Below are 72,089 nucleotides of genomic sequence, written 5' to 3'. Positions count from 1 at the left end.
TTACTTATAAGATTACATATATAAGAAATTATGAACATCATAAAGCACCCAAAGTCATTTATGTAACAAATAATAGTTGAACATATCATGATTGTCAATAAAAGTTTTGAAAGGTCAAGCTAGGATTACCAAGATCTCAGCCATGGCAAGCCAAAATTATTCAATTAAGGGCACATATTGTGTAAAACAAATTGATTGAGAAGACTTCGAATAACCGTAAACATTAGAAAGAAAAAGGAGATCTGTTCTGGTTAGCTATGCATAATTGATGGACTTTACAAGTTCAACATATCAATACACTAAAATGCACGCAAACATGAAAACACTAATATTTTGAAATGTACATATAGTTGTAGCAGTAGAGCAGAAACTAAATCATTACGCAAATGTCCAAATTCACATTTGCAGCACAATTAGTTGAAACTTGATACCTTTAGATGCAAAAATAACTGCAACCAACTTCCCATTTCCATTTCAACTTGTACAAATAGAAAATACTAGCATACACAAGCATCAAGTAAAAATCTTCCTAATTCATTATAATCTGTGTCGCATGATTCATCTTAAAAGATTGATACCAAAATAAGCATTTAGAGGCCAGATCCCAACGATTTTGTACAGTGATCCATATGTTCCCTTCAAGTGTAGATTCCTCTAAAAACACATCATTGGATTTTCTGTTGCGAATGCACCTCTACACCAGCAAGCTGAAGACAAATGTGGGTGTGACGATAGAAGAGTGGAAAATAATATCACAAGGCGTTTTCAAATATTAGACGGTATGAGTGATCCTTCGAGTATCATAATCAAATGAAGGCAAGAAATTTCTGAGACAATTCTCCTACTAAGGCTACTCTTCTAAAGTTGTAGGCATTCATTGGTTCATACAACAATGCCAATCTCTATCAGTTACTTTTAATTAAATAATATTGAATGCACAAACATCCACACATGCATGCACAAACACATTGAGTGACTCATACATTATAAATGTGCAGAAAATGTGAGATATGGTCTAAAGTTACCACCACATGTTATCCAATGAATGATTTCAACACCCACGTACACTTTACAAGTTTCAAAATATATATGTGAAATCATAACAATAAAAGAGTAATACAGAGAATGCTGTCGTTGTGATTGCATTAGTGAAAACTTGACTATGGAAATAAAAGAGCAATACAGAGTTGAATAAATAATATGAGATGAGATAGTATATCCAACGTAGATACAATGTGGGAATGCAAAACCAATTCCAAGATCAATACTAAATGCATAAAAGACAAAGAACAAAGTCTCTAGTTAAAGGTTAAATCTAGCAAAGAGAAAATATAAAAGAAGGTGCAAATTCAAGATTCTAAATGCATGTAACAGAGGAGAGAATATCCAGGCCTGCTAGTACTGAAACTAGATCTGGCTCCTGAGGACGTTTGGGGGAACCATGACACAGGCTCCATATCAGATTCATCATTCCTGTGAGGGACAAATGCACTGGCAGATGATATCCTCAGTGGAGTGGCCAGCGCTGAGAGGTCCTGGCCGTATGATCCTGGGGGGAGCACAAGACTAAGGGGTCCCATCTCTAGTAGCATCCAAGCCCATGAAGAAGAAACTCCTGACAGAAACCTGGCTGCTCAAGTGGCCCTGATGGTTGGAGAGTTGGAGCATGGGGAGGGGCATACGAATCTTATCCTTATGTGCTTCAGTCAGCCTTTTTGTCCGAGGCAATTTTGTGGCTAACAGCTTTATTGTCACCTTCTGCAGTACTCACTTTACCTTTAGTTCTACTCTTCTTGCAAACCCACATCCCAGGAACCAGCGTAAGTGGAGGGTCTGTGCCCCTGTGGTTTGATGGCCCCAACAGTCTCTTGAGATCCTGCTGCATATGAATGGCGAGTGCTATAGCATGGTCAAGAACAATTGAACCATTTGGTGGACACTGCAACAGACTATGTAGAGCTTCATGATACGTCTGCATAGCCATTGATGGTCTAGCCACCTGACGATCACGACAAACCATACCAGCCTTAATAACATGTTTACAAAGATTTCCCGACATAGACCACGAGCAATCACAAATAGCAAACTCTGTACCGGGATTCCAGACAGTATGTGTCCGTGAACGATCACTTTGGCTAACCACCTTAGCAAACTGAAGATCTTTGTCATTCAAAATAACATCACTGTCAGCAATGTATAGTGCCCTATGCCATGAATTGGAAGCAAGTTCTCCATCTCTCATATATCCACATAAGTCATTTTCCTCTGAGAAGTGGTCAAACCAATAATACGAATGCACCTCAGTAGTCAGTTTGTGCACCAACCAATCAATCCGTTGATATGCACCTGTGTCTGCTTCATTAAACATCTTAGACTTCAAATTGGAATGGAATGCTTCAATGGCTGCACATGTTTCCTGACTTGCTAGTGGAAGAGTCCTCATTGCAGTGACCCACATCTCTACAAAGTTCAAACACAGAAAAGCACATTAGCTTTAGTTGGAAAATGAGATTGCCTTAATATACGTCAAACCCTGAAAATAAGGTTCCGTACCTATTTTTGGCATCCACTGTGCTTTAAGGTACTCCAAGAAGGCACTATGGTCTATAAAATCTTCCATAAAATCCTCCATAGCATCCAAAACATTTGACCCACTCCATGTACTGTACATAATGTGCCCAAGGCGCTTCAACATCTCCCGCTGCATCTCAGAGTTGGTGCATTTCTTTATGATATTCCTATGCCATGCACGCCGAAGATGCCAGAGGCATAACAGAGTCGAACACTGAAACACATCCCTGAACAGAAAGTTATGATCTCAAAAGGATTATTTCAATTGATTATTAATAATGGATACACTCAAATCATAAACAAAAGACGCACACCTAATTTTAGCAGTTTCTGTCAATGCATCATCAACAATAAAGCCATTCAACCTCCACAAGGAATCCTTCGCACAAACTCTATCATGAAGTGTTCTCATCCACTTGTGAACATCATGACTTGAAAAACTTGCAGAAATAATCCATGCTATGGGAATTGCAATTTGGTTTGAATCAAAGACAAGAAGAGTATAAACAGGATACTGCATAGGAAACAAACAAGGTAATACTTTCCATGGGTCTTTCACATGCCTCCTAAGTTATTAAAAAGAAATCAGAAGAAAAAAAATAAACGAGGCATATACAAACCTTAAATTTTTTAACCCCAAAACTTGAATCCACCGCTAATAGATTATTATTTCCAAAACGAATCATTTGCTGTAGTTGCCACTCTGTTTGAATTCCCAAAATGAAATCATCAGTATCAGATGAGCCCTGGTAATAGAATACCTTGCTTCGATGATTTTCAACCCATATTTTAACACTCACTGCATCATCCGAGTCCAGTTCATATGTCGACCGTCTAATATCCCTCTCTAATTTCCGTACATAATTGTGAGAGAGGAGATCATCACGATTACTAGGACCACCATGTCTCTCAATAGCTTTCATATGCTTTTGCATTATGCTCTCTACAGAAAATCCCGCATATAGCATCGATGTTATCCGTAATCGAAGCTCCTCTGAGATATAGGGAGCATACATGAACCGTGTTCCAATGGCCTTGTCATCAAGCGGTCCATGGCAAGGAGAACCAGACTTATCGACATGCTTTTGTTGGTTGTATATGATAAGGGCAACAGATGGCTGAGCATATAAGCGTTTCACAATGAAATGACACAAACAGCCTCTCTTTGTATGTGGTCGTCCAGCACTTTTTTTCTTTGATGGTTTAATACACTTTCTGCTAGGCCGAGACGTTCCACCCTTCCTGTGGTCATCAGGGCCATAACAGCACCAATATCTATGCATGTACAAAGAAATATATGCACTGATTAAAATCGTAGGCATGAAACATATTTCCATCTTAGGCATAAAAACGTAGACTGATGCAATGAAATTTAAATATTAAAAAAAAAACTTACAATATGTATTCAAGATAGCCATCAACTCTTGGCTTATATGAACTGCCTTCTGCCTTTTTCCGTCTTGCTTCAACACGAAATCTAGTAGGACATTCAGCACTGGAACACTCTCCCTTCACAAAGTCCTCAACTCTGGAGAATGGAATTAGAGCAACATGATCAACATTTTGACGCCAACCCTCCACCTTAAACCAATTAAGGTCAGATGATGAGAACTCTATAGTGGATGGTTCTTGCACAGGGAGTGTCAGAATATCATCCCATCTTGCCATCTGCATATAAGATATCAAACATTACATGAAGAACAAAGACCAGTAAAAGCTCACTCACACAAGATACCATGAACTTCTTACACAAAGGCAAAACCAAGAATAAATCACAATGGTAATAGAACAACAGATCATTTTTAGTATAAACTGCGTACTTGTATGCAAAAGTGTTCATCTCAACATTACCCTACAGCCTAAAGGGGCACAAATCAGATATACTTAACACAAGATTTTAAAAAGCCTTCACTAGGAATTTAAAGATTATTATAAAAACCAAAGTTACACGAACCATGGATGCAATCAAAATTGGCAAAAGGATCAGAGAATCAGAACCCTACCCTTAAATTTTTTTATAAATATATATTTAAAATTAAAATTTTACGTTGCAAAAAAAGGAAACAGGATCCGAATTAAGATACATCAACTGTCTGGCTTTCATACTCAAATTTCCAATCGCCGAATAGGACAAAACCACCAAGTTTGTTGAAGCTTTAATGATTGCAATTGCTAGCAGATAGCATCATCAAATATTCAGGCTATAAAATCAGAATAATGTGAGTGGAGTTGGAGAATGGTAACAAGAAGTAAAATCGATTCCTCTAATTGCATGAGGAGAGACAAAACTTACTAGTAGTGGAAAACTGTGAGAAGTAAAATCAATTTCTCTAATTGCAAGAAGACAGACAAAACTCAGCCCCTACAGTTAGCTCAGTTGGTCCAGATTGCTCCAGACACTGAACGCTCAACTTAAACTCTTTGCTCCAGACATTGAACGCTCAACGTGAGAACTGATAGGATGAAGAACAAATGTTGATAAGTTTCAATTTTTTTTATTGGGTTGTGTTTCAACACACAAGAGCTGGATCCAAGTTTTTGTTAGCAGAGCCTATGTGGCAAATCTTTTTGATGTCTATAGTAACTGGAAGAACAGCAGCATTATTGCCCCCCCTCGTTTTTTTTTTTGAGGTTTTGATATTGATACAACTTACTTTTTCTGAAAGCTGACGCGCATTGCAATGTGTATTCAAATTTCTGGCAAAAGTACAATTATTAAGGAGCATAAACTCAGCGTGTGCAAACACATCATGAGTATCGAACAGTTCATCAAACACATCGTAAGGAGCACAAACTCAGTGTGTGCAAACACAGCATGAATACAAACACAATAAGAAATGATTGTGCTGTCGTGAAACTCTTTGGGTCACAGTTTTCTGCAAAACCACCAAGTTTGTTGAAGCTTTAATGATTGCAATTGATAGCAGATAGCATCATCAAATATTCAGGCTATAAAATCAGAATAATGTGAGTGGAGTTGGAGAATGGTGACAAGAAGTAAAATCGAGTCCTCTAATTGCATGAGGGGAGACAAAACTTACTAGTAGTGGAGAACTGTGAGAAGAAGTAAAATCAATTCCTCTAATTGCAAGAAGACAGACAAAACTCAGCCCCTATAGTTAGCTCAGTTGGTCCAGATTGCTCCAGACATTGAATAGTTTTGTATAACTGGGATGTCAGCTCCTATTAACACTGTTATAGGCCATATGGATGATATATTCCTATGGTATAAATATATAACTGGGAATAACTGTCCTATACCCATATGAGACCCTATTTAAGGTTACAGGAAGGGAAATTGATATTTGATGGTGTTTAAATACTCTTAGCATAGATGCTAAAAGCAAGACAATTACTAACCTTAACCATTTACTTTCTATTAAGAATTCAAATCCAATAACCTGCACAGACCCAATACTGACTTCCCAACAGGCTCCTCAAGGAAATAAGTTATAGGGGGTGGAATTACACCGAGAACTTCCCAATGGTTTTCAACCAGAAGACTAAAATGCCTCCCCTTCACCTCGCTTCACCTATTTACAGATCAAAATATGCTTAGAATGCTCCTCGAATGCAGATAAGGTATCAACCAAAAGAAAATTTTTGAGTTCAGAATACTTGATCCTAAAGTGCCCAAGCATAATTTCATCAAATAGAGAGAACCCAAATTAAAAAAAAAAAAAAGGAATTCGCCAAGTATGGCAAGGACCCAACAGGTTCTGATATATATAAAAGATATTGAGTTGAGAGAAAATCAAAATTAATAGAAATGACAAGAACACAGTACAAAACAGGAACTCGAAACATATATAGAGGAAAGCCGGTTAAAAGACAAATAGAAATTAACAGAAATAAGAAGAACCCAGTTCAGACAGTGGCTAAAATTATAAACGGAAAATACCCAACTGATAGATAAATAGAAATTGATTGAAATGACAAGAACCCAATTCAGAACAGACACTATAACAGTAGGATTACCTCCAAAAGCGCCTGGATAAAGCACAGATCAGTCACAGATATGGCATTTGGTGGCGCCCTGAATCGCAGATTGATGAAACGAATATACCTAATGTGAGTAAAAATGAAATCAAAGCTCAAATCGAGCACTAGCTTTAGTGGGTATTGACCATTCCCAAGAGCCCTGACCCTTCCTTTAAATTTAGCGAACCATTTGGCTAAACCTTACCTATTTATCCCTTCATATACTTCGTTAAGCCATCGCCAAAATTGCAGAAAACTGTGACCCAAAGAGTTTCACGACAATGCAATCATTTCTTATTGTATTTGTATTCATGCTGTGTTTGCACACCCTGAGTTTGTGCTCCTTATGGTGTGTTTGATGAACTGTTCGATACTCATGATGTTTTTGCACACGCTGAGTTTGTGCTCCTTAATAATTGTACATTTGCCAGAAATTTGAATACACATTGCAATGCGTGTCAGCTTTCAGAAAAAGTAAGTTGTGTGTCAATATCAAAACCTCAAAAAAAACGAGGGGGGGCAATAATGCTGCTGTTCTTCCAGTTACTATAGACATCAAAAAGATTTGCCACATAGGCTCTGCTAACAAAAACTTGGATCCAGCTCTTGTGTGTCGAAACACAACCCAAAAAAAAATTGAAACTTATCAACATGTGTTCTTCATCCTATCAGTTCTCAGGTTGAGCGTTCAATATCTGGAGCAAAGAGTTTAAGTTGAGCGTTCAATGTCTGGAGCAATCTGGCAAGAAACCTTCTCAATGCTCCCAAAACGTGCAGCTTCAAGGAAGCACTAGTTGACATTATCAGCCCCTCCTTCAACAAGCATTCCTAACAAGCCTTGCATTGCACTTGCAGCAGTACCCAATGCCCAACCTGGATCAATTGCACTAGAAAAGAGTGTAAGGGGAAAGCAAGTTGCATCAAATGCTTCTGTGAAGTTTTTTCCTGTCAACCAGCTCCCTGCAAGATCTAAAAAGGTAATCTACATATCTAAAAAGGAAAATAAATCTAGACTTTGCCAAATGAGATAAAAACACCCACGCTTCTTCCCTGTAAGATCATTACATTACTTACACAAATCATCTAACTTCAAAGTGAATCTTACATTACTCACACAAATAATCTAACTTGAAAGTAAAAAAAAACCAAGAGAATCATCTAACTTCAAAGTGAATCTTACATTACTTACACAAATCATCTAACTTTAAAGTCAAAAGACTAAGGAGAATGGCTTAAAAGCTTGCAATCAGTCAAAAGTGTAACAGAGAAGGAATATAAAACGCAATAAGGGATGCTCGGTGGAAGATACTTGATAACAAAAATAAAAATGCTTCACTTTCATACTAATGAATATTATTCATATATGGGTGTAATGAATATCATTCGTATATAGGTGGGATTCTTCAGTGCACAATGCACACAATTTTATACCATGAAAAAGCATTAGGAATAGTGATTACATAATCTTGGTATTTATTGTTGAGAGGGACAAAATGCAAGACTGTATTTGTTTTAACAATATCTAAACATGAAAAAGCATTAGCAGTGCTGGTTACATAATCTTGGTATTTATAGTTGAGAGGGACACAATGCAAGAATGTATTTGCCATGAAATTCTAGCAATATCTAAATTTATTTACGTCAAAAATCAATTGATTCTTCGTGTATTACGGCATATGGCATCTCAGGCAGTAGTCCTCGTGGTTTTCTGCTATATATACGCTTGCTTCAGAAGGTCTTTTCAAAGCTAGAAGTTGCTTTAGGAAGCTCTGCCCATGAGTATATTGGGAGCATTTTGGCAGAGTAGGCATCATTTTTTGCAGCGAAAGCGTCACTGTTTGCAGCGAAGGGGCACTTCTGAATAGGCAACCTATCAGAGCAATTTCCTCCTCATCAAAAGTTGAAACCTTTACATGTGCTTTCTTCAGACTTTTTAGTGAAAAGGTCAAATTTGATGCCTCCAGTCTTGCTGTGTGGTTATGCAATCCAAACTTTTGCGGCATAAATCTATCTTCCAACAAATCTTCAGTCTCATGTGGAATACCTCTGTTTTCCTCCGAAAAGAGAGATTTTATCTTCAGTCTCATGTGGAACACCTTTGTTTTCCTCCGAAAAGAGAGATTTTAAATGAAGAACAATTATTTGCTTTTAATATTTTCTGCATTGGTATTTTACAAGGGGAGTTTACTAATATTTTACATTTCACAATGAAATGATGTAAATTAATTCTACAGAGAATCTTGAAATAAAGTAGAACGGGATATATTTTTATGGGGAAGTAGAGTGACATATCTTAAAGTAGACAGTGAGTTTTACTATCAGAACTCTGCATGTTTCAAGTTAATAGTTTGACTTTAAACAAATTTCCATAACATAATATTTTACAAAACAGGAATAAATCCATCATAAATTTACCTCATTTTAGTTTCCTTGGTTGCATTATTTTTATTCAATACCTGGAGCATTAATTGTATGCATTAGGTATTTAGTTCACTGATATTAAGTATTCATGTAATATAAGAAACAAGTTTGGAAAGATGCTCTTCCTTCATGCAACTCCCAAGGAGATTGAGCGTAGACTGTATGATTCTTTGGGCGCTACAAAAGAAAAGGCCAGGGTTGTAAGGGACCACCCTTCAAATCTGGGCAGGGCTGGTCAAACCACAGCCATATAACAACTCCAAAACTTTTTATCATCAAACACTTTCGTTTAACTGGGATGTCAGCTCCTATAAACACTGTTATAGGCCATATGGATGATATATTTCTATGGTATAAATATATAACTGGGAATAACTGTCCTGTACCCATATGAGACCCTATTTAAGATTACAGGAAGGGAAATTGATATTTGATGGTGTTTAAATACTCTTCGCATAGATGCTAAAAGCAAGACAATTACTAACCTTAACCATTTACTTTCTATTAAGAATTCAAATCCAATAACCTGCTACTGACTTCCCAACAGGCTCCTAAAGGAAATAAGTTACAGGGGGTGGAATTACACCGAGAACTTCCCAATGGTTTTCAGCCAGAAGACTAAAATGCCTCCCCTTCACCTCGCTTCACCTATTTACAGATCAAAAGATGCTTAGAATGCTCCCCGAATGCAGATAAGGAATCAACAAAAAGAAAAATTTTGAGTTCAGAATACTTTATCCTAAGGCGCCCAAGCATAATTTCATCAAATAGAGAGAACCCAACTTTTAATAAAAAGGAATTCGCCAAGTATGGCAATGACCCAACAGGTTCTGACATATATATATAAGATATAGAGTGGAGAGAAAATCAAAATTAATAGAAATGACAAGAACACAGTACAAAACAGGGACTCGAAACATATATAGAGAAAAGCCGGTTAAAAGACAAATAGAAACTAACAGAAATAAGAATAACCCAGTTCAGACAGCGGCTAAAATTATAAACGGAAAATACCCAAATGATAGATAAATAGAAATTGATTGAAATGACAAGAACCCAATTGAGAACAGACACTGTAACTGTAGGTTTACCTCCAAAAGCCCTGGATAAAGCAAGATCAGTCACAGATATGGCATTTGGTGGCCCTCTGAATCGCAGATTGATGAAACGAATATACCTAATGTGAGTAAAAATGAAATCAAAGCTCAAATCGAGCGCTAGCTTTAGTGGGCATTGACCATTTCCAAGAGCCCTGACCCTTCCTTTAATTTAGCGAACTATTTGGCTAAACCTTACCTATTTATCCTTTCATATATTTCGTTAAGCCATCGAAAAAATTGCAGAAAATGTAACCCGAAGAGTTTCACGACAACGCAATCATTTCTTATTGTATTTGTATTCATGCTGTGTTTGCACACCCTGAGTTTGTGCTCTTTATGATGTGTTTGATGAACTGTTCGATACTCATGATGTGTTTGCACACGCTGAGGTTGTGCTCCTTAATAATTGTACATTTGCCAGAAATTTGAATACACATTGCAATGCGCGTCAGCTTTCAGAAAAAAGTAAGTTGTGTGTCAATATCAAAACCTCAAAAAAAACGAGGGGGGCAATAATGCTGCTGTTCTTCCAGTTACTATAGACATCAAAAAGATTGACCACATTGGCTCTGCCAACAAAGACTTGGATCCAGCTCTTGTGTGTCGAAACACAACCCAAGAAAAAATTGAAACTTATCAACATTTGTTCTTCATCCTATCAGTTCTCAGGTTGAGAGTTCAATGTCTGGAGCAATCTGGCAAGAAACCTTCTCAATTTAAATTTGAAAAATCGGCGTTCTAATTTGTTTGAGTCTAACAGTCAATCCATCAATGGCAGAAATAAGAAGAACCCAGTTCAGACAACGACTAAAATTATAAACGGAAAATACTCAACTGATAAATAAATAGAAATTGATTGAAATGACAAGAACGCAATTCAGAACAGGGACTATAACAGTAGGATTACCTCCAAAAGCGCCTGGATAAAGCACAAATTAGTCACAGATATGGCATTTGGTGGCGCCCTGAATCGTAGATTGATGAAACGAATATACCTAATGTGAGTAAAAATGAAATCAAAGCTCAAATCGAGCGCTAGCTTTAGTGGGTATCGACCATTCTCAAGAGCCCTGACCCTTCCTTTATGCTAAACCTTACCTATTTATCCCTTCATATACTTCGCTAAGCCATCGCCAAAATTGCAGAAAACCCTTCAAGGGTTTCAAGCTTAATGTCCTTCATATACTATTTTCGTCCTTGGCTATGTCATAATCGCTAACTGAATAAAGAAAGAGGGGATTATTTCATTTGGCTTAGTAGGAGACAGCGGTGGAGAGAGACTGCTGTTGAGGCCGACATAAAATAGTTTTTCAGATCAGAGGAAACCTGCAACGCTGCACTGCTTCTTGAATTGCTGCTGGGTGATCAAAACACGGACAACAGGCGAAGTTGCTGTGGAGTATGAGCAAAAAAACAGACTCTGCGCTTACCACTCCTTCCATGATGGGTTAGACTCTGCGTTTACAGCTACTCTGCTCCGATATCGAGCAGGCTGAAGCCATAATTTAAATACACCGTGGTGGCAGGTTCCCTTTTCTGAAATCGGTACAAATTGTTCGGGTGAACGAAGTGGCACTCAGTCCACTAAGGTTGCGCAACATCGCCCGCTCCAGAAGCCGGTGCAGTTTAGCATAGCTTTCAATCAACGGTTCGGGTGATAGAAGAGGAGCCGCGTGTCAAAACTATAGGCGAGAGCTATGAAAAGGAAACTCTTGGTGTTCACAAATGAAATGAGGTTAAAAATAGCTTATGGGATTATTAGTGTTTTTTTTTCATATGAATTTGCTAAACTTTCTAATTATTTGTTGTTCCATGAAGAATTTGTTTTTCTTTCCAATCATCTCCTTATCCAAAAGATAATGTCAAGAAAAGTATCTTTCTATAACTTTTTCTGATGTCTTTGAATACATCATTTTTTAAAATGAAATGTTTTTCCAATTCCACTGCTCCAGACATGCAAAAAGTACACACCGATTTCTCCCAAGCTTCTTTAGGTATTTTCCACTATCCTATTTTACAGCGAAGTTTATGCCATTTGGTTATTAATTGAGCAATAGGAACCTTTGCCCTCCACGGAATGCTAGTTCCAATGAACTCTTTTTGTTGTAGATCACATGTCGGGTTGAATTCCTCAATGTAGTACTTATTTCTACCCAAATCTTTTCACCATCCGCATTTACCAAACTTCTCCATAACAAAACCCTTTAGCTCCTTGCTATTTGTGGGACAAGCATTGAGGTAGATATTCCATTTTTGCATCCATATGTACTTGTGTTTCATCCATGTTTTCTTCTTTCACTCATGCCTTCATTGAAGATAACATTAAGTCATCTACCTACTCTCATTTGCTCAATTCTTTTTAGATATCTTATGAGTTGCACCATAGTAATTGTTTGGATGGGAGTTGCTCTTTCACTCAACAATATCTAGTTGCTCTTTCACTCAACATTATCTCATAAGATAACGAATTTTTTTTATTGAGAGAGTTTAGCTAGTTGAGATTTGACTTATAATTAGTTAAGGTTTGACTTATAAACTTTTTTATTGAGAGAGTTTAATTTAGAAAAAAAAAATAGATACTAAACTTTATATGGATGTAATTTTTGAGATTTGATATAGGTTGATTTAATTATTAATAATTAATCATTAATCAATTTATTTTTTATTTTGTATTGTTAATAATAGTGTAAGAGGATACAAGCAAGCAATATGAAAGCAAGTCCCATCAATAATTCTGGCTTGAGTTTTGGTGTTTGGAATCCATTTGCAAGTAGTCTCGTTTTGGTGTTTGGAATCGATTTGCAAGTAGTCCCACCCGTGTTCAAATCTCTGGAGGCATCACCCATATGCCTGTTGGGTAGGAGGATACAAGCAATATGAAAGTAAGTCCCATCAACAATTCTGGCTTGAGTTTTGGTGTATGGAATCCATTTGCAAGTAGTCTTGTTTTGGTGTTTGGAATCGATTTGCAAGTAGTCCCACCCGAGTTCAAATCTTTGGAGGCATCACCCATATGTCCGTAGGGTAGGAGGATACAAGCAATATGAAAGCAAGTCTCATCACCAACTTCGACCTCTGGAGTTTTGGTGTTTGAAATCGATTTGCAAGTAGTCTCCCACGTGTTCAAATCTCTAGAAGCATCACCTATACGTCTATAGTGTAGGAGGATACAAGCGATATGAAAGCAAGTCTCATCACCAACTCTGGCCTTAAGATTTTTGGTGTTTGGAATTGATTTGTAAGTAGCCACACCCGTGTTTTAAATCAATATATTTTAATTAATAAAATATATATATATAAGTATAACTTGATTGAATTAAAATGTTTATATAACATAGTATGATTGGACATTACAACATCTTTTATATACTAGGCTAGAGCACCTCTTTGCACAATTATAATATTTAATATAAATTTAAAATATATATATATATATAGGAATTGTAATCTTGTTGTTCTTTATTTGGATGTAATGGATGAAGACTTCACATTGTTTCATTCTTACATGAATTAATATCTCACTCCATTGAGTCAAATGACCTCTTGCATTTTTATTGAGACTCAACCACTGCGAAAACCATCTCACACGTTTTTAGGATTGTCGCATCCTCCACAACAACCATTGTAATAGCTTGTCTATGCAACTGCCACTAAAACCCTTGTGAGTGCCTCCACCACTGCCAAACCATCTCATGCACTTCTATTGGGACTATCACCCCCTCCACAACTACCACTATAACTACTTATCTAAACTGGCAACCCACTATGTCGACACTTACTTGATCTTGTTCCCTCTGCATTGGGGGAGTGAATACGTGCAACAAGGTCACCCTAGAAGTCTCAAAAAGAGATAAAGACAAACAAGTCTTGAAATACCACAAAGCACAATCTAATTTGCATTTGGGTTATTGGGTATGAGCATTAGTATTGTGGTTGCAATTTACATCATTTATTGGAAGACTCGGACTTACCAAACTGGTAGATTCTCTGAAAGAATCAATATATTCTATCAGTAATATGGTCATGAAGACATCAAGGTCCTATATTCATAATTGGTGAGTTTGTGTGCTCTAATTGTCATGCTTATGTGCATAGGAATGCAGTGCCACTTTATTTCGTCTCCAAATGTATACTAAAAGTAGCCTGCAATCTTAGAGAATAGGGACAAGCATTTTCATTCCTCTTTCTAGGGTTCCTTTTTTGAGATTGCCTTTAACATTGCTCGTAATAGAGTTTAAGAGGACTCGGATCATGTTGTATTTTTTTGGCTCCAAAAGCCCTTTTTCATTTGTTGCATTGTATAATTTATGAATATCTAGTTTATCAATTCCTAGGAAGAATATATATTTATCCCATCCACCTTTTTTGATTTCTAATATGGCTTTAACATTTTCTAACCTTGTTGTGAGCATCAATTTATGGATTAGGTTCATCCTACGAAGAATTATGAATTAGTTTTGCATTTAACCTACCAAATATCCCCCTCATTTCCTAGTACATATTTGCCATTTTAGTTAGATATATCGTAAGTTAAGCTATAAGATAGTTGAACTAGATGGTTGACACTATCAAATTCAGTGGGCAAGCAAAAAGGACATACAATATTCAATCTTGTTTGCATCTTTCTATTATGGATTATGGTTTTGTAATGTTCTCATTTATGCACCCAATATTGGACCCTTTTGGAAACACATATGAGAAGCTAGAACGTGAGCATCATCATACTAGCTCCCCCTTGGCTTCCATTTTGGTCGTGCCACGAATTTTTTTGTAAGCAAACATATTTACATTAGATTAGTAGGAAAAAATGTACATAGTTTACATCCATGAAAGCATACTATGCCTCTGTATGAGGAAACCAAAGATAAGAGTTGGAAGTCTTTGCCCCTGGAAGGGGAAAATAGAGCTCAAGAGTCTTACAAATAAGCTAACATTCATCAAAATAATGAGTATAAGACTTAACATCCTTGTAGCAAGCAATATTTAACCAAACCTTATGGGGAGGCAAAAAATCCTCAGTGAGCCTCGTGGCTTTGTGCCACATATGCACAAACTAGACCATAATAGCCATTGTTGGTTGATTACCGCTAAGTGAAACTAGACTAAGAATATCGACCTGAGAGTTGTCTTGAAGCTATAAAGCTATAATTTGTTGCATTGGAACCACATGGTCGCCACATTGGAGCCACACTAAACCTAAGCACTGTCATGGGCCTACACATTGTCGGAGTCCGCAAGAAGTTCCTCCAAGATGTAATAGCAATGGGGATTGGGACGGGGAGGAGAGAGGGGAGGGGCATCAGCGGCCAGAGGGACAGGAGCTTAGATGGGTGGGGGAGGCGCCACCGTAGCGCTAGTGACAAGCGGGGATGAGGAGTGAACAAGAGGGGAGTGTGAGGGAGAGGGAGCAAGAGAGGAGGGGGACGAGATATTGGGAGGAAAGTCAATTTTGAGGTCTCTGGCCAGGCGCTTGAGGGACGAGGAGGAGTGACTTTGGTAGGTAGAGAGCTCAACAATCCAACCAGATGCTTTCTTTTTCTCTGGAACTCTCCTTAAAGCTGATGAGCAAGGAGGTTCTTGAGGACCCAGAGTGTTAGACGACCTCTATGAGTCTCAGCCTCCATGGTGAGGACCTCTCTCTTGATGGACTCATAAATGCCATAATTGAACATAACTGCATCAAAGGTGGTGGGGGGGCGTCCATGGCCCCTACCTCTGCCAGGACGTCAACCTTTTCCCATACCACAATTCATCATTGAGTGGCATAATGGCAATGTCGCAGAGCCAGAGCCGAAGGAGACAGAGGAAGCCTTGGGGAGAATAACCAAGGGAGAGTGATGCCTAGAAGAGGGAATAACCATCGATCTTGTCTTTTTAATGCCGGAGTGAGCGGGAAGGAGAGCCTCGTATGGGGATTACAAGTGTCAACAGGTGGATTTATGAGCCATGGTTGCCAGATGTTGGAGGAGTAGCACCAGGTGGTGACCACCGTTGGTGGATCTGGGAAGTCGCATCGATCCTTCCTCGAGCACCGGATCTGGGGCGTGCCACATTGTCTTAATTTGCATTTAATGAGTTGCTTGATTCTGAGTTAGGTCTGGACTTGAGGTGAACAAGTCTAATTAAGCTATAGTTCTTCATATCTGAGTGTATCCCTTATGTCGAAATTGTCATGTCCCTCAATTATATATATATATATATATATATCTATATATATATATATATATATATATATATATATATATATAAATTTGCCTTTAATCACCACTTCCATACATTCACTTAATGTGATGATAGTGAATTGTGCCTATTATAATTAGGGTGATACTATCTATCTATATATGTTAAATTGGCAACTAGAGCCAAACTCCATGTGGGTCAGCTCATTTATGACAGCTGATATTTTTATTGGATCCCTCTCGTCGAGAGGTGTAGGATTGATCTAAAGATCATCCGATTCGGATAAGTATTTATGGAGATATGAATTTATTTTGATTATGGATTTATTATCTAGCCGACCAACATCTTATGTAGGCTCAAGAAGCCCAAATGTCATGTCCATTCAACCTCCACGTTTTAGTATAAATAGAAGACTTTAAGTCATTCGACACACTCACTCTCTCGTGATCTCTCTTCATCCTGTTTTGGGTTTGATGGAGAAGAGATCTAAAAGGAGTGCCCTAATGGAGAATGCAGTCATGAATTAGCAGGCAATGGAGATGTATTCATCTATGAATAAAGGTGCAGGGATATAAGTAAACGAAGGACATAAAGTGCAGTTATGAAGAAAACGAAAGACATAATGTTATATATCTATACGTTGTTCATGTTATATATCCAATGCTATTCATGTTATATATCATACGTTGTTCATATATTAAGCGTTGTTCATGTTATATATCCAATGCTATTCATGTTATATGGAATCATGTTATATACACAATATGGAACCATGTTATACGCAATCATATGAGGAATGGTTATACGCAGTCATATAAATATGGAACCACATATATATACGCATCATCAAAGACCTAACACGCAGGCAGAACGTTGGGTCATGAAACCTCCACGCAAATTAACCCAGATATACCACGCTACATTGGGCAGTGAGATATACCACGCAGATCATGATACGTTGGGAAGTCAAGTCATTTATTAACACGCAAGCAGAACGTTGGGTCATGAAACCTCTATGCAGATCAATGCAGATATACCACGTAGTTGAAACACTGCACAATCATGATACGTTGGGCATTCTGATATATGGAACGCAGCAATCATGGGACGCTATGCTATATGGAACACAGTGAACTAGACTCAGTCAGATATATATACGCTTCATGATATATGGAACACAACATCATGGGATCCAACATGGTTATGAAGAACGCTGGTCATATTGACAGTGATAATGGACTACGTGGAGGATAGCCTAGCTACTTTGCTAGGCTGCAAGCCATAGCAAGCAGCTAAGGCTGATAATTGTATGAACTCCATTATGAAGGAACAGAAGGATAGCATGGGCAGCATTATGAGCATCATGATGGGCAACCTTATGAGCAGCATGATGTATGATACATGTAGCATGGACAGTATCATGATAAATGTAATCATAAGTATGAACAGTATCATGAAATCATGAAGCAGCACGACACATGGGCAGCATGAAGTATGAGGTCATGGACAACTTGATGTATGGGCAACACAACAATCATGAGCAGCAGGATGGTACTGCACGGTAAGGTGCAACAGATGAACGAAATGGATAGGTGAAGCCGTCACCTAGGAGAATCAGTTGAAGCAGAATGTCTTCAACTGATCTCATGTATCATCGTTGCAGGAGATGATCTATGCTCAAATCTAGATAAGTCAAATTATTGACTTCCGATGTAAATGTACTATCTCTCTCACTTTCTCTGCTGAACTTTGAAGAACATAAAAGAAGAATTGATCAAGGGTTTCCCCACACATTGTGGGGTTTGTCCCTGGCTAGCGCCACATCTTGTGTCCTCTTGTCTTGGCATGTCTTCTGCGATTTATATTTATGTTCTATCTGCAGTTTATCTTAATGCTGATGTGATTGCTAACAGTGAAAATTTAAATAAATTGCTCTAGCATCGAACATACCTAAAGTTAACATGGTATTAGAGCTTAGGTAAAGACAATGCCCAAGCAAGAGTGAAAGAGCAATCACCAAAGACAGTCGGGACAAGATAGAAGGATCAATGGGTTCCTCATAATTCACTTATGGTGAAGTCGAAGCGGAGCATATTATCATAATGGCGCAGCAGAGCTTGTGTTGGCATACCTTAAGATCACTTCATTGGGAAGTTCAGATCTAAGGGTGGAAGGAAAGGTAGATGTCTTGGTTATGAGTTCGGCCCTTATGCGAAGGAGTGTCCGAATGACAGAGATGCAGGTCATCAAAGACACGACCGACTCTTCAAGGAAGCAAGGAACCCCAGGTAAGAAGAATCAAATATTGTTTCTGATAAGATAGAGAAGTGTTATCTTGTATTGGCCCTCTCCTTCAGATTCTTTGGGAATCTGGCATATTGATTGTAGTGCTTCAAGGCACTTCATCGGATAGAAGGGTGCACTCTCTAATTTGGTAGAGATGGAAACAATCATGGGATTACACTTGGAGCCAATGCCACCTATCTTGAAAAGGGAATGGAAGTCGAAGGTTTTAAGGTGGCATTCGTCGATGGAAAGGTACGTGTTTGAAAATAGAATTTTCAAGGATGCTTTTGAGTTCAGGGTTGTATTAAGTTACTAGAAGTCTAATGGGGACCATTGACACATAGCACCAGAGGCCTGTGAGTCAGATAGTGACAGGAAAGCCTGAATTCAAAAAGAGCATGAAAGTACATGTCTGAGATGTACCAAAGGAAAATCTTACAAGGGGACCATTCCCCTCATGTAGCAGATCCACAGGTTTGAAACAACCCGTGGAGTTTGAGATTCATGAACGGGAATCTCATGTATACAGGTGGAAGAAAGCCCTCTATGGCTTGAAGCAAAACACCCCGGGCGTAGTATGAGAGGACTAATAGCTGTTTGATGAAGCTAAGATTCACTAAAGAGTGAAACCGATCCAAACCATTATCCCGAGGTTGTGGATGATAGACTTCTCATACCGGCAGCTTATGCGGACAAACTATTTCTGACAGTTGCAGACCCTCTCATTCGCAGAAGTAAGAGGGAGTTGGATTCCGGACATATGTTAGCACGAGGAGCTCATATTTGGTTGAACCTCACTAGATTGGTGCTAAGAATCTTCTAAGATGTCTTAAGGGCACAATCTCTCATGGATTGATATACACTGCCGGAAATATGAAACTGCATGATTATTCGCATGTTGATTGGGCAGGCAGTGTGGAGGATCACTGGAGCACTTCTTAGTGTTGTTCCTCTTTGGATTCTACTTCTAAGTAGGAAGCAGAAGTCGGCTGTTATAAGCACCGCTGAGACTGGATACATATCTACGAGTATGATCTCGTATGAAGTTGCCTGGTTGTGGAAACTCTTCAGTGAGTACACATGATGAATACCACTGTGACTCTCTGTGACAACCAGAGGTGGGATTTGATTATTGAAGAATCCCATATTCGACAGTTGCTCCAGCAGATAGACATCAGATACTACCTTATCTGGGATATGGTAAGCCGATGAGCAAGGATGCTCCGTTGCACTGAGATGATGTATAGGACGCTAAAGTCGTGGGGGAAAGATCAAATATGTGATTTTCCCAAACGACTTGGAGTCGTCGAGAGACCTTTGTAAAAAGGTCCTGCATGTTGCATACATTGAGCTCTGGGAGCTCTGGGGGGCTTGCGGTTCTTACTGGAGCAACATACGACCACAGGGTGACTCACCCTCCCCTGGTGGTGCGCACTGGAACAAGATGATTCGCTCTCTTGTGGAACAGGATGATTCGCTTTCCTGTGTAGCAGGATTGATGTGTTCTCCTGTGAGGCCTGGATTGATGTGTTCTTTATGGCGATTGTAGCAAGATTGATGTGTTCTCTTGTGAGGCCTGGATTGATGTGTTCTCCATGGCGATTGTAGCAGGATTGATATGTTCTACTGTGAGGCCTGGATTGATGTGTTCTCCATGGCGGACTGGATTGATGTGTTCTCCATGGCGATTGTAGCAGGATTGATGTGTTCTCCTGTGAGGACAGAATTGATTAGTTCTCCTGTCGAGGCATCCTACCCATGCAGTCTGGGACTCATGGGAAGTACCTCTCATCTGATCAATGAGCAGGGAAATGAAGTTAGGGACCATAGTAGTACCGATGGACGCATTGTTGTATCTATCGTACTCCCTACGCTAGGATGACCTCCATTGATCTGGGATCAATGATATTGGTTTGGGACTAGTGGTAGGAGTTGTACCATACTATGACACTGACTTCGGGTCAGTTGAGACTGGTCTGGGACCAGTGGTACATACTCTGAGACTGACTTCGTGTCAGCGCAATACTGGTCTAGGAGTAGTGAGAGTGGTACATACTATGACGCTGACTTCGAGTCGGTTGAGACTGGTCTGGGACCAGTGGTACACTCTCTGAGACTGCGATACTGGTCTGGGACCAGTGGTACACTCTTTGAGACTGCGATACTGGTCTGGGACCAATGGTAGGGGTTGTACCATACTATGACACTGACTTCGGGTCAGTTGAGACTGGTTTGGGACCAATGGTACATAATCTGAGACGGACTTCGTGTCAGTGCAGTACTGGTCTGGGACTAGTGAGAGTGGTACATACTATGACGTTGACTTCGGGTCGGTTGAGACTGGTCTCGGACGAGTGGTACACTCTCTGAGACTTCGACACTGGTCTGGGACCAGTGGTACGCACTCTGAGACTGACTTCGGGTCAGTAGAGAATGGTATGAGACATTCTCGATCAATTCTTCTTCTTCATAGTTCAGCAGAGCTAAGTTGAGCATAACAGAGCCAACAGAGCTGAGCAAAGAAAAGCAGATCCAACAGAGCAAAGCAGAGCCAGCAGAGCTGAGCAGAGCAGAGCAAAGCCAGCAGAACTGAGCAGAGCAAGCAGAGCTGAGCAGAGCTGGGCAGAGCAGTGCAAGGCACTGATGGCAGAGATAGTACAGTCGGACTTATGGATCAACGGATGGAGTTCTCCCTAGTTGAGAGGGAGTGTTAATTGGCAACTAGGGCCAAACTCCATGTGGGTCAGCTCATTTATGACAGCTGATATCTTTATTGGATCCCTCTCGTCGAGAGGTGTAGGATTGATCTAAAGATCATCCGATTCAGATAAGTATTTATGGAGATATGAATTTATTTTGATTATGGATTTATTATCTAGTCGACCAGCATCTTATGTAGGCTCAAGAAGCCCAAACATCGTGTCCATTAAACCTCCACGTTTTAGTATAAATAGAAGAAGACTTTAAGTCATTCGACACACTCACTCTCTCGTGATCTCTCTTCATCCTGTTTTGGGTTTGATGGAGAAGAGATCTAAAAGGAGTGCCCTAATGGAGAATGCAGTCATGAATTAGCAGGCAATGGAGTTGTATTCATCTACGAATAAAGGCGCAGGGATATAAGTAAACACAAGACATAAAGTGCAGTTATGAAGAAAACGCAAGACATAATGTTATATATCTATACGTTGTTCATGTTATATATCCAACGTTGTTCATGTTATATACGCAATATGGAACCATGTTATACACAGTCATATGAGGAATGGTTATACGTAGTCATATGAATATGGAAACACATATATATACGCATCATCAAAGACCTAACACGCAAGCAGAACGTTGGGTCATGAAACCTCCACGCAGATCAACCCAGATATACCACACTACATTGGGCAGTCAGATATACCACGCAGATCATGATACGCTGAGAAGTCAAGTCATTTATTAAAAACGCAAGCAAAACGTTGGGTCATGAAACCTCTACGGAGATCAGTGCAGATATACCACGCAGTTGAAACACTGGACAGTCATGATACGTTGGGCATTCTGATATATGGAACGCAACAATCATGGGACGCTACGCAGTATGGAACACAATCAACTAGACTCAGTCATATATATATGTATATATATATATATATACATGCTCCATGATATATGGAATGCAGCATCATGGGATCCAACATGGTTATGACGAACGTTGGTCATATTGACAGTGATAAGCAAATAATGGACTACGTGGAGGATAGCCTAGCTGCTTTGTTAGGCTGCAAGCCATAGCAAGCAGCTAAGGCTGATAATTGTATGAACTCCATTATGAAGGAACAGAAGGATAGCATGGGCAGCGTTATGAGCAGCATGATGGGCAGCCTTATGAGCAGCATGATGTATGATACATGGAGCATGGACAGTATCATGATAAATGTAATCATAAGTATGGGCAGTATGATGAAATCATGAAGCAGCACGACACATGGGCAGCATGAAGTATGAGGTCATGGACAACTTGATGTATGGGCAGCACAATAATCATGAGCAGCATGATGATACATGATGCAGCATGATGGTGCTGCACGGTAAGGTGCAACAGATGAACGAAATGGATAGGTGAAGTTGTCACCTAGGAGAATCAGTTGAAGCAGAATGTCTTCAACTGATCTCATGTATCATCATTGTAGGAGATGATCTATGCTCAGATCTAGATAAGTCAAAGTATTGACTTCTGATGTAAATGTACTATCTCTCTCACTTTCTCTACTGAACTTTGAATAACATAAAAGAAGAATTGATCAAGGGTTTCCCCACACATTGTGGAGTTTGTCCCTGACTAGCGCCACATCTTGTGTCCTCTTGTCTTAGCATGTCTTCTACAATTTATATTTATGTTCTATCTGCAGTTTATCTTAATGCCGATGTGATTGCTAACTGTGAAAAATTAACTAAAATGCTCTAACATAAAACATACCTAAAGTTTATATATATATATATATATATATATATATATATATATAATATCACTACTTTCATACATTCACTTAATGTGATAACAGTAAGTTGCGCCTATTTTATCACATTAAGTTGCGCCTATTGTAATAAAGGTGATAATAAAGGGAAGTTTAATTTCCTTTAATAACCATACTCTCATGATGTACCCATCCCTTATATACATACACCCTACTCTTCTACTTGTGATATTTAGGCAATCTATATGAATTTCAACATTTTATAGTTCATTTAGGGTATCATTTACTTACCCACCGTATATTATTTCTAGATTAATATCCCAAGCCTTTTTAGGCTTTAATGAAGTTTTGAAACTTTGGATGCATGCCCATTTCATGGTTTAACTCTTAACTTATAATATACGTATGCCTACATTGTTGAAACTTATCACGTAACTGGAAAATTATTGTTCTATAGTTTTATTCCTCCTATGGTGCGCTCCAACTATCCCAACCTACCCTCGAGAATTTACGGGAATATAGTACACTTGGGGCGTAGCATGTCCACTCTTTTCCGGCTACGCAGCCCCTATCACGCTCAGGTCACATGGGAGGACTGTGTATGTCAGTTTTTGATTTTTGTGGGTGGTTCAGATTGATCGATCGAGGTGATCTAACCACTGCTAATTTTCCCGCCAACCCTAAACTCTTACCTCAATCTTTTCTAGTCATTTGCGCTACCAATCTCTGTAACACTATCCATGATTCACTGAGAGAGTTTGACTTGTGTTCTTCTAAGAAGCGAACTGTATGGACATGGAGGGGATATGTCAAGTATTCTTCATAATGTACTACATTTGGCATTGCACATCATTCTGAGGGTCCACAATTTGGTAATGAAGCCACGAATGGGAGAAGTGCGTGCTGGTGTCTTTTCTTTTGCGTTTCTGTTTGCACTACTCCACACCAATTCACTGGTAAGATTTGCAATCTCGCTATTTAAATAGGTTCCCCTGTAGTTTTTACTTTTAGTTTGATATTTGATTTGTTCATTCATGCACTTACATAGTTTGTTGTAGCAAGGCATTAACGTCTGAATTTGTTGTTTCAGATGCGTAATCTTCCTCACCCCTCTATTGCGTTTGTTTAATTCTGGCTTCTTCTTCATATGTAAAGGTATAAATACCGACTCTCTGGTCCTCCTTTACGCTTCAATTTTACTGGTTTCAGTTCGAATTTTAGTTTTGGAATTTTACGAAGAGGCAAAGACTCAGATTCGACGCTTGCCCAGTGTTCTAGCTTTCGTTGCTCCAGAGATTCACTGGTTAAGGTATGGCTATGCTCTTCCGATAATTCTATTGTCACCATATTGTTGTACCCATAAACCAAGGTTTTCATTTTTATTATTTTTCATTCTTGTTACTCTAATCGTAGGGGAAAATTACCCATAATGCTACTAAGACTCTTGGTTCGATATTCGCATGGCCAGGCACGCACGGGATTTATTTTGGTTCTTATTACCATCAGGTATAATCTAGTTCTACCTTTTCAAACCTTTTTACTTCACTTAATCATTGTTAATTATTCATAATAGTTACAATGAAACACATTCTAATTTTCTATGTGACTCTGGTGTTTCCGCTTCAGTCACGAAGGGAGCTGCTAATACAATCTTTATTTTACTCGTTGCCTGTAAAACTTATAATTGAATTTACAATTAAGGTTCCCTTACTCACAGTGTGGTTTGGTTTTCTTGTGTTTTATAACCAATACAGGTATGGAGGTTGGTGTTATTTTCTGGCTCATCTGCTCAGCTGCAACTAATAAAAAGATTTGACTAATTTTGTCGCACCGTTCCAGGTCAATGCTTTGGAAGGTTCCAAGTCGGTTCACTTTCGTCGTTGTGTGATGGATTTTGTGACACCTTGCAGATGGGAGATGGGAGAGTGCCCAATCTGTAATTGTATTCAGAGATCATTTTTGTTTATATTCAGCTTGACAACTATAATATTGTTCTAATTCCGCCTGAACGTAATTATAGAGTTCAAACTTGTAGCTACTATATCGTCAAGAAGGTGTTGAGATTATTCAAACACCTATGTCCCACCATATAAGATTGGAATTTAATGGTATTTTATTTGTAGCTGGGGGATATTTCACGGATTTCTTTTTCTGTTGAATACGCCCTTCTATTTTTCCTTAGTTACCAAAAAATTAAACCATCCCTAGGTGCATTCACCTAATTATTCATTCACACAAAAACCAACTCACCTTTTTAATAAAATACTACTAGCCTTCTAAGCTATGGTTGCACCTTCCTAACTCAAACCGGAACCGGAATAGGAAGGTTTTTCCCGTACTTTTCTCGTGGCTATTTACAGTAGAGGTTTAGGTTTCAAACTTCATATATGATGAAGTTTGAAGTTTACAACTTATAGGATAAAAAATTATAATTTAAATCTCATTTTTTTCTTTACTCACAGATTAAGTAAATAATTATCCTACACTGGTCCACGTTAAATTAACCTTATTCTTTGGTTATTCGACAACTTCATTGCCAACATAAATAAAGAAATACATTACTGATAAAGCATGGCTATATACGTCCTATGATTCTTTTGCAAATCACTGAACAGACTAATAGTTTTGAAAATAAATAGAAATCATTCTTATATACTTCAGTCTTTTGCCTAAAAAGAGTCAAAACTCTCATCATCTTCTAAATAATCTATCAAATGTGTTAATCTAAAACCATAACCAACATTTATATTTAGCATAGCCATAGCATTCACCATTCGTCATAATTCTCAGATAGTACTAAGTAGTATAACCACCGTGCCAACCAAACATTAAAAATTAACAAACATATTTCAAGTTGATAAATGACATATATAATTCTCTAGATAACCAAAAATCACAACTCCGACTGTAATACCAACTGGAACACCTTGCGATGAACAATTGACCACACAACCATGAACCTTCACCATAAGTTCTCCCCCGAGGTGAGATCTCCTTCCCTCTACAATCAACAAAACTATAGTGATTTCAGCCAAGGCATTTTTATGTCTTGCTTTTCTAGCAGACTTTTTTTGGTGGTGTCCCGCTTTCTAGGGTCTGCCAGCCCCATGGCCTAAGCTTTTCCTCTTCTTTTTTCTTCAAAAAAGTATCTTCCCTTTTTTGTTAAAGCCCACCTTTCTCTCATGCAGCTCTCTATTCACTCTTTCTCAGTTTTTTTCCACACTAAGTGATTTAATAGATTTTTTCCTCCCAATTATATCAAATCACATTAATCCACTCCTAGGTCTTTTTAGGAGTATTTAAGGGAAGTTTGTCTTTTCCAGACTTTGGGTAAGGATCTCATTGACTTAATTTATTTCCCAATAAATCATCCAGTTTATCTTTTTTATTCAATTTTTTTGATAAATCACCATGTTTTATTTCAATTTAAGTTTACTATGGCTTTCTAGCTATCATACTAAAAATAGTTCATTCTAAATAAAAAATATTTAGAGCACCATAAAGGGGTATTACAAAAATTCAAAGTGTGACTTTTTGTTTAACTTGTCTAGATTATAGTTGTGTAGTGTATACATGCAAGTGCAAACTAGAGGCTATGGCTTATGCCACTAAGCAAGTGTTTTTACAATAAAGTAATGGGTTTATATTTTATTTGGTATTACAAAAAATTATGCTTGGAAAGTTATTTTCAATGCAGGTTGTCTTGTCAAAAATTGCATGAGTATTGTTTTGGTATACCTACTATAGTTTTATGATTCTTTCTACAATCAATAACTCTTCTACATCCAACAATGTAACTTGATGACTTGAACTCTTGGATTTCTTTAGGAAGCATTTACATGACAAGAATTACAACTACTTTGAGAGTAGTCTTGAACCACTGCATAAATCATTACAAAGTGTGTATCCATGTTCAACCAAGTCTACACCCTACTTATCCTATTATCTAGCATTAGTGGTTGTGTTTGTAGTTGGAGCCAGTAGAGCAGGAGTATATTCTTCTAAATTATACTTTTTAAAGTTCCTATTTTTTATATCTTCTTATCTATTATGGGCTTAGTGTTTGACTCATTGTTCATTTTGATCCACTAATGTGGAAGTATGACAATAGTTTAATCCTATATAACTCATACTAGATAGGTTTATGGGAAAGAACCATATTCTTATATAACAAAATGTCACCATACAGTGATAAGATTACAATTTAGAGTTGGTTATTGATGGCCATGAAGTAGTTAGGCGAACTTGCCTTAGATCACACTCTAAGAAGATTGATGAAAATAATTAATACCAAAAAGCCATCCAAAGGAAAGAAAATGCTTGATCAAAATATAAGAGAAAGCCTCTCTATATAGCAAAGAAATGGAAGCCATTCCAAGTTGGCTATAGTGCTTAATTACATATATGTGAAATAGGTGGGATTTCCAAGCATATTTGAATGCCTGGAAAATCGGAATTGGGAGAGAGATCATGTACATATTAAAATATTGTACTATTGTATCTCAATTTGGTGGTGGAGGCTCGAAGCATAGCAAAGGTAAAAATTGGTTTACAAAAAAATCATAAAAATTAGGTGAGTCAGTTTCTCTTCTTTTTTATTATGCAAGTACATAAATTGATTCATGTCATCATGGCATTGTTGCTATTCGACATTTTATCACTTGGTTGTGTGGCTAGATTCAAGGTCCAAATTTGTAATATCTCATATTGGTGATAAGGACTGAGAGTAGAGGAAGATTACAACTCCCTTGGGTGTACTAAGATATATTTAAATACAGAATTTGAGATTATATGACTACATCCAATTCATGCCATGATAGTTATGATTGATTGTAGAAATATCTCTTAACTCATAACTAGAAGCTCCCATTTACCAATTTGAACTAAATTGAAATTAAAATATTATTTTTGTTATTGTCGCTGGTAAGTAATGTAGGTTTTGTTTTCCAAATGGACACATACTACATTGCAACAAGATCCTACTACAACTTTGTAGGTATAGCACTATTGGCCTCAACGACACAATTGATGGTAGTAGACATGCTTTATTTGGAATAAACACAAAAAATTCATTGATAATATAATGTGATGTGCAATACCCGAAAAGAATTATTGGGTTCACTTACCATTGACTTTTGTAACATAGTCCCTAAGTATTTTGTTATGAACAACAATGATGGGATTGCTTGGGGGATCATCTAGGCCTTTCTTTTTTCAAGAAATATGAAATTTGATATAACCTCATAGAAAAACACATATAATACATAACATATGCCCTTGACTTTGGTAGATATCTAGTTAGTCTTAACCCCTACTACCATCCTATTCCTCATAACTATAAATTCTTCATGTGCATTGTAGCAAAATTGAGTGTTTATAGGTGTAAAAAGAACAGGCCAAAAGATTGAATATGGCAACCAGTGGGCCACTGCCTTTGATTGCCAAAATAGTCAGGTTGCTTGTTTTTAGCATTCTTACTAGCTTTACCCCTCCTCTCTGTTGAGAATTCAATAGGGCAATGATTATGATTATTTCTTTTTACATGATAACTGCTTGTGATGTTCTTTTACTTATTAGCTTTGTTACTTATTATTATATTTGTGAATCATCAAACAACTACCAAAACAAAAAGAACCATAACACATAATATACGCTGCAAGTCAGGGCCAAAACCTCTCCACATGAGAGGAAAACCCACAAATCTCCTCTTCTTTATAGATTCTTCAATTAACGAATTCAAAGACCTTAAGACTAACTTTAGAACCTTCCAAGACCAAGACAAACCTGTCCAGATAATGTGCTAACAATGATCCTATAAAACCTAGTCAAATTATCGATTGCCAAATTCTCAATTGCGCTTGTAAAGATACGACCACCTGGACATCTTGTGTCCATAAGAGTCTAGCACAGTGGTCAGTGCCATAATTGGTGGTCGACTGAGACAAACTGCAACATTGTTGGTGTTTCCATTCTTGTACTTGATGTTCAAATGGAATTGTGGACCATTTTTTATGGCGGCCGTATTGCAACTTTCCTTGTGTCTATATGAACTGTAGGGGTTGTTGGTCTATGTGGATAACCGTCCAGAATGTAATGCTTCCATTGTCAGCAACAGCATGTACAATGGAATACATCTCTTTGTCATAAGTGATATGCCACCAGCTGCCCTTATTAGGTAAGAACAACACTAATAGCATAGTCAGAGGCTTCAAATGGTTATTGCAGGCCTGGTAACATGAGCAGAAACAATGCTTCAACTCGACAAACACCTTCTCTTGGGATAGATCAAAATAACTTTGCTTTCACTCTACCTTTGGTGACTTGATTCAAGAGCGAAGGGATATGAAAGAATCCTAACACGAACTTGTGCTAGAAATTGGAAAGGCCCAGAAAATTGTGGAGCTCTATTAGAGTGGTTGGGGCTAACCAATCTCGAATAACTTGTATCTTGGCTAGGTCCACATGCACACCCCGCTCATCAATGATATAGCCCAAATATTGAACCTCAGTAATCCCAAAAGTGCATTTCTCAAAATTGGCACACATAATTTATGTTGTCGTAGGGTTTGGAGGACCCGTTGGATATGGTGTATGCGCTCTTCTCGACTCCCGCTAAAGATCAAGATGTCGTCCAAGTATACCACCATGAACGAGTTGGTGAAGGGTTGCAAGATGTCATCCATCAATTACATGAAGGTTGTGGGGACATTCATCAACCCGAAAGGCATCACCAACCATTCGAAAAAGCCCTCCTTGGATTTGAGGGTGTCTTCCACACATCGAAGGGTTAAATTGGTACCTGGTGATAACTAGACTTCAAGTCAATCTTACTAAAATATTTGGCACCCTTGAGCTGGTCGAGAAGGTCATCAATCTGAGGTATTGGATACCTATTCCAAATTGTGATCTTATTCAGTGGCCAATAGTCAATACAGAGCCTCAAGGTTCCATCCTTCTTCTGAAATACATGATTGGGCTCCCACAAGGTGATGAACTTGGCCTGATATGCCCTTTCTTTAACAACTCCTAAATATTCCTCCTTATCTCATTGTTCTTCATAACAAAGTGTTGATAGATTGGTCCATTGGGTAGTGACATTATCAGGTGCTGAAAAAATAGATCAAAAATTAAAATTGTCAAATTGGTGTGAAACTTGAACTACAGTGTATGATCATCATTTTGAATCCGACGCAACTCGTTTCGCGCGAAACAGACACCGTATGCGCCTAGAATAATGCTCTGTTCGTTTTCCTAAATAGGCGAATTTAAAAAAAAAAATGCAGACAACCCAGTTAATAATTTGTATTGTTGACATGGCCTTGACTGGGAATGCCTATGGCAAGGTCACTATGCAACTCTGGTGAATGGTATGGTGCTAAGCGGCACAATGTGATTGGTTCAATTTTGGACATTCTATTGGTTAGAAGGTGGCCAACCACAGGCTACCACGTGGCAGCCAAGGGCCACCAAAAAATTGTTTAAGGTCCAAGCAGCGACAGCGAGGGTCAAACTTGTGACCTCCAAGCATCAAGACCACACCTACCAACGTGCCACACCAATAGTTCTCAATAGACTATGGTTGTGACTTTTATTTGAAGTTGACGTCGTGCGCACTTTGGGGAAAGGGCCATCGCTTGGATGCATCGCCCATATGTCCACCAGTGGAGCGAAACAAGGGCCCGCACAGCGGAGGCGAGCCGTTGGCCTTAACCCCAAGCACATGGCCCTCATGTGACCCAAAAATTGTGGATTTTAAGCATTAGAGGACATTTAAAGCGTCCGACAAATTCACCTTGAAATCAGCAGAAATGGCGCCCAGTGAGCAGAAATCCGAGCTAAATTGTAAGGTGATGCCAAATTTTGGGGAAATTGCAGTGTTATTAGCAAAAAGATTGGGGAAGTCATCACTTCAATTTTTTTATCAAATCAAGAGCAGAAAGAGGCTAGACAGGTATTTTTGGACATTTTAGAGCTATTGGAATAGGTTTCAGAGCTATTTGAGCATTGTAAACTGATGTATTCACACTTTTGAACATAATAGAGAAGGCCAAGCAATTGGAAGTTGGACCAAGGAGAGACATAGCCCAGGCGGGGTGAACTTCTTCATCATGTGTTGTTGTGATATTATTTTGGTGATGTTCGTGTTTGTTATATGTTATTGTTCAATCATTTGTTTCTGTTAATTTGTACATGAAATTTACATAAAAACACTCAAAAAACCCATGTTTAAATTTGCAATTAACCTCGTGAATCCTTGAGCACTTTTTAGATATTCTGAATAGGAATTTAGCACAGAAAAAATTAATTTTCCCATTCAGATCACTATTGGTATCAAAGCTCTTAGTTTTTTTTGTGCAAAAAGGATTTAACAATTTGCAAGTAAATGTGATGCTTACAAGGTTGAAGCTCAAGAGAGGAGAAGGGAGCGCAACATTGCCACAATATCCAACACTAGTTCTTCCTCAAATTGCAATTGAACATTCAGTATGTCACATGAAGGAGAGCCTAAAAACATGATAGAATATGAGAAGGTTTTAGGAAGGCCTTCTTTGACATGGTAGAGATGGTGAAAGTCCTCTATGAAGAGAGAAATACCAGACTGCAGGGTGAAAGCTCCAAGCCTCTAAAAGAAGAAAGTTCTTCTAGAGGAGAAGGTAATCGAAATGGAGGTAAGCCTCCACCCTCCACCATCTTCTTCATCTTCAGAGGGATCTTCACCCTCTTCCACTAATACAACCCTTATTCATACTCAACATACCTCAAAAGGAACTGGCAAAACACCCCCTATTAAAACTTTAAGTTAAATTTGAACTGCCCATATATAATGCTGAAGTGAATGCAGAGAAGCTTGACAATTGAGTTCGTCAGTTGGAGGTCTATTACAAGATTCAAAACCTTCAACATGATGACATAAAGATTCAGCTAACTTCCTTGAGGCTGGAGGGTGCAACATTAATATGGTGGGAATCCAAAACACAAGAAAAGATAAAAAAACATGATAAGATCTCAATTTCTTGGTCTGATTTCATTGTTGCAATTAAAAGGCAGTTTTACCCTCTAGCATATATGCAGAAATCCATCATGAATTGGCAGAACTTTAGACAACTTAAAAGCCAAAATGTGCAAGATTACACCCAAGAATTTAGAAGGTGGTCTCTAATGTTATGTGTAGATTTTCAATCATAAGACACATTGATGAAGTATATAGGGGGTTTACACAATTACATTAGTCATACTATCCTTATGTTTAATCCTAATAATCTAGATGAGGTGTGTGTGCAAGTGACTCATCTTGAGGAAAGAGGAAAAAATACTTCAAAAGAGGGTAGTAAAAAGCCATTCAAGGGTAAAAGAAAAGAAAAGGTTTCAAAGGGAAAGGAAATTAAAATGCATTCATTAAAAAGGAAGGAGAGAAATTAACATGCAAACATTGTTCCAAATAGGGTCACAATGAAGCTCATTATTGGAAGCTTTATCCTGAGATGAAACCAAATAAATTCAGCAACAAAAGACATTTGCAACCACTCAACAGAATTTGGGATCCGATTCGGGTGATGAAACTAAAATTACAATGATCCATTGCTAGCACTAATGGTTTGATTTTACATAATGAAACTCCAAATAAATAAATAAAATGATAGAACTTTTTCACATAAGGGTAATCTCAAAACATAGAAAAATTGATACTTTTTTATAGTGCCTCTCAAGCCAATCTCATCTCTAAAAACATTGTCAAAAGTTCAAATTTGGAAACCATTCCACATCATAAGCCATATCCATCAGGATGGGTGTGTGACAATGCACAATTGCAAGTAACTAGAAAATGTAAATTGAAATTCGTCATTACTACAAATTTCATAGATGAAGTGGAACTTGATGTTGTGCCATTAGACATGTGGTATCGTTTTGGGCAGCGCGTATCTCTATGACAGAAAAGCTATCTTCCATAGACATGAAAACAAATACCATTAGTGTTCAAAGATGGGGTAGAATACACTGTAAGAGCCCATAGCAAGAAACTAAACCATGCACTTGTTAATGTGGGGCAGATGAAAAGACTATTGAATTCTAACTAGAATTTTGTGCTTCTAATGATCAAATCCAAGAATGATATCGATAATGAAGCTTTTCAAGGTTGTGGCTCAAGATTGAAATCTTAATTGGTTGATGTTGTTAACCAATATGATGAGATGTTCCAAGAACCAAAAGGATTGCCTCCCAAGAGAGAAATCCAACATGAGATACATTTATAACAATATAGTCCTCTTCCTAACATTGGCATGTACAAGATGTCAGTGATGGAAAGTGCAAAAATTAAAAAGAAAATTCAAGAGTTGTTGGATAAAGGGATCATTAGGCCAAGTTCTTCGCCATGTGGGTCACCTATTGTTTTGGAACCAAATAAGGATGGAACACGGTGCATGTGTGTGGACTTTCGTGCATTGAACAAGATTACGATAAAGAATCTTTAAATACAATTGTTCTTTCTTTAAGACATCAAGTACTTTTCTCACATGCATACCTAGAATAGATGATTTACTTGATCAATTAAAAGATGCAAAGTATTTTACTAAGTTGGACTTAAGGAGTGGCTACCATCGAATTAGAATTGTTGAAGGAGACATTGGAAGACAACATTCAAGACAAAACAAGGTTTGTTTGAAAGGCTAGTTATGCCTTTTGATTTATGTAATGCTCTTGCTACCTTCATGCACGTGATGAATGATGTGTTGATACCATTTTTTGATGAGTTTGTTATAAACTACTTAGATGACTTCTTAATTTTTAGTAGATCTCATGATGAACATGTAATGCATGTGAGAAAAATACTTGATGTCTTAAAAAAAAACAATTGCATTTAAAAATGTCAAAGTGTGAGTTTGGAAAAACTTCTTTAGTTTACATGGGCCATATTGTTAGAGGAGGTGAGTTGAAAATATATCCCTCCAAGGTTAATGTCATTATGAATTCTGCACACATGTTATTTCTTACATTGTGCTTTCATGAGCAATTATGAACCAACCCTATTCAAACTATCTGTGACAAAAAACTATTAGTGTTGCAAGCTCTCAAGATACATATGCTAGCACTACTTGAGATGTCCTAGGCACTAATCTATAAGCAACCCAAAGTCTGTCTCTAGGAGATTTTTCTTATCCCCTAAAGCATTGTTGCTACACGTGCTAGAAAAAGCCACATCTTTATGGCATCGTTGTTGTGGAACCTATTAGAATATTTTTCTCTCGGTACCACAAATCTTTACATTCCCTCTTTTTAGTGAGGGAGACAAGTGTGGGTTAAAGATCTCTCACCTTGGGTACTCCAATGTTTCAATTTTATGGTAAACATCCTAGCAACTCCATTGTTTATATCTTTGTTTGATCATCCTAGCTTTCAAGCAACCTCAACAAAACACTTCCACTACATTCGAACTTGAGATCACTCACTTAGAGGGCTTTTCAAAATGGGCTCATGGATGAATTTCTTGGCCAACAAATTTGCCCCACTGGATTTTTCTTTTATTGTTGGTTATCCTAATCAAGTCCCTTCATATCTATAATGGGAGACCTATTTGCCTAAATTCAATGGAAACACAAATAGAATAGAAGGCCAGAACAACAAGGTATTAGTTTTGAACATGAAAATGAAATTGTTCATGCATTCTTTAAAGGGAGATGCTAAAGTTTGGTTCAAAACAATACCTCATGGCAACATATCTTCTTTAAATAGCTTTCACTTAGCATTCAATCATTATTGCAAAAAATATTGTCTATTGGCTGCTTTGTTTGAAGATTGTTGTGCACATTATAATATTGAAAAAAAAATTGAGGTTAATGATCCTAACGAAGATATTTGAAACTGTTCCAAGAAGACATCTACTCGCATCAAGAAACATCACCCAGTGGTCAAGAAAGCGGAGAAAGAGACAACATCGAGATGCAAACAAACCCTCAAGATCCTTATACAACATAAATTGATGATTCTCCTTCTTGTGATGTGTACGACTTCAAAGGAGAGTCAAGGGATGCAAAACATGACTTCAAAGGAGAGTCAAGGGATGCAAAACCACTACAGTGTCAGTTATGGGAAGCTGCGAGGCCCACCAAGAGGTTAACAAAGAGGATATAATAAACCCAAAGGCTGTCTCCAGGAAGCTTTTCTTATCCCCTAAAGCAGTGCTGCTACAAGTGCTAGAAGATACTGTCTAGAAAAAGCAACAACAGGAACATTAACGGGGAAACCTACTTAAAAGCACTGCCGCTACAAGTGCTAGAAAATACTGTCTAGAAAAAGCGACAACAGGAACATTAAAGGTGAAACCTACTTAAAACAATGTAATTTCAATTCAAACATAAGCATCAAAACTACCCATGGAAAAAACAACTAGGCATGTAATCATCTTAACAAAGGCATCATCTTCAACAAGAGATGTGATATGCCACTGTTATTTCGTATACGGTCATAAACAGGTCACTCTAAAGACCAATCTAAAAGTAAAGACCAATTTGTAGACTTCGACCTAGGTGCACATCTGCCTCTGCTATAATAACAGTCCTTGAGAAACTGGCAATAGCTGAGAAAGAGCTTGCGTCTAACCTAGATTAATTGTATACAACTCTGTTGAAACCGAACTAAACGAGAACAATGAAAAGTGACGAGGGATTGTCTTGACGTTTAAAACAGACAAACAAAAGCAAAAAAGGCAAACACAAAAAAGGTGACAGCTGTAGAAGTCTTCTCGTTCCTCGGGGTTTCAATTTTGTTGCTGAGGCCTATGTAATGATCAAATTATGAGCTAAAATACTTGAAAGGAATCATAAATGCATACTGTAATAAGGGAACTCAGATCCCGGAATTACAATGCAACTTAATATAAATAAGACGCAAATATTTTGAATTTGCCAACCGTAATTTAAAGGAAGAAGCAATTTCCAATGACCAGGAAGAATCATTATATTTGACCGAAAGAGCAAATATAATTAGATCTCCCAGACTAAAAATATATATATATGGATGGACAAAAATGAAATTTCTAAAAAAAATCACATCAGCCATCCTTCCCTTCTACGCAACAGTCTCGAAACAATGTATTCAATACAGCTTTCTCATTCTCAGGCAGTGTTTTGATTTTTCAACTTGGAGAGTTCACGCTTGATTACTGCTCCTCTCTTGATCTTAGCCAGAATCACTTTGAATCGCTCAAAATCATTTAGCCACCTCTTTTGAATATCTGCAACCTCCATTGCCTAAATCAAAACTTTTTTCTTTGGCACTCTGGGATTATCAATCTATCAGTTAGTGAAAGCCTCTTAAAGTTCATCCGAGTTCTCACCATCTTGGGTGCATCAAACAAGGCCCGGTTCTGGTCTACAACATCCACAATCACCACAAGCTTCCCATAGTCGGGGCCATAGTTTACGAGAGCAAAACGTCCAATTTCGACATAGCTCCCGCCTGAAAGGCATGATACCCGATTTGCATAAAAACAGATAGATACCCTGTAATCAGAATATGTAATAATATAAACAGATAGATACCATCGGTAGACCAGTTTACACCAATCCCTGTCAACAATATGTAAAACTATGATCAATGTAACACATTTACATGAGTTTGACCAAGTTCATTTATATTGGTACAAGAGATCTGTAAAACTAGATACCATCTGTAGACCAGTTTACACCACTCCCTGTAAACAATATGTAAAACTATAATCAATGTAACACATTTACACGAGTTTGACCAAGTTAATTTATATTGGTACAAGAGATCTGTAAAACTTAAACTGAGGAATAAATTTAAAAGTGACACAGTGAAAGTATTAAAAAACTTAAAACTTGTGCAGTAGTTTTGGTCCGTGTTACAGAGATTATTAATATAAAATTAATAATTACAAGGAAAATATGAACTATGACGTATCGTAAAAACCTGAGCAAATTTTACTAATCATCAAAATTCTAAATGCTAACTATCAAATTATGACAATATTTTATAAAAAGGAATTCAAATTTTTAAAGATTTCATATGGTATTCCAAATTTTTAGAAATTCATAATGCTAACTATCAAATTACCGTGTTACAGAGATTATTAATATAAAATTAATAATTACAAGGAAAATATGAACTATGACGTATCGTAAAAACCTGAGCAAATTTTACTAATCATCAAAATTCTAAATGCTAACTATCAAATTATGACAATATTTTATAAAAAGGAATTCAAATTTTTAAAGATTTCATATGGTATTCCAAATTTTTAGAAATTCATAATGCTAACTATCCCCTTACCCTCTGGAAAGCCAATTGCCCCCTAAAATCCATTCTTTTTGGCTGGCTACTCTATCATAACAGGAATCTTGTCTGGGATGTCCTTCAATCTAAGGGGTGGCAGGGTCCGAGTCAATGTGTTTTCTGCCATCTGGCATTGGAAACTAATATTCACATTTTCCTTCACTGCCCTTTCACCTCCTCCATCTGGCTTGAGTTGTCAAACTGTTATGGTTTCACTGCTCCCCCCTTCTCCTCGGTCTCGGATGCTTTTCTCTGGTGGTCATCACAGCGACCTCTCTGGCAGGCTATCTTCCTTCTCTCGGTTTGGCACGTATGGAAGTCCAGATGCGCATGCGTTTTTCGGGATCTCCATCCACATATACAGTCCATCTCTTCAATGATCTGCAGCTTCTTGCCTCCTGACTAATCATCATCTATAGATGGCTCCTCCGGATGCTGGCTCTTTTTCTCTGGTTTGCGCTAGTTTTTGGATCGCCATATATCTACATGTTGTTTATATTCTCTACATTTTGCACAGATCCTGTGTATATTTTCTCTATGTTTTCTACTATTTTGATCTATTCTTATATCGCACAATGATGATCCAAAATGCCGGTTGGTCTCTTACCGGCCATCCATTCACGAATTTATCATGGAAAATTGTAATCTTATGACAGCTTATATGATCTCAATATAACAAATATAGCTTTTTTTCCTCTGAAAAAAAAACTATCAAATTACGACAATATTTTTTAAAAAAGAATTCCAATTTTTAAGGATTTCATATAGTATTCTAAATTTTTAGAAATTCATCCTGTAAAATTGAAGGAATTTTGAAATAGGCCATCATTGTTGAAAAAAACCTAAAAAAAATTGGTAAAATAATTTTGTGAAGACCAAATTCTACTGTTATTAGGAATATTAAAAATAAGAAGAAAGAACCCAAAAAAACCTCTAAATATATAGAATTTTAATGTGTGAAGATCCATATGAATGAAATGGGGCAACACGATTTACAAGAATCTCTGTAAAAGATCTTTAAAATTTAATAAGCTGAAAACCAATTCATATGAGAGTAATAAGTCCAATTTAAATATTAGAAACCCTACCCTTAACTCCTAAGAGGATAGGAGTGAATAAAAAAATCATGCCATAACTACAATTATACTTTCAAAATCAAAACGCCCTTTTGTAATCTTAAAATGTCAAAGAAAAGAATACAATAAAATATCAAAGAAAAGAATACAAGCATTAATCCTAACCCTAAACCTAACCCTTCCTTCGGTAAACTCCCTCTATCCCCAATTTCTTCCCTTCCGGCCCTGTCCGCTGGTCCTCCCTCTATCCCCAATTTCTTCCCTTCCAGCCCTATCTTCTGGTCCCCCTTTGAAGGACTTCAGAGAACTTCGCTTCAGTGAGACTTCTAAAGGAAAACCTAGCCAAGCCAATGAGTGGATTTTACATTGGATTTTACATGCTTATGTGAGTGCCATATACCTTCATTAATAATCTTAAAATCTTAAAGGAATCTGAGCACTAGGGCAGGGTCTTTTAGTTGAAACTACAAATAATAACCCAAACATGTTAATGAAAGAGATTTCATGGCCATTATCAATATCTTCCACAAAATCTAATGCAAATCTCCAAAGTAGCAATGCAAAACTCCTTACAAAAAACACAGCTCCCTCTTCTCCCATTTTTGGGGCAAATGGCAACATTTTTGGGGACAATGGCAACAATTTGGCGCTGACAAGCTAGCCAATTTTGGGCTGGCATAATGGCACATTCCCTTGACTTGACTTTGATTCGAGTGAGACATTCGAGAATTCATTCAAACTCATTGGCAAGATCTGGCTATGAAGGACCTTATCCCCAAGTGAAGTGACCGTGACCAAGAACAAGCAGCCCATCACTTCACCAATCATCAATCATGACACAAAGCCAACATAATGTATCATTTGAATATTATAGGCCAGATTCATTTGAATATTACAAGCCAGGATCATTTGTAACTTGAATATTACAGTACAGGAGGGTTATCCTGGACTATCAATCAACTGGACTATCAATCACTCAGAAAGACAGATTTGGAAGAAAAAATTGACAATCACAATATAGACGACAAGCCAACCATTTTGGTACACTCTTAAACGAGGTCTCACCGACTATGAACCAGGTCTCACCAGCTATATTCATAGGGATCTGGTTTCCCTGAGACATTTTGGTACCTTAAACGAGTTCTCACCGACTATGAATTAGGTCTCACCAACTATATTCATAGGGATCTGGTTTCCCTGAGAAGAGGGATGAAAGAAAATTTTTGGTATATATAATCCTCGTTTGACCATAACCCTAACATAAAAATCATAGCACTAAAATCAACTACATAAAACCCAAACCTTCACAACCTTAAGCTGAAAACCAACAAGAAGACAATGTCATGAAATTCCCCGGGAGACAGATGATTCTGCTGATATAAATTTACCAGGAGACAGGTGAACCCGATGCATAATATACCACACCGGGCTGTTATCAGACTGGACATTTAATTTATGCTTCTTACTGAGTACGTCTTCCATGTATTAGGAAGCACACAACTGAGAAGCAACAACAGTATAACATATAGACTAACCAAGTAAACCAACAGGAAACCAAGTAACCCAAAGAATCCTCTGTGAATGTAAGCAAGAAAACGTTTACTGAATGCTCCGCTTAATGAATGCACTCAGTTAAAATTTATCGATGCCTGCAAACTCCATTTATGCTTTTCTTGACACATCCCTTCAAATGAAAGTCAGGAATGCAACGCCTATGAAAAGCAACTTCAAACCCTACTTACAAGGTTGCCAGAAAAATATACCGATATTTTCCGAAGAGCTTAAACAGTGCAGTAATTTATTAATCGTTGACAACCTGCAGTAAACGAACAAAAACTATAATAGTTTGTAGTAAAGAAGATCGAACCTTCAGTCCACAAAAATATACTCCACACAAGAATGCCTCCAGAGACCGAGCCCACATGATAACCACGCTTCCAATTTTGCTATAAAATAGCAACAAGCAGATTAAAACGCTGTTGAATTTAGGGTTTCGGAAGTAGGGTTAGAGTAAGAGGCTTGAAATGCTTGAAGAAAGAAAGAATTTATTTTAAGTTAAAGATAGCTTATGGGATAGATTGTTTTTTCATCTCCGTGATGTATTTTGTTTTTTTCTATGAAGCTTTACAATAAATGCTCCAAGCTTCTCGACAAACCCCTCGCTAAATAGATTATCCCAAGAGCTAGCTGTCAGGATATCTTCATAACCTTCCCTGTTGTCTTTGAAGGCTTCACAATTTAAAATGAAATGTTTCTCTGTTTCCACTTTTCTGTAAGAACAAAAAATGCATACCCTTTCTTCCCACACTTTCTTTGGCCTTTTTTCACAACGGAGTTATGAGAATTAGTCTTTGACTGGGCAATAAGAATTTTGGCTCTCCAAGAGATATTGGCCTCTAAGTATGCTTTTGGTTGATAATTATGAGTGGGATTGTTAAACTCACATGGACAGTGAGACAGATGGAAAGATAAATCATTGAGTACAATTTTTATTAACAATAGATGTACATTTATAGTACAATAGGTGACTCTTGGGATTCAGATCCCAAGGTCTCTTGGACTTCTTTGTCCATTCAACTTCCACGCTAACCCTTTAGGATTAGGTGTCCAACATTCCCCCCCTTAATCCGAAGGGTTATGTATGAGTCCAAGAAGAGAGCTGTAATACAAAATGTGCAAAAAATGCATGGCAGCACTAGGCTGAATGTGCTCTATGAAATGTTGGTAAAAAAGGGCGGTGGTTTAAGGATGACCACCAACACTGGAACGCTTAGTGCAGTTCCCGGAACTCTTCCAAAACTGGCAAGAAACTGAAGTTTTCTGCTAGAGGAAGTGATCCTATTGTTTTAAAGAGGGAAACCTTCAACCATAAAAGGGAGGTCTCACCCCGCATAAAAGGTAAAACTTCAACCTGAAAAGGGAAGTCTCAACCTGTGATGGTTTAAGGATAACCAACAACTCTGGAATGCTTAATGCAATTCCTGAACTCTTCCAATGCTGGCAAGAAGCTGGAGTCTTCTGCTAGAGGAAGTGTTCTCAATGTGTGTTCACGGGCATCTTTGTCTCTGGCTGCAACTCTGAAACTGGTGTGGCAGGTTGTGGCTCAGGCTCGCTTGATGTGGCTTTGAAGCTTGTAGATGACCATCATTTTCCCCCCTGTCAGGTACAAGGTGAGAAGATGGAGAAAACTCAACTGCAAGACTGCTCAATACTCTGGAACAAGTTCTGACATGTGTTTGGAATATCTTCTTGGCTGTTGATGCCCATTGCCAAGAAGCGATCCATCCTAGATGAATCTTTGTTCTTGCAGAATGTTTGTTTCTGAAGCATCTGTGTGAAGAATGGCTGGTTTTATGACAGTGCTTACATGGATGAAGATCAAAACAGTGATCTTTCAAATGCCCAACTCGGTCACAGTGTTGGCATTTTACAATGTGTTGTTGTTGTTGCTGCGGTGGAAGAGGAGTAGAATCTGGAACAGCTGAAACTGAACTGTCATAAGGAGCAGGTGAACTGTCATAAATGAATCCAACACTCTGAAACTGAATGGGCTTGGCATAGTCTGGAATATGAAAGGACAAGTCCTTGTCATAACCAAGACCAGTTTTGTGCTTGTTGTGGACAAGCTGTTCCCAAGGTCTGATGATGGGCTTGGGAAGTGCAGACTGAGTTTCTGCATCTGCATATACAACTGCTACTTTATTTGAATGAACTGTACCATTATTGACTTGTTGTTTATGGGAGTCTGCTTCATTGTTCTGAACAGAAACAGGTTCAGAATGATGACTCCAGTGCTGTAATTCTTCCTGCTGTAGCTTTGTCTCAAGCTGCAAAAACTCAATATTCTCTTGTACATTATACAAACAGGTTCTAATATCAACCAGAGAAGTTTTGCTTATTCTCACTGTATCATGATCTGAGGAATGTATGAGAGTTTTTAAGAACTCCAATATTTCACCAATTTTAGTCATTTCTGGATATCTTTACTAAACAGAAAAAATATATCTAGATGCAAAAGTTCAGCAAATCTCTCTCTGAAAATTAGTCCAAGCAGAACAAAAGCTTCTTCCTTCCCTCCAAATTTACAAAATCAATAGGTTTTCTCTGTCAACAGCAAAACTCTTCGCATGGCAGCCAAAGTTTAACCAAACTATGATTAGAGAATGAAAGAAACAACATCCTTAAAGCATCAACTCATAATCTCCTTGAATAAACTCATTCTTGTCAGCACTTATTGCTCAGTCTTTACCAAGATGAGCTTTAACAGAAAAATAAAATTTCTAAAATTACCAAGTGCAATACAGGACTGATATCAATTGAACCATGGCTTCACCAGTTCCTTGAGAAGAATAAATGATGTCCCTATTGGAAACATTCATGAATAACGCTGTGAACAATCTTGACTTAAGGAAATGAGCGTCACAAGTAAATACTCAAAACTAAAGCAGGCCAGCAGAAGGCCCCATCTTTGAAAACCTTGGAACCGAACAACCTCCTATACCTGTGCAATAATCTGCACCTTCCAAACCTCAAAAATTTCAACCAATATCGATCAATTCAAGCACAGAACTACCAAATATAATGCCGGTCGATATATATATATGCAGCGTTCAATATGCTGGTCGATATATATATGCAGCGTTCAATATGCTGGTCGAAATATATAATGCAGTGTTCAATCCTTCAAAACGTTGAAGCGCTGAGCGGAGAGGGCATCCAATTGTCTTCTGAGCTTTAACTGCTACTCTACAAGCGGCTACCTATTAAAATGGGCGGCTTCCTGAACTGATCCTAGCAAGAGTTTCGACCAAGGATTTTATCTTTTCGACCCTCTCTTTAACTGATACCATGGGCTTCACAACATTCTCACTAATATTCTCAGTCTCCATTGATAGCCATTTCACTCTTCCATGCGATGAATGAGGATTTTCCCAGGTCGCCGGTTCGAGTGTCCTCAGTTCTTTATTTACTAAAATTCTCTCGTCTGTCAAAGGCCGCCTTGAGATCAAAGCTGACGGTGATAGCCTCAAAAATTACATAATCGACAACATTAACGAGTTTGAAACCCTTCAAAAGGAATTGGCGGTGGCGTTTAGTGGAGTCCCTGAAGCGGCAAAGTTGGTGATAAAAGCTCTGGACAGCTATGATTTCGCAGAGTGCGGCTTGACTTCTGTTTGTTCTTGAATTCAATTTCCAAGGTACCAAAACTGAGCTTGTTCTCTCTGACTGCAAGGAAGCTTCTTGAGTTGCAGGCAATCTCCCAGAAGCAATGATGAGCGTGGACGAGTTAAACACCTTGTTCGAATCCAAGGGCTTCAATAAGTCGGAAATGACAACGGTCTCGTGAGCTCACACCATGGGCTTCAGAGATCGACCCTCTCTTTAACTGTACAGATGCAGATCGAAAACAAATACTAGTGGTCTTTTTCTGTCGGCATGTAGATCAATGTTTATTCCACGTTTCTGAATACTATAAATTGAGGAATAAGCCCCACAGGCATTTCACGAAGTCGAAGCAAGAATCGTCGTCGTCAGCACCATGCAACAGCGCTCATCTTGGGAAGGTCTTGAAATCAATTCGGCCACTTTATAAAGACTGCTACAGGTACAACATCAATTCGTTCCGTTTCCAAATGAACTGCTGTTAGCGTATGTAAACAAGGTTTTCTGATTTGGAAGAGTGGTTCTGCAATTCGATCTCCTATTGGACTGGTGCCAAGAACTTCAACAAATCTACACGGCTTACCAACAATACACTCCAAGAATTTAACAATGAAAAGAAGATTCTATACAAGCTGGAAATTATTATGAAGCTCAACAAATGTACAAATCTATTTATGCCAGATATATGGCTGCTCAGAAATATTTTGAGGCCTTGGATTTATTGCAGTAACTATTCTCTTTCAAGCGCGGCAGAGAAAGCAAAAAGAAGTGAATCTTTGATGCCAAAAACATGGCCGGTGAGGAGCTCCTGGATTCCTCAATTTGTGCTCGTGCAGGGTCGTTGTGCGCAGGGGATTCTAGCAATGCTTTCAGTGGGAAAGCCTTGTGGCAGTCGTCAGTTTACGAGTTCGATCCCTGGAAGAGTTAGCCTCTGCCCGCTACGTTTACAGACGATATGGTTCTCCCAACTCCGACGAACTTGCAAAGGCCGTCGCTCTTCTTGAAGCAGCCGAACAAGGTTTTGGCGAGTAGAGTAGAGTAGTAGTCCAACGTTCCATTCAACGCAGGGTAGCCCAAACGTTTTACAGAAAAACGCAGTCCATCAAATAAACAACACAGTCCACAGCATTTAGTATACTCATACCTCAATTCAACGTACTGGCAGCTGGATTCAAGGTAGACAAGTTCAATTCAACGTACTGGCAGCAACGTACGTAATGGCAGAGGGCGTATGCACCGCTGGTGTGTCAGATAAACGCTCAGGCTTAGAGGCGCAGAGACAGGTATGCCAGAGGCAGATTATCAAGGGTATATTTTCTGCATGAACGCTTATGCTTCTCAGGTGCATTCAATATCAAAAACGCCCATTCAGTAGCGCATAACTATGGACAATGCGCAGTCTCACAGAGGTGCTCAGGACAGAGGCAAGCAGTCTCAGGACAGTGCTCAGTGTCAGGACAGAGGCACGCAGGACATAGGCGCTCAGCTAAAATAAACCATGAAAAAACTACACAGGCCACACATCATGGCTCTGATACCATGTTAAACTCACATGGACAGCGAGACAGATGGAAAGATAAATCATTGAGTACAATTTTTATTAACAATAGATGTACATTTATAGTACAATAGGTGACTCTTGGGATTCAGATCCCAAGGTCTCTTGGACTTCTTTGTCCATTCAACTTCCACGCTAACCCTTTAGGATTAGGTGTCCAACAGGGATTAAACACTTCAATATAGTAATTTTTTCTTTCTTCCTAGCTCCTTATCCCAAGTACGTTTGTGGAACTTTTCCATAACAAAAGTTTTTATCTCTTTGTTGTTTATGGGACACGCGTTCAAGCAAATACCCCATTTACTAAACCTTTCATTATTTTGTTGCATCCAAGTTTTTTTGCTCTTGCACAATCTATCATTAAATACAACCTTAGGTCATCTACCATCTTCCATTTGCTCAATTTTTTTTAAATACCTTATGACTCGCACCATAGCAATTGCTTCAATAGGAGCAGTCCCTGTTTTACTTAACAAGATATCATAAGGAACTGCACTTTTAATTTTAAATTTGTTTGTAATCAAACGCTTTTGAATTTTCTCAATTTGTCTCCACTGCATGTCAAAGGTACTGCTAGCCCACAATTCACAACCATAGAGAATCATCGGAATCACCAGAAGCCCAAAAAGAGTTTGAGTGGTCTTCTAGTGCCATAACTCTGTCTCTCTATGTCTATTTTGAAAAGCATAAAATGCTTTCCAACCCCCCAAAGTTCTTTTCTTTCTACAACCATTCCAGCTTAGATTTTTGTTGAAGTCAATTCTGAGGGATTTGTAATCCACAACTTATTCCAAAATGTTGCCTTCAAAGTAGAACTTATGTTGGTTATGTTTTCTTTTGCTAGAGAAGACCACTACTTTCGTTTTGCTGATACTGACTTGCATCCTCAAACTTTTACAAAAATGCTCAAGGGATAGTAAGTGCTCTTGCAAACCAAGAGTCGATTTAACAATCAGAATAAGATCATCTACATATAAAAGAAGCCTTATAGCAAACTTGCACAAATAGATACCATCACCCCCTTGCGAATTTAACCACTCCTGAAGCTTGTCGATATATAAACCAAAAAGGGTAGGAGACAGTGGACAACCTTGCTTGACCCCGATATCTCTTCTAAAACTTTCAAAAATGTCTGCTGAAGTTCTAATTTTGACTTTCACCCTTTCATACAGCCTATGCACCGCTGCTTGCAAATGTTTAGGAACCCCAAGTTCCTCCATTCTCTGCCAAAGTTTATCCTTAGGTACCAAGTCAAACGCTTTTATGAAATCAACAAAGCAACAAAAGACTTCTTCCTTTTTCTCTCCAACTTTTTCAATGGTGCGCCTTAAAGTTATGCAGTGATCAACTATGGGATGCTTAGATCTAAAACCTGCTTGCCGTTTAGCACGCTTATCTCTTTCTTTTGCCCACTTGCTAATTTTGTTTTCTAGCATGCTTCCAAATAGCTTTGCAAACAAAGGGTTTATCATGATGGTCCCATAATTGGAGGGATTATTGACGTCACCGCTCTTGAAAAGAGGTATTGCCAAGCTAGTTGTCCAATCTGTGGGGAGCCCTTGTTGTATGATGTTGTTGAAGATTTTTGTAATGTGAGATGCAAGAATCTTTGAGCCCCACTTTAGATATTCTGCTTCGAGTTCAGCTAAGTCTTTTGCTTTTCCAACACCCAACTTCTTGATACCCATCTCTACCTCTTGTACCATGAAAAGTTCAGTATCAGTGTTGACGAAGGGGGGAGGGTCAACCTTGGGAACCTGCTCATAGAGTTGTCTTGCATAGTCAAACCATTTAGAAGTTGTAATATTATTTCCAATTTGTATCTTTTTCGGTTGGAGCTCCTTCCAAAATAACTTGGGATTATTTTTCCCAAGGAAGATTAATTCTTTCCTCCTTGAAACCATGAAATCAACTTTTTTCTTGCTTAATAAATGCTTGTAAGATTTGAGTTTTATGTTATCCTTGTTTAACTCTTTTCACATTCTCGTTGCCTTTTTGCATTCCTCGTCAAACCAAACATTAACCGGAAAGCAATTTGTTTCAGACTTCTTAATTTTTGTTCTTTTGCATTTTGCAAGTGCGCATTGAATTAAATGTGTTAATTCATGACTATCAAGGCTATGAATTGTAATTTTCTCCTTCTCAAAGAGCCTCTCTAGCATCATTTTGAAGGTATTACAATTTTCTAGGGTCGAAAGAATTCTGCCGAGTGGGAGATTTTGTTGGACATGCTGAATTTTTTACTGTAATTGTTTCTTTCCAATCCAAGAGAAACATAAATAATTTGGCTTGTGATCTAATTTCAAATCCCACAGCTGATCTCCAACCAAAACTTCTTCCATTTTCTCACACAAACCATGCGAGCAAATTACATAATCTACCACACTTGCTCCATTGTAAGTATTGCAAGTGAAATTACCGAACTTTGCCCATCTAGTCAAACCATTACAAATGACTAAATCAAAGGCCCCACATAGAGTAAGCAATTGTTCACCAAAGATATTGCAGCCCCTGTCCCCTAAAATTCTTTCCCACTGATGATTACTTTCTTTTGTAAGCCAAATAGGGTCACAATCATCTTTACAACAAAGAATGCTAGCTTGTTCACTTGCAGTCCTAGCATTGAAATCCCCCACTATAAGGACTTCACCTAGCTGCGAATATGTTGCAATATCCACTTTTAAAGTTGCAAATGAATCTTTGTGGTCAAACCCTCTACCTTTGTAGATTTTTTAAACCTGTGGCGCAAAATATCATGTTGCAATTCTGATGTGGTTTCCGTTTTCTGATATTTTAAACCAAATGAATTGCTTATTTGAGTCTTCTTTTTCTAACTGAATGAGACGAACTTCTTTCTCCCTTACTAAAACCATGATACCCTCGTGCCCTTTGCTATTATCTGTTGCCTTGTTCCACACTGCCATCTCCCAGTATCCTTCAAACAAAGGTGTCTTGCACATTTCATGCTCATGTGTTTCTATGAGGCAAATTATGTATCTATTTTCTGCAATAGGCCCTAACCCAAGTCCTCGTCTCCATGGGTAACCTCTGCAATTCCAACAATCTAATCTTAAGGAAACCTGGGTATGACTTGATTGCTATTTATTTTGACATGCAAGACTCACATTTGAGTCTTTTTCCCTGTTTTCCTATACCGACATTGCTTTCTGATTTCTTGTTGAAGAGTTTGTTGCCTCTTCTTTATTAACATCTTGCTGCTCTGTTCTAGAAGAAGGTCTAAATTGCGCTATCACAACTTTGCCTTTATAAATCCATGCTCTCTTTCCTTCATCTCTTACTTCTCTAACCTTTAAAATTTCCTCCCTTCTTTCCTCTTGTTGTTTCACTGTTAAATCTTCTTCTAGTAAAAAAATGAGAACCCCTCAAGAAATGTTTCTTGCTTAAAATAATATATTTATCACACAAGCTAGGCATAATGAATTTTATGGGCCTAACTCTCTCCCCGTTAAACTTACACACCCTCCATGCTTGGCATATTTTTCCTTGCCATAACAACTTATCTTTCAAGAAGTCTCTTGCAAGGTCAAGAGTACATTCATTTTTCCCATAGCCTTTCACCCCTTTAATAACTATGTTTGTTGCCATATTTTGTCTTTCCTTGCCTTCACTATCTTGCATGTTGTCAACCTGAATATTTGTTTCTCTTTCCTTATTAGCAAAATTGCTAATAACTGGAGCCCAAGTTTTGGAAACTTTGGTGGAATCTTCTTTCGTTTCTTCTCTTGCGTTCTCTTCATGGTTGTTTATTTGGGCAATCATTTTCTCGTTATCCTGGGATGATTTCACATTCACCACCTCTATACTTTCCACTACATATTTATTTATGTTTTGCACATCCGCCTTCATGTGTTGCCATTCTGTCTTCCCTATCAGGAGAGCTTCCTGTAGCAATGTCACTTATTCTTTTAAAATTTTATTGCTTTCTGCTAACGCCTTGTTCTCAGTCGTTCCTATATGAATTTTATGATCTCTTTCCTGCCCTTTAGCTTCTAAAACCTCCAACCTTTGTTTTGCATTTAACAATTCTTTCACATAAAGATCAGATGACCAGGTGAGAGGTGTGGATGTGGGACTATATAAGGCAGAATCATCAATGACTTTTCCCTTGGATTTCTTGTTGCCACATGCTTGTGGAGGAGACTTGTTTGAGTGCTTTTTGTGAAGGGCTCGATTACTTTTCTTTTTACTCTGTTTCTTCCTTGTTTGCTCCCATTTTAGACGGGCTATTCTTCGTTTTAAAATGCCTCAATATTGTTTGGCATTGACCCAAACCCACTTCCCAGCTTTGGTGGACGAGGCAATTTTCACTTGTCCTAAATCATTTGTCTCCACATGTTCTGAAATTTCTTGTTACTTTGTCATGTTTGAATGTATTTGTTGTTGCTTGCTCGCTACTCGATACTTCTGCTACATAAAAACTCCCTGCTCACTATTCACTGCTTGCTGCTCTCACTGTTGCCCGCACTACTCTGCTCATATTGCTCACCACACTGCTCTACTCATAAATGCCCTGAAAATTTCAACTACATTTTAATTATCTCAAAGGTGGTAAATACTCAGATTGAGAAAAATGAGTGGCCACTTAGTTTTCATGTCTCCCTATGTGGGGATTTAGTTCGACATTAACATTGATCTCTTTCCGTATGAAACGATTTAGTTTGACAACAAAACTCTCCTTCGATCAAATAGAGACCTTTACCCGCAAATAGATTAAATCATTGTTGAAATTAGGGTTTCGAAAGTAGGGTTGGAGAAAGGAGGTTCGTAATGCTTGCTTGGGGTTTGGAGCTTTAGGGTTTACAAAGAATGATGAGGTAGGGAGGGAGAGTGGTTTGGGTATGTTAATGTAGTGGGGTGGGTTGGACTGGATTTATGTGGAAATAAATCTTTAATTTAATTGCCTTGAGAAGCCCTCTCCATTATGATAGAGATAGATGTTGTAATATTTAATGGGTTAATTTAGTTAAAATAAAATTAAAATGAAAATAATAATATTTTGATGGGTAAGAAAAAAAAAATTATGGTATTTTTAAACTCTAAAGGTTAATAATTAAATTAACTTAGATTTATTTTAATTTCAAGATATGTGTGGGAGAGATCATATCTTTTTTTTCAATCTAAAAAAGGTTTGCACCTCAGAGATTTGGTCTCTCTTTGACTTGGTAGATCTAAAGTTAAGATGAATCTAAGCTACTACATAAATATTATTATAATTTTATAAATACTAGTTATAAATTAAATATTATGTATAGGTTATGATTTTTAAACTATTAATAATATTAGTAATAGTATAATTATTTAAATTAAATGGTTAATAAATATTGATAAACATCAAAACAATTTTTTTAATATATTTTACATGGTCAATATTGATACAAAACTTTTCATGGTGCAAGAGGTAGAGATGGAAGTTGGGTGTTGGAAAAGCAAAAGACTTAGTTGAACTCCAAGCATAGTATCTAAAGTGGGGCTTTAAAAACTTCATGCACCTCACATCACAAAATTTTTCAACAACATCATACAACAAGGGTTCCCCACAGATTGGACAACTAGTCTAGCAATTTTCAAGAGTGGTAACGTAAATAATCCCTCCAATTATAGGACCATATTGATAAACCCCTTCTTTGCAAAGTTATTTGGAAGCATGTTAGAAAATAAAATCAGCAAGTGGGCAGAAGAAAGAGATAAACATTCTAAAGGGCAAGCAAGTTTTAGACTTAAACATCCCAGAGTTGATCATGGTAAAACTTTAAGGCATGTCATTGAAAAAATTTGGGCGAAAAAGGAAGAAGCCTTTTGTTGCTTTGTTGATTTCAAACAAGTGTTTGACATGGTTCCTAGGGATAAGTTTTGGCACATAATGGAGGAACTCGGGGTTCCCAAGCTTTTGAGAGTAGTTGTGAATAGGTTGTATGAAGAGGAGAGAGTCAAAATTAGAACTTCAGTAGGCATTTCTAAAAGTTTTAGAACCGATATCGGTGTCTCCTACCCTATTTTGTTTATATATCGACAAGCTTAAAGAGTGGTTAAATTCACAAGGGGGTGACAATACCCATTTGGGCAAGTTCGTTATAAGGCTTCTTTTGTAGGCAAAGGACCTTATTCGTTGCTAAATCTACTCTTGGTTTGCAAGAGCACTTACTTTCCCTTGAGCATTTTTGTAGAAGGGTGGGGATGCAAGTCAATATTAGCAAAATGAAAGTAGTGGTTTTCTCTAACAAAAGAAAGCATAACTAGCATAAGTTCTACTTTGAAGGCAACATTCTAGAAGAAGTTGCAGATTACAAATACCTCGAAATTGACTTCAACATAAATCTAAGTTGGGATGGTTGTAGAAAGAAAAGAACTTTGGGAGGTTGGAAAGCATTTTATGCTTTTCAAAAAAGGTGTAGAGAGGCGGAGTTATAGGACTCGAAAACCACTCTAACTCTTTTTGGGCTTTTAGTGATTATGGTGACTCTCTACAGTTATGAACTGTGGGTCAGCGGTACATCTAAGATGCAATGGAAACAAATTGAGAAAATTCAAAAGTGTTTGTTTACAAACAAATTTAAGATTAAAAGTGTAGTTCCTTATGCTATCTTGTTAAGTGAAACAAGGGTTGTTCCTATTGAAACAATTGCTATGGTGGGAGCCATAAGGTATTTAAAAAAAATGAGCAAATGGAAGAGGGAAAATGGCCAGAGGTTGTGTTTAATGTTGGGTGCAACAAAATAACAAATGGTTTAGTATATGGGGTATTTGCTTGAGCATGTGTCTCACAAATAGTAAAGAGATAAAAACTTTTGTTATGGATAAGTTCCACAAACGTACTTGGGAGAAGGACCTAGGGAGAAAGAAGAAGTATTATATTGAAGAGTTTAATCCCACTCATAATCATCAACAAAAAAGCGTACATTGGAGCCAATATTTTTTCAAAGGGTTCTCCAACCCCAAGTCTTCTATTTCAATTTGGGGGTTTTATGGCTCAAGGTCTTCCTCACTCAACTAGTTCTTTTTTTGACTTACGAATGAGTGTACTCTCTTGTAGAGGTCCTTCAACCAACCTCTAGTAGTTTTCTCAACGAGGTTGCATGAAGAAAAAAGCTAATAGGATGAAGCTGAAGTTGGTGTTGGGGGAAGACATTATGATGAAAAATGTTGTAGAGTTGGTGGGAAAATCCCTAGTGGGTCGAGCTCGAGGATGGAAGTTCAATACCAGCAATATTTGAGCTTGGATGAAAAAAGAATTGAATCCTAATATAAAATCACCCCTCGATATTATAATGCTTTCCAAAGGTTGGATTCAACTCAATTTGTAGGATCATGTTGAAGCTTTGTGGACATCTCAAAAGGTTTGGAAAATTAAATCTACCTCGGTGCTCTTTAAATTCTGGACCCTTATTTTTTATGTGACTAGGGAAAGGATGGATGTAGTCCCTTTTTGGGTCCATTTGCCTAGCCTTCCATCAAATTACTAGGACAAATTGATTTTCAAAGATCTAGTTATTTCTCTTGGTACATATTTGAATCATAACTCTTCTTATGAACATTTTAGGGATAGGTCTATGGCTATAATTACTGTGAATATCTTCATGAAGGGCTAGCAGAAATGATGGACATTGAAGAAGGTGAGGAAAGATGGAATATTCTTGACTACAAAGGGGTCCCTTTCAGGTGTATGAGATGTCACAAATATGGTCATCTAGTCAAATATTATGAGCTCCCTCTGTATAAGAATGTGCATGATTTTAGGATGAATAAATCAAATAATCTTCCTTAAATTTATCAGACTCAAGGAGACAAGTACAACCAACTGAGGACCATGAACATGTTTAGAGCGAAGGACTAGTTGGGGCATCATCATTGTAAATAATGGATTCTATTAATCACGAGATGGTGGTTCTCGAAGTGGCAGAAGTGGGCTTGACATAGGTAATAAAGGAAGGTATTGATACGTCTTTGATTTCTTCTTTTTCTTATTTTCTTGTTACTCTTGTGGTAAACTCTCTCTCAGAAAAAAACAAAAGTTGGGGGTTTGTTTTCCATAATTATTAATTCATCAACATCCTACTTATTAGTCGCATGTTATAGCTACATTGGTGCTTCATTATACCATGCTTACAACATTTAGCTTCCAACCCAAAAACTATTACGAGGTGCGTGTGTGATACTACTTTGCTATTATGAAGTCTTAAATTTTTTTAATTTATATTCCCTTAGGGATAAATTTGTCCTAAGGACTAAATTTTAGATTATGTTAGGAAATCCCATGCCTTTGATCTAAGGACTAAATTTTAGCTTATGTTAGGAAATCCCATGCCTTTGATCTAATTATTAAAGCACAAATTAATCAGTGGACTATGTAGAATTAATAGCCTAAATTGAAGTAACCATACGTGTAACCCTTTGTTATTTGCTTAATTGGGGTTATTAAGTTGTGTTAAGTGGCAACTTTATGTGTTTACGAATAAATGGAAAATCTTTCATCAACCCCTCCTATGCCTGAAGCCATCTAACATTTTTTCCAACATCAATCCGATAACAAATATTAATTCAGGTCGCAATTAGCGCAGAGGCTGCTGCCTTCATTTCGACCTGAAACAATCGCATGGTCATCGAGCTATGAATCTAATGGCGAGGATTTATTTGGGTTTGAACAAGTGTGGACATTAACATCCCTTTTTCCACTCGAAATGATCTCATGATCGAAAATTCACTAGATTAACGACTTGTGTTCCTTTTGGGCCACAACTAGCGCTCACTTTAATGATAACCCTTCCACCTGATACTCCATACAATTCGCCTTGTAATTAGTCATTCGGTCCATAAAAACGTTCAGTGTTGGATTTTCTGTTGTCTGCCCTTTTTTTCGCTATGGTATTTTCCTGCTCCTTTCGTTGCCTGGTTTTTTCTTAGGGTTCATCTTTGAGGGGATCTGATGGATGGAACCCTAGCTGCCGCAAAACCCTCTTCCTCTTTGCAGCATCGCTTGGTTCAAGGCTATCGTTTCTCCTTGCTTATTGTTTTCATTGATGATTCGTTGCTCAACGTTACCCTATTTCTCTCAAGTGTGGATTTGTTGAAGGGTTTTGGTGGCGGTTGGTGGTGCTCGGTTGCGTATGGAGAGTTTAGGGGCCGAGTAACCTCCTTGGAGTCCTGTTTCATGCCTCTTTCATGTCGTGGTGCTGCACTCGTCATCGAATACTCGCGTGTTGCTCCTTGCTTGGTTTATTTGGGGTTTTTTGTTTGGCTACTAGTCTTTTTTGGAGGTCCACTCCAGGCATGTTTTTGTTTAGGCTTATGGGTGGCCTGTGCCCAGATTTCATATGTGAATTTTGCACCTCGTGGAGTGTTTTTCCTGGTTTCCGCTTAACCCTTATGGGGTTTGTTGGCGGGCTTACATGCCTTGTTTCATATTTGACCTTTCGACCTTATTATTTGGATAGATTTCTGTCTCATGTGGGATCAAGGTATATCCCAAGGAATGCATGACTAGTGCAAGTGCATAGTGCAGGTGCATAATGTATTTATTTTTTCATTTCATGAATGCAAATACAATATTTTTTCTAGGAAGAAAAAATGCTCACTATCATCGCATTTAAACCTAGTTAATAAAACTAATGAGAGGGTGTCGTACTCGACACTAAATACAATGCATGTGCATTTTATTGGGGTTCTAGACATTGGGAATGCCATATTTTTCATTATTTTAATAGAAATTTTTATGTAGATTGAAAACTGAGATTCAGATCTACTATACGCATCTTCAAAAAGCAATTCATGATCAAGAACATAAATCATAAACATGAATCAAAACTCAACGCACATACACAAATATTTATCTAGGGGAAAAGAACTGCTCAAAACCCCCTCCTATCGGTATTACATTAATCAAAGAATCTGGATATATACAATATGTTTGTGTTGACGGTGTTGGACCTACCAACATTCAGGGGATCTCTCCAGTATGAAGTCCCAACTAGACCTCACACCTTTTGGTGTAGGAGTCCCATCCGGTATGATGGCATGGTTGCCATTATCTTAAATGTTTGCCTTAGCTCTTGCTTGTCAGCGTGAGAAAGTGGTCTGCTTTGTATTCGAACAATGAGGTTCACGTGCCTAGTGAGTTCTAGTGTTACTTGTGTCAAGGTTCTTTCACAACAGAGAGAGAGGGTGGGAGTGAGTCTCCAATCGGAAGGGGGAAGTGTTAACTCTGTCCGAGACACACAACACAACAGGACATGCACAACATTCGGAAGAGTAATCCACATGGATGCGACAGTCACAACACACAAAGGAAGATAGCACGTACAACACCCAGCGGGGCAGTCTGCGCGAGTGCGATAGTTGTTATAGCAAGTTTACGTGAAAGGTTTTGTCTGATGTCTAGGGAGGTAACCAACATGGGTAGGACAACATTAACAACTTATACAAAACATTTTCATAAATATATGTATTAGAACAATTGAATGAGTTTAATTGTTTAACACAGGTTAAGGCAACATATATTACAAGTGTTTAAGATTAATTCTTACAAACATTTACAACACGTGTCAAAACGTGCTGGCCTATGAGCAGGCTTCTGAATTAAGCAAAAGTTCCAAGACACATTGATACACCATACATCACTAACCGTGTGGGCGAGGCGTTGGAGCCACTACTCGCTCCTCAAAGAAAAGATTATATGTTCTTAAGGCTATGTGGGAGGAGCCAAGGTGAAAAAGTCCTTTGCATGTACAAATGAGGGGGTATTTATAGCCAAGGGTGAAACTGGCCCTTGTGATTGTTCGACTTCCCTCATGACTGTTTGACTTTCATGACTTTTCAGATTACATGACTCTTCATATTACAAGTGGGTCTCTTGGACTTCCACGTTACATTACATTGACTGACAGCAGTATGGCCCACAGTAGTGATGTGGCTGACATGACTCATGACACGACTCGACATGATAGTGCTGGTATGTTCATGTTGTTGTTGGTGTGCATGTCGAGTTGTAGTGTTGCTGAGTGATGGATGTCCTCTTGGTGTATCACAACTTCACTCTGCATGGTAAGGTGTGCGGAGTCCTCGATGATCATTAGGTTCGCTTGATGTTGCATGTGCGTGTTGCTCCTCACTTGTACTTTGGCATGCTTGACATGTTTGTCCATTCACAAAAATATCTCCTCGCATGTTTGTTCATTCGTCCATCAGTGAACACATCCTTGCATGCTCATTTGTTCGTATGTTCGCGAACACATCTTCGCACGGTCGTATATTCACGAACACATATCCTTGCATGCATCGTTTGTTCGTCCGTTCGCGAACACATCCTTTTGCATGTACTCTCCTTATTCATCCCATTTGTCGTCACGTCATGTCTATTCATGTACCTGTATCTGCAATCACTCATGACGAGATGACATCAAATCCATAAACCTCCTAGTCTACCATGATGTATGGTCGTTCGCTTTCGGATGCAGGTGACCAGGAGAGAGGAAAAGGCTACGAAAATGCGCAAGGCAAGTTTCAAGCTAGGATGCGAGCTTTGGGCATTGCTGGTGAAAATTGCGTAGAGGTCACTCGGAGACTAAGAAAGACAATCTAGATAAGCAGTGATTGTTCGCGGGATCTGAGTCAGTTGGAGGGAAGATCTATGTAATTTCTGGAGGAAAGCAATTTAGGCAGTAGAGGACCTTTGCAGCAAAAACTGTGCAATTCCTAGAGGGCGCTGGCTACGAGCTTCAGGAGGCTTGACAAAAAAAACTGCACAATTCCTGGGGGGAGATGGCAACGGGCTACTCGATGGATTGGTAGCAAAAACTGCGCAATTCCTAGAGGGAGCTGGCAGCAAAAATTTCGCAATTGCTAGGAGGCTGACTTGCTAGACACCTCTACGCAGTTTCTAAGCTGATTGGGGCATTGGGCTGTTGATGGGTTGGCTCAGAAATCTACGCAATTTTCTGGGTGAGCAGTCGGTTAGTTGTCTGGGTGACTTGTGGGAAAAACTTTGCAATTCTTGAGGGGAGACATGGATGGACAATTAGTATCCGTCTGGCCTGTTTGCGCAGTTTTCTTAGTCAGTGGAACAAGCAAGGTCTACAACTCCTGCGCAATCTTTTAGGGGAGTGAGTCTCAGGGTCACTGACCGGTCAAACTCTCTAGTTGACTAGTAGGAGGGCTGGTTGATCAACTTGTGGGCATCGCAGATTGAAATGGCTTCTTAGACACTTCTGCGATGTTCTTGTGACCTTCGGTCGAGTCGATTGCAAGGTGGAGGTTCGGTTGTTAGAGGGTGGTCTGGTCATCGGAACTTCAACAAAAATGACTAAGTGTGTGAGCGAGTGAATTTGTGCATATGCAACCTTGCGAACACACACTCAACATAACTTGACGACAAGACGTCTCAGACCATCAAGACAACATATGTTCTACATGATTGACCAACGGTGCGAGTGATAAGTGCGACGTTTGTGATAGATCGTTGAACTACCACGACAACGCTTGTGCGACAGTGCATACAACTTCATGTGTGAGTGCGATGGATGTTTACATAACAAACACAACATGCACACATGAAGCATAGAATTTGTGCACGACAAGAACATGGTTGCAAGCATGACATTGTGACCAACATGCAAAAATTTGTCCGTTGAACGGTCAAGCAAAGAGGGTGCAAAGACTCACATGAGCCCACGGGATGAGCCTAAGTGCTTGCAAACATTAAGTAAAAACTTAAGGGAGGTTTCGAAATTGGATGTAAGCCAAAATTTTGGAGAGTGTCGCAGTCGCCACAACACTTGGAAAGACACAAGTAGAATTCCAACTTCTCTGTTTTGGTTCATTAACAACACAGGGCCTTGGTCTTTTAGGGAGTATTGAATCGTTGTGCGGGTTACTTTGGATTTCCCACCTACCCGATGGGCAGACATGGTTCACCTTTTGCCAACTTAGTCGAACACAACAAAAGTTTCAGCTTGATCACAATGTTTTGAAATCGAGAAGGGTAGTTCGGCTCGCGAGTTAAAAAATTCAAATTATAAGTTTTCATCTCTGGTGTTGCTCCATTGCCAGCAGGCCTGGATAGTACCTCAATGGAGTCACGTAGGAACACACATTTCTCCACTACCAGCAAGCCTGGTCAGTACCACGGTGGAGTTGCATGCTTCACCTCTCTGCGCAGGAAACCTTTCTCTTCTTTCACCTTTGTATTTTTTAAAGAGGAGTGTGCATAGGCACTTATTTGTTTTTGGGGAAGAAGAGGGATCCCAACTTATTGAGAGCAGAAGAGGTTGTTCCTTCAAAGAAGAATGTAAGACCTCTGACATAGGTTTGTTCATTTAGATTTTCCCCTTCTCCGTTTCTACTATTTGGATGAGCTTGATCACACAAAGCAAAAGACTGAGTGCAAGCATGGGGTTTCCCAGTGTGGACACAGGTTCATTGTTGGACCCAAGCTTTCCTTGCAGATGGTTCGTATTCTTCGTCAAGACTTCATTAACCGAAGGTTACAACCAAGCACAGAGGAGACAAACACAAGACTGGCCAAGTGTTGCAATGTCGCAAGTCTCTTCATATCTCAGCCACATACTCATTGAAAACACAGAACTCAGTAGAGGGCAACACTTATTTCCGGAAAACAAAAATAGCAAGGTACCAAGCAAACAAAACAAAATGAAACAAAAATAGTAAGCAAAGCAAACTAAACAAAAACCACAAGCAGTAAGCAGACTATGTACATGGCGCGGGGCACGACCCAACCCACTGAAAATAATGTTTGAGATCTTGGTTGTTGACGGGAAGGTTGCTGATCCGGATTTAAACAGGAACGCAACAAATTACAGAGATAACCATATACACAAAGATGCAGCGGAAATAATACTTCATTTCATTAATGGAAAATACTGAAATATGCTTACAAACAGAAATGTCAATAAACTAGCTAGGGCGATGGTAGCTTATCTCTGAGAAGAGATGTGATGGCTACATGCCTCTGAACTGTGTTACAATGAGGCTCGAAGGCCTATTTATTGTTGAAAAACAATGGAAAAACCCTTAACATTCCAAAACCTAACCCTAGGAGATGAAACGCCAAACTGTGGGCCCCGTTTGGGGGTAAGTTGGTACATCAACTTCCCGGGGTCGTAAATTTGGCATATGATCTCCGTTTGACGCGTACAATAGCTCATTAGAAAGATCTATCCGAGCACTATCATTGTTGGAACGGGCAACACCAGTCCATTCCATGGACTCGTGTTGCCCCCGGATTCCCCAAAAAACGTCGTTTAGGGCCTCAAAACGGCTCCGGAAGTTCAGGACCCGAAAAACTGCTAAAAATAGTAAGTTGTGCTACAATTAAGGAAACTGAAAATGCTGAGAAAGACAATGGTGGGGGTCCAGGTGGACTTGGCAGGTGGCCACCAATATCCACCTGGATCATTCCTCCCCCCTTAGGAAGCAATGGTCCCCATTGCGTTGAGCTCCTCCATGAGATGAGGAAACTTCTGCTGAACTTGTTCCCTGGTGAGCCACTTGCCCTGCTGAAGGAGTTGGCCCGCTTTGACAACTCGATACAGTTGGATATTCTGTTGGCGAGTGTTCTTGATCTGTGTGTCCATGATCCGATCAGTTGCAGCTTGTTCCATGCAATCTGGATTTAATTCTGTGGGTTTGAGCTGTTCTGCAATGTCGGATGTGTCTAGCAATGGTGGAAAGTATGGCCGAAGGCGGTCCACATTAAATACTGGGTGCAGGCCAAGGAATGGGGGAATGCTGAGCTCAAATGCATTGTCTCCCATAGCCTTAGTAATGGTGTAAGGACCATATCGGAGTGGTCTCAATTTCCGATAGGCTCCAGTAAGGCGTTCCTTTTGCAAATGCAACCAGACTTTGTCGCCCACCTGAAACTTGTGTGGCACCCGATGTTGATCATGTCGCTGCTTGTACTTGGCATTTGATTTCTCAAGAATGTCATGGACCTGCTGGCGAATATGTTGGATGCGCTCAATGAAGCTGGTGGCCTTATCTGTTTCGGACTGGACATGAGCTGAATTCATGTGAGTAGCTGCAAGTGGCATGGCCACATCAATGGGGCATAGTGGCTGGAATCCCAAACCCACCTGAAAAGGGCTATGGCCAGTGGAGCTGTGAAGAGCTCGGTTGTAGCTGTGCTGAACATAGGGGAGGCTCTCGTCCCATGTGCGTGGATGCTTTGAGTTATACATGCGCAGAATGTGAACAATCATCCTATTGACAACCTCTGTCTGGCCATCAGTTTGAGGATGGAAGGCTGTGGACTTCGTGAGTTTGGTGTCCAGCATTGACCAGAGACTGGACCAAAAGGTGCTGAGAAACCGACTGTCCCGATCTGAGATGATAGACTGTGGGATCCCAAAGTGCACCCACACTCGTTCAAAGAAGAGTTTAGCAGTGGCTTCTGCTGTGATATTCTTCTTGCAGGCCATCATAATGGCCATCTTTGAGAACCTGTCGACGACCACAAAAACACAGTCATTTCCATGCTTAGTGGAAGGAAGGCCTGACATGTAATCCATGGAGATGGATTCCCAAGGTCGACTAGGGGTAGGCAACGGGGTATAGAGGCCTTGCTTCTTAATGGTCGGTTTGGCAATGGCACAGGCAGTACATGATCGGATGTACTTCCCAACATCCTGTCGAAGATTCGGCCAAAAGAAATAGTTTTGCAGTACTGCCACTGTTTTCTCGACCCCGAAATGCCCAGCAGCCCGACTGTAGTGTGCTTCCCAAATCATCTTGGCACGCTCGCTTGAAGGAACACAGAGGTGACCGAGGTGGCATAATAGGGCATCCTGGAGGTGAAAATCTGCAACCTGCCGACCCTCCAAGAGTGTCTGGTATGTGTGGCCGAATTCTGGGTCGCTTTTGTAGAGAAGTGGCCAATCAGAAGTCTCGTGCCCGCAAGAGTTGAGCACGGTGGTTAGCGCCATGATCGGTGGTCGACTGAGGCAATCTGCAACATTATTGGTGCTGCCCTTTTTATACTTGATATTCAAGTGAAACTGTTGCAGGTATGTAGACCACTTCTGATGGCGATCATTCTGCAATTTCCCTTGGGTCTGTATGAACTGCAGAGGTCGGTGGTCTGTGTGGATGACCGTTTCCTTCCCCAAAATGTAATGCTTCCATTGTCGGCAGGCCTGTACAATGGAATACATCTCTTTATCATAAGTGGGGTACTTCCGGACTGTGTCTGAAAGTGTTTCACTGTGATATGCCACTGGATGTCCATGTTGAGTAAGGACTGCCCCAATAGCATAGTCAGAGGCATCTGTCTCGACCTCAAATGGTTGTTGTAAATCTGGTAACGCGAGCACTGGTGCCGTGCAGAGGCGATCCTTCAACTCCCTGAATGCCTTCTGTTGAGATTCAGACCAAAAGAATTTTGCTTTCGCCCCGCCCTTGGTGACTTGACTCAAGGGCCAAGAAATATGAGAAAATCCCAACACAAACCTGCGGTAGAAGTTGGCAAGACCTAGAAAGCTGCGGAGCTCTGTTAGAGTGGTTGGAGAGGGCCAATCCCGAATTACTTGGACCTTGGCTGGATCGACATGAACCCCCTGTTCATCAATGATGTATCCCAGATACTGAACCTCGGTCATGCCAAAAGTGCATTTCTCCAAATTGGCACATAGCTTGTGTTGCCGCAGTGTTTGGAGAACCTGTCGGATGTGGTGGAGGTGCTCTTCCCAACTCTGGCTGAAGATCAGAATGTCATCCAAGTATACTACTACAAAGGAGTTGGTGAATGGCCGCAAGATGTCATCCATTAGCCTCATAAAGGTTGCAGGAGCATTCGTCAATCCGAAAGGCATGACCAACCATTCGAAGAGGCCCTCCTTGGATTTGAAGGCAGTCTTCCACACATCTGAGGGTTCAATTGGTACCTGGTGATATCCTGACTTCAGATCGATCTTGCTGAAATATTTCGCCCCCTTTAGTTGGTCTAGGAGGTCATCAATCCGCGGGATCGGGTACCTATTACGGACAGTGATCTTGTTCAGCGCCCGATAGTCAATACAGAGTCTCCACGTCCCATCCTTCTTCTGTACCAACACTATCGGGCTCCCACAGGGTGAAGAACTCGGACGGATGTGACCTTTCTGCAGGAGCTCCTGAATCTGCCTCTTGATTTCATTGTTCTCCAGAACGGAGCGCCGATAAATTGGTCCATTGGGTAGCAGCGCACCTGGGGTCAGATCGATGGAGTGCTTGACTTGACAGTGCAGAGGAACCCCTGCCGGGGAGGTGAAGATGTCTTCGTACTCCTCCACAATCTTGTCCATCTGTAGCTGTCGTGCAGAGGGACCCCGTTTGGAGGCCGCGGCCACTGTCTTCTTCTTCCCTTGAGGGCGTATCATCAGGAAAACAAATTTCCTGGTTTTGGAAATGATCTTACTGCATTGTTTTGCAGTAATCAAAGAGATGGCGGCAGGTGGTGCTACCTCTGGTATCCTGAACAACTTATTTCCCAATGTAATAATAACAGCACGGGGCCTTGATTCATACACAGCATGTCGCTTCCACAAGTATGGTTGTCCTAGTAATACATCACAAACTTCAAGGGGAGCAATGTCACACAATACCTCATCCGTGAAGGGCTTGATGTTGTATGGAAGGCGACACTGCTGGCTCACGCGAAGATCTCGCCCTTGGTGAAGCCACCCAATGGTGTATGGTTGTGGATGTGCTGTGGTCGGTAAGCCCAACCGCTTCACGACCTCTGCCGAAATGAGGTTCTTTTGACTCCCGCTATCAACAATGAACTGTATCGGGGAGCCCTTTACCCACATCTGGGAGTGGAAGAGACGCTCCTCCTCCTCTGGATCTTCGGGTTCATTTTTCTGGATCTTTGCGGTAGCAACAGTGGCGCTGGGATCCGCATCAATGATCTGCTTCCCTTTTTCATACCCCTTATCGGATTCTGACTCAGAGTCGGAACATGCATCTGATTCTGAAACCTTTAGCTCAGCCACCAGTGACTGCTTGGCCCGACACTCACTTGTGTTGTGAGTGGAGCTCTTATGGAACTCGCACCATTTTCCAGTGTCCTTTCTCGGCTTCGCGGCGTTGCTCTTTGCTTGCAGCTTCGGCTGGTTGTCTTGGGCTGTCCCGCCTTGGCTTTGTCCTTTGTTCTGTGGTTTAGGGGCACCTTTCCCCTGCTTTGGATTCGCAGATCCAAAGTCTCGCTTCTTTTGTTTAAACTTCTGCTCGACCTTGACGGCATACCGGTATGCTGCGCCGAGCGAGGGGATGTTTAGGAACTGTATTTCTTCCTGGATGTACTTGTGCAGGCAGCCACGGTATTTGAGTATCAAATGTTGCTCCGAATCCTTGATACCCAACTTTGTGCGAAGGGTATGGAAAAGATTGGTGAACTCCGGCACGTCTTGGTCCCTTCCCTGCCGCAGCGTGGTCCACTTTATGTATTCATCCTCATAGCTTCCGACAGGGTAGTACTGCTCCTTGATGGCATCCCGGAACGAATCCCAGGTGGGTGCGGCTGAAAATAGTGAGCCAGTACTTTCATCCTTCTGCTCGCAGTAGGTTTCCCACCAGTCCTTGACGTGGGGGGCTGCTTTGAGAAGAGCAAAAACAATATTTTCCCGACTCGAAAATTCATGAACAGAAAAATAACCCTCTAGCAGATTTAACCATTTATCTACGGCATCGGCGTCTATCTGACCCTCGAATATGGGGATTTCAAAATTAACTTGTACCTTAAAGGGTGTGGCGTTTCCAGAGGAGCTGCTGGAAGCCGATGCGCCGCTTCTGGGTAGCCGCTGAAGGATCTGCGCAAAGCTGTCCATCATCGCGTTCCGTTGTCGCTCGAGCGCTTCTTCGAGCAAGATTTTGATGGGATCTCCTGCCCCCTCGTCTTTCTTCTCGTCCGCCATGGGAGGCCGTCGGGATTTGCGAGGCTGGTCTTGCAAAGGTTCAACCAGTTCAAGCCCTAACTCCTTATATCCCGACCTTGTTGGGGACATGCAAAGAAAAACAAAGAAAAAGCAGACCGCTCTGATACCACTGATCCGGATTTAAACAGGAACGCAACAAATTACAGAGATAACCATATACACAAAGATGCAGCGGAAATAATACTTCATTTCATTAATGGAAAATACTGAAATATGCTTACAAACAGAAATGTCAATAAACTAGCTAGGGCGATGGTAGCTTATCTCTGAGAAGAGATGTGATGGCTACATGCCTCTGAACTGTGTTACAATGAGGCTCGAAGGCCTATTTATTGTTGAAAAACAATGGAAAAACCCTTAACATTCCAAAACCTAACCCTAGGAGATGAAACGCCAAACTGTGGGCCCCGTTTGGGGGTAAGTTGGTACATCAACTTCCCGGGGTCGTAACTTTGGCATATGATCTCCGTTTGACGCGTACAATAGCCCATTAGAAAGATCTATCCGAGCACTATCATTGTTGGAACAGGCAACACAGTCCATTCCATGGACTCGTGTTGCCCCCGGATTCCCCAAAAAACGTCGTTTAGGGCCTCAAAACGGCTCCGGAAGTTCAGGACCCGAAAAACTGCTAAAAATAGTAAGTTGTGCTACAATTAAGGAAACTGAAAATGCTGAGAAAGACAATGGTGGGGGTCCAGGTGGACTTGGCAGGTGGCCACCAATATCCACCTGGATCAGTTGCCAATCATCCCATCTAGTGATTGAAAATGGAATGTGTGTAAGCTTCTCATGGATTGTGTACGGACCAATCCTCAGGGATTGGAACTTCGTATGATTGCCTTTGTCTTCATGGGGTTTATCCCATTTGAAGACTAAGTCACCAACATCGAAGTTAGTTTTCCCTGCAAACTTCTTGTCAAACCATTTCTTGATACGGTTCTAGTGGAGTGTAAACTTTTCTTTTGCTTTCATCCTTTCTTCCCGCGGTTTGTGAAGTGTATCCATCTTACTTTGAACTAGCATGCAAGGCTTGCCTTGGGATTCTTGAGACAACTGAAGCGCAGGCAAGTAGATATTGTGTGGTAGAATCTCCTCTTTACCATAGACCAAGAAGTACGGTGAGGTATTGATAGAGGGTTTGGGTGTTATGTAGTCAGCCCATAAAGCATTCGTCAAAGTAGAGTGCCATTTATGCTGCTTAGAGTAAACGGTCTTTTTTATTATATGGATAAGATTTTTATTCATGGATTTTACAAAACTGTTTCCTTGTGGGTAGTAGTTAGATGAGTCTTTCAGCACAATACCATTTTGTAATGAAAAATCATAAAGCTTTAAAGATGAAAATTACGTTGCATTATCAAACACAAGTGATACTGGAATACCAAAGTGTGAGATGACGTTTTACTAGAGGAAGCTGATGATTGCCTGCTCATTCACTTGCTTGAGTGGAACTGCTTATGTACACCGCGTGAAGTAATTAGTTGTTGTAAGAATGTAGCAGTGTTGTTTCGACGAATGTCGGAAAATTTCCCCGATGATGTCTAGGCCCCATTGTTGGAACGATTTAGTCATTGCAACAGGGTGCAGTGGGGTTGCTGACCTTCACGTTCTGTCGACGCATTGATGACAGACCAGGCACTTGTGGGCGTAAAAGTGTGCATCCTTGAATAATGTGGGCCAATAGAAACCGGCTCACATAAATTTGTGCGCAGTGGTATTTCTTGCGAAGTGACCCCCGGTTGGTTTGTCATGCAGATCTTGCAAGACCTTCTCTGATGCATGTGCCTCTAGCCACCTGAGCAAGATTTCGTTGTTGTGCTTTCTGTAAAGCACTCCATGCACCAACTGATAAGATAAAGCTTTTAGACGCAATGCCCTCTTCTGTCTGATGGAAAAGTGAGAGGGTATGGTGCCCTGCTCAAGGTACTGGCACACATCTACGTACCAAGAGTTTCCATTTATAGTGGGTGGTGCTCACACTACATCATACATCTCAATTTCCTGCTCCCAACCGGCGAGCTCTTCTTCTTCCTCCTATGCGTGTACTGCCTCAGCTGCGAGTCTTAGAGACCATGACCCTTGACAGTGTGAACTGGCCTGATGTCAAGATCATATTCTTGCAAGCTTATTATCCAGTTCGCACACCGTTCACCCAACTCTTGTTGTACAAGCAGTGAGCGCATTGCTGGGTGAGGCACATAGACTATGCAATGGTTTTTTAACAAGTAGGGTCTGAAGTGTTTCACCGCCTTGTATACCGCATATGCTTGTTTGTCAATGACGAGATAGTTGAGTTCAAGTCCCTGCATGTTTGCGCTCATAAAGGAGATGGGATGTTTGTCGTTCATCTCATCCTTCTGAGTGAGTAATACAACGAGTGAGTTGTCGGAGGTGAAGGCGTATAATGGGAAGTATTTGATGAAATATGGGTTGTAGAGTGCAAGCGCTTCTACAATAACCTGCTTGATACATGTGAATGCGTACTTTTCCCTCTTGCCCCAGTTGTAAACTGCATCCTTCTTGATCATGGCTTGCATTGGTTGACTATCTACACATAATCTGAGATGAACTTCCAGAGGAAGTTTATCTTTCCCAAGAAGGACTGCATTGCTTTCTTGTTGGCTGGGTGAGGGATCTGTGTGATAGTTCGGACCTGATCCGGATCAACCTTGATCCCACTCTTGGAAATGATGTGTCCAAGGAGGTTCCCCTCAGACACTGCAAATATGCTCTTTTTGGGATTCAAGGAAATCCCGTATTTCTGGCATCACTCAAAAATTTTCTTCAGATGGCGTATGTGGTCTTCTCGTTTTCTTGAAAACACAGTCACATCATCGAGGTACACCACTATGCTCTGTCCGATGAGTCCGTGGAAGGCGATGTCCATGGCGTGTTGAAAGGTTGCCCCTGCATTCACGAGTTCGAATGAAATTCGTCTGTATGCGAACATACCCCACTTGGTCCATAAGGTAGTTTTGAGTCTATCAAGTTCAGCTACCAGAACCTGATTATATCGTGAGAACCTGTCAAGTAAGGAAAACATTTATGCCCCAGATAGTGTTTGCAGAAATTGCTCCATAGACAGCATGGGGTAATTGTCTTTGTCCGAGACACAGTTCAAGTTCCGGAAATCAACACACAAGTGGATTTCCCCAAACTTCTTATGTACAGGAACAAGGTTTGAAACCCAATTACAATGACGACTCTGTATATGATCCGCGCATCCAACAACTTGGTGAGCTCTTTCTGTATGAGGGATTCAAGTGATGGGTGTACTTTCCTCAACTTCTGATGATATGGCTTGACCCCTTCTTTGATTGGAATGATGTGTTGGATTATTCGTGTGTAATAAGTTTTCATATCATCATATGTCCATGCGAACACATCCCAATATTGTTTGAACAAGTAGACAAAGGCTTGTCGCTCCTGCTACGTTCAACACGTACCGAGATTGACGAACTTTGGATCTTGTTATGTTCCCAAGTTGATTAGTTTGTGCATCATGGTAGAGCTATGGATTTTTTGTTCTTCGGCCCCTGAAAACATTCTTACAGATCATAGAGTTTTTCTAAAGATGCCACACCTTTGGGAATGAGGTCGCCTTTCTTGATATCTGCCCCAACTTTCAAAGTTTGCTCATGCTCGTCTTCGTCTATCTCCGCATCCTTGAAGGTATCGATGTTCGCCATGAAATGCAGTATCTATTGATCATCATCAAACACGTGTAAATTAGTTATGTTATCCAGTATAGATGGTCTATACAAAATTTCAACAATAAATCTATCCCTAAGCGGTGACACTCGAGAAGTTGCGTTTGCGAAAGCATTGGTAGTTGTATTATGCGTTCTTGGTACAACAATGATATTGAATGCTTGGAAGTTAGAGATCAATCACCATATCTCTTGTTGGTAACTTTTGAGATGTGGTGATAAACAGTGAATGGTGTTACATACCTTCCATACCACTATTTCTGAATCACCTACCACTTTGAGTGCGACCACATTGAGGCTAATGGATTTTTGCAAGCCCAACACGAGTGCTTCGTATTCACCAACATTGTTCGTGCACTCGAACTTCAAGCAAATCGAGATCAGATGCTTCCTGTTATTTGGGTTGATCAAGACACATCTAGCCCCTACGCCATCATGTGTCTTTGATACGTCAAAGTACATTGTCCACAACTCGTATGTACACAGATCGTTCGACGCACTTACACTAATTCTACTGCTACTGCTACTAATGTTACAATGTACTGTACATGTTTCATTTCCATCAGTTGGGCAAGGAAGGAGACCCAACTGCGTGTCTGGTGGGGTTGGGGCTGGCCATGTAGGATAACACCCCAATGTTGTTTCCAAGAGGTAGTTATCGAACATGAGCTATACAAAGGCAAACTGTTTATTTTCACCATTGATGGGAGTGACATTGTGCCTCATATATCTCTCGGATAACACTCGGATTTGATTATTTTTTCCCTTGTACGGAAGCCACATGTGCAACCAGTCTGTAGCAAAGTATCCGTTCAACTTGCTGGACCAGTATCTGCTGAGTAGTAAGCCATACGCTTCCGGTATGTCCACAACAATAATGTTTATGCACTGGTGAACTCGACCGTCATGAGATAGTATGATGATCACGTCGCGAAGTTCACTAATGGTTGGTGCAGATGTTCAATCAAGTTGGATGATCTGAGCAAATGTCTTTCTCCACTACGCATTGATCTTTCTAGCAATGGAGAGCGGCATAATGTTGGTTGTTGCACCAGAATCAACCAAATAGTTGTGAACATTACAGTTGAAGATTTCAAACAAAAGAAGGAATGGAGAGAAAATAGAGTTTGCTTCTTCCATCTAGAGTCTGTTTAGCACAGTTGATAGTGATATGGGATGTGTGCTTTCTCCCTTGCTGGTAGAGGCTGCATTGTCTGCTGATGTTTGTTCTAGTGTGAGCAGCAGGATGTCCCGCTGACTCTAGATCTTAGCAAACTCGAACAAACTAATGTTTTCACGAGTTTTCTTCATGTCTTCCACAATGTTGTAATCCAGAGGAAGTAGACTCACTGAGGTGTCCGAGGTGAGATTGGCCTTCGTGTTATCCGACAGAGTGTTATGTAGTTTTATACTCATGGACGTACTCTTGCCCGTCACTGTCTTCCTGGGCTTGCTTTGTGTTTTCTACTTTTGGATGGATGGTGGATCAACCTTCCCAATAGTTCAAGATTTTGTTTCACTTCCCCAAGTGTAATGGGAGCCCCCTTACTTCTGAGATTGTAATGATCATTTTGCTTTTGGGGTTGCTTCTCGATGTTCGTCTTCTACGCTGCTTGCAAGCATTGATACATGTTTAGCACATTCCCAGAGCTTGACGCCTCATCTGGCGCAACATCTTCGTCATTGTCTGTATCTCCCGGCTATCCCTGTGCACTGCTTGTTACGTCAAGTGTGTGGTTTCATACTAAGACTGCAACTCGCTTCTAGTCCAAACAAGACCCTTCTGAGTGTTCATCTTCATGAAATGAACAAAATTTGTCATTCGCGCATTGTTCGAGCTGGAACACATAGCTCTGTGTAGTTTTAGTTGGGAGACAATTGCTGCCTGATGACATGCTTCCTTGTCTCTATCTGGGTGGTCAATTGTTCGCAGATGTGTCAATGGTTTGTTGCTTGAGCTCGAACACTTCTGTTGTCAAGTTTTTGACAAGGCGAGTAAGGGTTTCAATATCACTTGTTTCCATATCCTTACCCTTGCTCGCCGCAGCCTGTGGCTTTCTTCTCGCCTCTTTGGGGTCCTTTGTTGGTTCATCATCCTTGATGACCCCAATCATGCGCAGGTCCTTTTCAACAGCGATTTCCTCTTCGTAGTTTCTAACAATGTCGGTTTTGTAGCTCGCTTGACGAACTATGCAATGCTGGTTGGCAGTGCAGACGTGTAGTAATTGATGGTGATGGAGTCATGAGGTTTTGTGTCCGCTATGAACTTATTCAATATTCGCAGAAACCTCTTTATGAAATCTTTTAGCTTTTCTTTCCCCACTACCTTCAGGCTTCCCAATTCTTTGAGTAACATGGCTGGGGTCTTTTCATCAACAAACTTTTCCAGAAACATACATTTGAACATACCCTAGTTTTGTCTGGAGTTGACAGGAAGGCTGTAATACCATGCAGTTGCGCGACCATCCAAGGTATCGTAGGAATTTACAGGGTAAGTTCCTCAGACAGAACACCAAAGGACACCGCTCACAAACAGATCACAGATCAATACACCAGTATTTTGACGTGGTTAAAACCCTCAAAGAGGGAAACAGTCCACAGCCTGAGCCAACGCGGCCACTTCAGGCAATTTATTAATAAAAGAATGAAAATTTACATATGCTTCTCTCATAGACGGATTACCCTACAAATGACCCTCCATGCTCTTTAAATAGAGATCGTGGACCAATCGGGTGTTAAGCCACGAATCAAGTGTCGGTAATACCGAGGAGAGAATGAACCGTCGGATCACTACATATCGTGACCGTCGGATTGTAAGTTACAAAATGTACATAGTAAAGAAACACACGTTACCTAACTCTATACCTAACTCTATACTAGACCAAGTTGTACTTAATTATTTCCTATGTGTCGGAATATCCTAACATCCCCCCTTAAGAACAACTTGGGATAGGATTGAAGGATTTACAAATATGACACAATAGGAGAAGGAAGGAGGCACTAGAGCCTATCCCCCCTTAGTGACAACTTCCTGAACTCCAACCATAAATCGAATTTTAGTGAACTTCGCCTCTGTGAGAGCCTTTGTAAAGATTTCTGCAACTTGATCATCTGTTGAACAATATTGCACTTCAAGAACATGGTCGTGAATGAGCTTTCTGATGAAGTGCATGTGCAGTTCAATGTGTTTGCTGCGCTGATGTTGGACTGGATCTTTGCATAGCTGAATGGCACTTTGATTATCACACCAAAGTGTAGTCGGATGCTGCTGCTGAAAGCCAAACTCTGACAGGATCTGACGAAGCCACAAGGCTTCCTTACTAGCTTCTACGGCACCACGATACTCTGCTTCTGTTGAAGAAAGAGAAATGGCACCTTGTTTCTTGCAAGCCAATGTAATAGGTCCTGAACCAAGAGTGAACACATAACCTGTAGTGGACTTCCGATCATCAGGGTCACCAGCCCAATCGGAATCAGTGAAACCAACCAATAGAGGAGATGCTTCGGCACTGCAATGAATCCCAAACTGAACTGTACCTCGAACATAACGAAGTATTCTTTTAGCTACTTTCCAATGACTTTCACTGGGGTTTTGCATAAACCGAGCAACAAGGCCAACAACAAAGGAAAGGTCAGGACGAGTATGGGTTAGATACTAAAGTTTTCCTACAAGTTGACGGTATAAGGTAGCATCAACTTTAGGAGAAGTACAAGTGACTGAAAGTTTGACTCCAGACTGAAAGGGAGAAGGGGCTAGCTTACAGTCTTCCATGTGAAAATGGCGTAGAATATCATAGGCATACTTGGACTGAGAAAGGGAAATACCTTCCTTGGATTGCAAGACTTGAAGACCGAGAAAATAATGTAAGTGTCCTAAGTCTGTCATTTCAAACTTCCTTTTAAGGCTAGACTTCACATGGTTTATAAGGTTGGGATCACTACTAGCCAAGATAAGATCATCAACATAAAGAACAAGAATGATAAGAGACTTGCCCACTTTCTTGGTGTAGACAGTAGTGTCAGAATGACACCTAGAGAAGCCAAATTCTAAAAGAAAGTTATCCATTTTGGCATACCAAGCTCGAGGAGCTTGCTTGAGACCATAAAGGGATTTCTTAAGTCGACATACAAGGCTGGAGTCTGTTTGTATAAAGCCAATAAGTTGTTCCATATATATTTCTTCATGCAAGTCCCCATGCAAGAAGGCGGATTTAACATCCATATGATGGACTTCCCATTTGAAAGAAGCAGCAAGGGAAAGAACAAGGCGGATAGAGTTCATTTTGGCAACAGGGGAGAGGGTTTCAGTGTAGTCAATGCCTTCAACTTGTGAAAAACCCT

General features: G+C 39.6%; 1 protein-coding gene, 1 non-coding gene and 1 pseudogene across 4 annotated transcripts; all 3 read right to left on the bottom strand.

The window, feature by feature from the left end:
* Positions 1–1,113: 1,113 nt before the first annotated feature.
* On the bottom strand, positions 1,114–11,217 carry LOC149162334 (uncharacterized). 2 transcript variants are annotated; one of them, XM_089437217.1, is made up of 6 exons: positions 10,981–11,217; positions 3,968–4,239; positions 3,192–3,846; positions 2,886–3,085; positions 2,554–2,798; positions 1,114–2,460 (listed from the first exon to the last, which is right to left on the bottom strand). In XM_089437217.1, exons 2-6 carry the CDS (start codon positions 4,237–4,239, stop codon positions 1,703–1,705), a joined length of 2,130 nt encoding a protein of 709 aa, XP_089293343.1. In that variant the 5' UTR covers positions 10,981–11,217; the 3' UTR covers positions 1,114–1,702. The 2 variants fall into 2 exon arrangements, with proteins under 2 accessions (XP_089293343.1, XP_089293344.1); XM_089437218.1 differs by lacking the exons at positions 2,886–3,085; positions 10,981–11,217 and having other exon boundaries at positions 2,554–2,785.
* A 24,836-nt stretch (positions 11,218–36,053) lies between these two features.
* LOC149162332 (large ribosomal subunit protein eL14y pseudogene) lies at positions 36,054–40,277 on the bottom strand (annotated as a pseudogene). The gene is made up of 2 exons (XR_016261924.1): positions 40,241–40,277; positions 36,054–36,570 (listed from the first exon to the last, which is right to left on the bottom strand). The product of XR_016261924.1 is annotated as a large ribosomal subunit protein eL14y pseudogene (transcript).
* On the bottom strand, positions 39,754–39,885 carry LOC149162333 (small nucleolar RNA snoR137). The gene has a single exon (XR_016262169.1). It is a non-coding gene; the product is annotated as a small nucleolar RNA snoR137 (small nucleolar RNA).
* Positions 40,278–72,089: the final 31,812 nt, after the last annotated feature.

This window comes from Pinus tabuliformis, chromosome 5_2 (genome assembly GCF_031772625.1).
Source record: "Pinus tabuliformis cultivar Carrire ecotype Pingquan chromosome 5_2, CPIR1, whole genome shotgun sequence".
In the NCBI taxonomy this organism is placed as follows: domain Eukaryota; kingdom Viridiplantae; phylum Streptophyta; class Pinopsida; order Pinales; family Pinaceae; genus Pinus; species Pinus tabuliformis.
The sequence above is the reverse complement of the archived record's forward strand: the minus strand, read 5'-3'. Positions and strand labels throughout refer to the sequence as shown.

Bases quoted from the DNA above. Each gene is read 5' to 3' on its own strand.
- LOC149162334 (XM_089437217.1), bottom strand. From the start codon at position 4,239: ATGGCAAGATGGGATGATATTCTGACACTCCCTGTGCAAGAACCATCC. The intron at 3,847-3,967 runs GTAAGTTTTTTT...GTACATGCATAG, and splicing joins GGCTATCTTGAATACATATT to ATATTGGTGCTGTTATGGCC. The intron at 2,461-2,553 runs GTACGGAACCTT...TGAACTTTGTAG, and splicing joins ACAGTGGATGCCAAAAATAG to AGATGTGGGTCACTGCAATG.